Source organism: Juglans regia, chromosome 11 (assembly GCF_001411555.2).
Source record: "Juglans regia cultivar Chandler chromosome 11, Walnut 2.0, whole genome shotgun sequence".
Classification (NCBI taxonomy): Eukaryota; Viridiplantae; Streptophyta; class Magnoliopsida; order Fagales; family Juglandaceae; genus Juglans; species Juglans regia.
The window spans coordinates 6,600,592-6,672,680 of NC_049911.1; the positions used below are offsets into that span (position 1 = coordinate 6,600,592).

Genomic DNA, 72,089 nt, shown 5'->3' on the forward strand with positions numbered 1-72,089 from the left:
CACATAAGGTAAGGAAAATTTTATAGTTGATGCTTTAGCAAGAAGGTATATCCTTGTCATCATTTTAGATACAAAGTTATTGAGACTTGAATATGATAAAAAATTGTATGTTAATGATGATGGTTTGGCTAGTGTGTATGGAGTACGTGAGAAAGCCTCATTTGGTAAGTTCCATAAACTAGATTGGTACTTGTTTATAGAGAATAGACTTTGTTTGCCTACTAGTCTTATGCGTGAGTTGCTTGTGCATGGATTTGGTTTGATGGATCATTTTGGTATAAAGAAGACTTTAGATATGTTGCATGAATGTTTGTGAGAGTATCATTTGTCATTCATTGACGTGTAACATGATCGTTTGTGGAAGTATCATTTGTCATTGATTAATGTATTCTATGAACTTTTGTGGGAGTATTGTTAGCTATTTATTGAATTTGCATATGACTTGAGTGGTCATCTTGGTGTAACGAAAGTTTTAGGTGTGTTTCACGAATATTTGTGAGAGTATCATTTGCCATTCATTGAATTGTTACATGGACGTTTGCGGGAATATCATTTTCCCTTATTAGAGTGTGCATATAATAAAACATTGCATACTATTATTTCTTATTCTCTTGTCAACATTGTTTATGATTTTAATCCACTTACTCTTTTAGATTTGATGCTTTCGCTTGTTGATGACAAGAATAGCTTGGCTGAACATTTTCAAATTCTTGAGAAAATTAAATAAAATGCATATAAAGTGGATCTTCCAGGTAAATATCATGTTTCTGCTATTTTTAATGTTACTAACATTTTTTCCTTTGATCTAGGTGAAGATTCGAGGTCAAATCCTTTTGAGGAGGGGAGGAATGATGGGAACCAAAGTGAGCCTAGACTTAAAGATCCTTTGCAAGTTTCAGATAAGCCAATTACAAGATCAAGAACTAAGAAGATCAATAAAGTAATGCAAGGATTGGTGCAATCCACTTGAGACGACTCTGGTAAGAGCTGAATATTCAAGATGGGCTTGAGAGAAAAAGATCTAGTGATCATCCACGTGATACAAGCTATGGAAGAGTGCAACATAAATTAGAGCCTATTATTATGATTATGTGATCGAAGGCCTTATACTTGTTTATTTTATTAAAGGGGCTTATTTTATTAGTTATAGGAATTACTCTAGAATAATTGGGATTGATGATGCTTTGCCCACATATGTCTTATTTCTTATGAACTATGGTTTTTGGGAAGACTTTGTATTTTGGCCAATGGCTAATTTGGAAAGTTACATTTTAGGAACTAGGGTTTCAAGAGTTACTGTAGCATTACTGTAGCAGCGACACTGTTTATCAAGGGCATTTCGGGTAAAAGGGCATTTATTTTGGCTAGGGTTTTAATTAGGTTATAGTTTAAATATTCTTTGTTGCCTCATGTTAAGAAATTTATTAAATTTGATGAATTTATTCATTGTGAGTTGAGTTTATCTCCTCTTGTTCTTTATTGAACTTTTGAATTTATCAAAGGTAAATCACAACACTTGTGGCATTCCTCCTTGTAATCTGGGTTCTTGAGACAGATTATTCACCGGGTCTAAATTTTAATTTAATCTAGGTTCTTGAAACGAGTTCTCTTCGGGTCTAGATTCTCCATCCATTGACTTGATTTTGGCCTTTTTGGAGAGTTTTCAAATTGATTGTAGGTTCAAGAGATTTCATTCCTACGGGTTCATATCACATGGTCTTCTTATTAGGTATGACTCAAATACACAATTAAATGCCTTACCAAATTCTGACTAGGCTAGCTGCCCCGACGACTGGTAATCAGTAAGTGGCTATTGTGTCTACCTTGACTCCAACCTTATCTCATGGAGCTCATTAAAACAACATACTATCTCTCGGTCAAGTACCTAAGCTGAATACAGAGCTATTGCCAATACTGCTGCTAATCTCATTTGGTTAAAATTACTACTCCAAGAGCTGGGTGTTCAGCCACCTGATCCACCGATCTTATGATGTGACAACATTGGAGCAACATATCTGGCTGTCAATCCGGTGTACCACGCCCCCACCAAACATATTGAATTGGACTTACACTTTGTTCATGAGCAAGTATCATAACGACTACTAGCAGTTCGATTCATCTCCAGTAAGGATCAAGTTATTGATACGTTCACCAAGGCCTTACCAACTACTTGTTTTTGCACAATTAGAGACACTCTCAACGGTCTCAGCGTTCATGAGTTACTGTTGAGATTGAGGGGGCGTAATGGATCAGATGCTGATGTAGAAAATTCAAAAACCAAACAGCTTGCAAGTGATAAGAATAAGCCTGAAGAGAACATGCAAAATCCTACCTCCCCAAGTGATAAGTCTTCAAACAAACTCTGTGTATAACTAACTCGATCAGTGTATCGTTTTTTAAATTAAATGTAATCTTGATAAACATGTAGAGTTAGAGATAGAATCAAATACCAATGCAAGACTGATTATAAATAAACGAAGACTTCCTCCTGATATTGATTGAAGAAATAATTCTTTCCAAATATTGTATACTTGAGTTTCTATAAAATTAATAAATTGACTTGACTTCATGAATAAATAGATCACATAAAACATTCAACTGCAACAAATTTTTTTTTCAAGTGAATAAAACAGATAGATAACGTACACTAGCTGGCAAGATAGACTACTCATACGAGCTAATAAGAAATTAACATGCAAGTTTCGTTCAGATTTTGAAGCGAAAGTCTATAAAAAACGTCTTTTAGATTTACAAGCGAACATATAAAAAACACATATTTCTTTGACAGAATTAAGCATATTAATTTCAGGATGTGTAGTTCGTAGATGGTAGATGAAAATGATTTAATGAGTGACAAAGACCACTAAATTAAAGATGATCATATTTTAAACAAGCTGTGTCTTTCACATATTTTGGCCAAAACTGTTTCTTCTAATTATATCTCTTTTTCAATGTGAACAAAGATGGGCATGCAACTAGAATATTAAGGCCAGTTTAGATAGTAAAAGTATTTCATCTCATCTTATTTCAACTGATCATCTCATCATTACAATTTTTTCAAATTTTCACACAATATAATAAACAATCCAACTTTTTTAAATTTTAAAAATATAATAATATTAAAAAATAAGACTTTAAAAATATTATATTCAACTTTCATCTAAAATCATCTCATCTCAATATCCAAACGGGCCTAAATGGTTGATATATAAGCCTTGTTGGCAATGTAAGTGACACATTTTCCTGAAGTACACCACATCATGTGTTTCACGAGCCGCCTTATCATCAGTAAAACAAATATTATACTAGTTCTTGAGAAAGTGGTCGTATCTACCACTATAAATAGGGTACCTCTACACCAACACAATAAGCACAAACTCACTAAGCTACCAAATCACAAAAAGAAAGAGTAGGAGAGATGGAAGTCATGAATGCAGGAATGGGAGAGACAAGTTATGCAAAGAACTCCAAAGTTCAGGTGAACCTAGCTATCCCTCCCAATACACAAACAGGCATCCACACACATAGTACCATTACCTACATGAGTCATGTGTACTGTGCACACGCGTATATTGCATGATATGTATTTGTATACTAATAATTCAAAATATGTTTTTCATTAAATTGTCAAAATAATAGATTGATGAGAATAAGTTATCTACCCAACTTATGGGACTTATGCTTGTTGATTAACTCATCGAAATTCTTTAATTTATTGGATTTGCGACAGCTAAAGGTGATATGTATGACGATGCCCATCATAGAGGAAGCTATAACCAATCTCTACTACAACACTTCATGACCAAGAAGCCTAGTCAATGCAGACTTGGGTTGTTCTTCTAGACCTAATACTTTGTTCGCAATTTCTGAACTTATCAAGGTAGTGGAAAAGCATCACCGACAACAGGACCAGCTATCACCTGAATATCAAGTATTCTTAAATGACCTTCCAGAAAATGACTTTAATGTCATATTCAACTTATTGCCAAGCTTCTATAAAAAGTTCAGTTCTCAAGTGGAGGTGGATGTTGGCCCGTGTTTCATCTAGGGAGTTCCAGGTTCCTTTTATGGCAAGCTTTTTCTCAAAAAGAGTCTCCATTTTACCTTTTCTTCATATAGCCTCCATTGACTATCTCAGGTAACTTTTTTTGTCAAACAAAAAAATAGAATGTGAATATGAATGTGATGTTTGCATTATGTTGATCACTATGAACTAAAATATTTTCAAAAATAAATGAATAACCAAAAGTATTGATTTTAAGGAAAATAAACAAAAAATCACATGTTTTTAAGTGGTGTGCAGAGTGTGGGGCTTTTGTGTAGCACTACTCCTGAAAATTAGTTCCTCATCAGCCGACTAGGGATATAAGTGGACTAAGTGGAGTACTTTCAAGCTCTTGACCTAATGGGATTGCATGTAGTATAAATAGAGTTTCAAACCTTGGAGATGGCGCCGAATTAAGGATTGATCTATAAGTAGAGTCTCGACGTACTCTCGACGTACCCCAGTCAAGATTTACATCAAGCCTCGGCTTGCCCTTTAAGCTCCTCCCATAATTTCTTTACTGTAGATAATAATTTCTAATAATTTGAATATAATGTGGATTGGAGTAATTAAAACTACGAAATAAATAATCAATACTATTAATTGTTTCTGTTCATAATTAGGTTCTTGAACACTTGGAGAATAAAAGCGAGGATCCATCCAGCAAAGAGTGTTGTTACATTTGGGAGGTTCTAGCTATTGCACTCAGTTACATGGTCGATAATGTATGCAATCATCTCTATTGCATATAAGAAATGAGTTGTACAAGATCAAAATAGACAAGTCATATACAATTAAGTCTTTGTAAAAAAGTAGACCCCATTTAAAAGAACTATAAAAAAATTTATTTTTTATCAGTGAGATCTGCTTTTTTACGAAAGACTTGTATGAGACTTGTTTATTTGAGTTTCTTTACCTAACATTACTCGACGGATAAAAAATATGTTCTTCATCTTTATATGATATATACAGGGACTTATTGGAGAAGAAAAACTAGACTCTTTCAACCTACCTCACTATGTGCCATCTGTGTCAAAGGTGAAATCTGTAGTTTTGATGGAGAATTGTTTCTCTTTCGATCTCTTGGAGGTTACTGAACTTAAATGGAGTACTATTGTTGGTGATCGCAACTTGTCTGAGGCGCTTGCCTATAGTGCAATGTGCGTAAGAGCTATGGCCAAACCTTTTCTTGTTAGTCATTTTGGAGATGCAATCATAGAGGAGGTTTTATGCAAGTACAAAGAAATTCTTGCTGGAAGCATTTCCAAAGAGAGCAGCATCATGAATGTGACTATTTCTCTGACAAAAACATGATAATCGTTATTTGGATGGGTGTTTACATATATATGGCCTTTCTGGACCGAATATGTTATAATAATATGTTGTACTTCTCTTTCCTAATTATGCTCCAGATCATAATAAGGCCTAGCTATATCTTTTTATGTACTTGGATTGTGAATGAAATAATTTGTCTTTAGAATATTAATTGTCCCATCTTTCAAAGTTTGTTTTACCATTATTATCCCCTACTAATTTCCAGCCAGTTCCATGGTAGATTAATCACTTCCTTAGGACCTTTAGCCCTGAATGACAGTAAAAAATACAAAAGAAAAAAAAAAGAAAAGGCACAAAATGGAATCAAATAAAGCAAAATGGTACATTTTTTTTTAAATAGCTATTTCATTCATTAAAGCAAATGCTGGATGCATGGAGGATAGTCCTCAATAAGTATACAGTCTTCCTGGCAGCTAAGAGCAAACTTTGCCAAATGATGAGCAATTACATTAACTTCTCTATGGACATGTAAAACAGACCAAGAACGGGTCTTGGATAGCATGATCTTAATGTCTCTAATAACAAGACGAGTGTCACTCCAACTATCCTCCTTGTGTTGAATAGCCTTTACCACGGATAGAGAGTCACCTTCAAGAATAATATGTTGTAGTCCCAACTCTGCACAAAAGGAAGAAGCCCTTCGAGCTGCTACAGCCTCCCCAAGGAGTGGATCAGGAATTAGGTCCATCGATGAGCACAATGAGGCCATAACAGATCCTTCTGAGTTCCTAACAATCACACCAATCCCCAACCTCGAGTTGCCTTTATCAATGGCAGCATCCCAATTAGCTTTGAATACATCTAGTGGGGGAGCAATCCACTTGTTGTTTTTAGGTTCTTGGACTTTAGCCTGGGAGGGATTGCTCAAATGGAGAGGGAGCTCATGCTTAAGTGTACGAGGGAAAGTAAGTTTAAAGCTTTTTCTTGAATTGGATTCTATGTAGTTATTTGGTTTGGAGAATTTGACCTCTGGGCAATGCCTTTCCTTAGGCTTGGCAACTTTGTTCTTCTTTCAGAGATATATAATTTAGATCTGCAAAATACTTGCATAGGTTTTGTGAAATGAATCATTTCTCTCTTATTTTCTGCCGTTTACTGCATATGCACCTTTAATTAGGTAATCAGTGGATTTTAAGTAATCACAATATAGATTTCTATTATCTTGGTAATGTTTAGAAGTTGCTGTTAATAGTTCAATTTGTTTTGGTATTTTGAATTCCTTATTTTGAATGGAGTGGTTACACTTGCATTGAATTGTGCTTTAGTAATCACTCAGAAATCAATAAATTGCAAGTGTGTATGGTTAAGCGGCAAGTGCCTGCTCACTGTCTAGATATTGGTTATTGGGTTCTCTTCAGATGCAAAAACCATACTGTTGTTATCAAAATGTTTCATAAAGGATAAACTCCAAAGGACATTGCCAAGAGAGAAGCACAATTTGCAAAATTCTTGGGCTGTTATGTTGTTGGAAGTGCTGGGAGTAAAGAAAAGGCACCTTACTATTTTTACGGGTAATTTTCTGTTCTCTAGTCCTTTATTTGGTGGCTGCCATCTAGATTTATTTCAAATCGTTGATGTAGATATGTGACAACAGTATTGCTTAGGCAGAATGATAATTTCATTAAAATTGCTTCTTTTTATGGAAAAGTTATAATGAAGGATTGTGAAGTATCTTGAACAAGTATAAGGAAACTCATATGTTCGCTTATGAATATATAGATTTTTAATGGTGAAAGTGCTCTTGATTTTACCTTCTTTAACTACTTGAACTATCATAAGAAATTTTTTCTGTACTATCATTTGCCTCTATTTTTTAGAATTTTAAAATATTTTCCAAGTAAATTCTTATCAAACATGGATTTCATGGAACTTTAGCATTAATCCCTAGTTTTTGTAGTTGTTGCCTGCTGCATGGCTTTGCTTGTGTGGACACAAGATTGTTGCCACGTGTCCCTCAATTCTCTTTGTTAAAGTAGGAAGATGAAACATAAGGGGCATGTCAGCAGATATTTATTTTTATTTCCATATACCGGTCTTTTTGGCTTGCTAGCTTCATTTTTTTTTTTTTTTTTTGTGGAAACGTAGATACATTTTTTATAGTTATCGAAAGGAAAAATACCTCAGCCATCTACATCTCATTTGTCTATCTCTCACCCGTCATGAGTACATTACTTGTAGGTGATATAGCCTTTAACTAGAACATATCCTGGCACTATAGTTCATGAAATAGAGTTACCTGAGAATCTATTGTAAAGTGAATACTTCGATATGTATGATATGCTACATTTGCATAAAAGTAGATTAAATTGTTTTCTAAGTTTACATCCACTATTTAAATTATTGTGGGAAAAATTGTCAAGTCCTTGTTGACCATGGCTATCTTATGATTGTACATAATGCGTAAGTGGGTGGCGATGAGACTGTAACGCCCCGTTCCCGAGGGTCCGGAGAGTTAACTCATATAACCTGATAATTTAACTCTAACAAGGCTAGAGTACTTCCAAATTCAAGGATATATATATTTTCCCAAACCTCAAATCAAACGTAAATACTTCAATTAAATAAACCATATAGACTCATTTATCCAATTTTCAATCCAGCAACTCAAATAAAATCAACTCTTCTTCATGTCTCAAATAACAAACTAGAAATAATGAAAACATTAACATAAGTCTCCATAAACCGTCTAAATCCACTGTAGCAAACTTAAGAAACATAAATAACTTCCAACATCAACATTAATACCACGAAATACCCAACAACCATTCACTGTTAATCTTCTCCATAAACTCTAATACTGATCCTCAGCTGAACCATCAATTTCATCTGAAATATTATGGAGATAAGGGGGGGTGAGTTATCAACAACTCAGTAAGCAGAGAACATATACCAGTGTATAAACATGAGCATTTACAGAAATCAGAATGCAGAACAAAACATTTTCATTTTCAAAGTGCGGAAGCAGAAAATGTTATTAAAATATCAGAGCGAAGATTTAGAAATAATTTCATTCAAAATATTCTTTGGCATAACATAAAAGATCATCATCATCATCAGAACATCATATCAGATCAGAGGCCATGTATAATCCTCGTGGTAGGGTTGTGCATCTGCGGATAGCCAAGTAGAACATAAAACACTCTGTCACCAAGGTGTGCACTCAAAACAGAGACCACTACTATAACCCGTGGCAGGGCCGTATCCACTATTATTACCCGTGATTGGGCCGTATCCACTATTATAACCCGTGGTTAGGCCGTATCCACTATTATAATCCATGGTTGGGCCGTATGCCACTATTATCACCCGTGGCAGGGCCTTAACTGAATAGAATAGAAACAGAATCAAATTCAGAATCAAAGAGTCATGTCAAAGGTTTTCAGAAATTACGTCTTTTCCAAACAGTGTACTGAACAAAAATCTTCGGAACAGAACAAAATCATATCACAACATAATTTATGCACAAATTTCATATTCGCTCTCATTTTCAAAGTTCAGAAACAAAATATAAAAAGATAAGCTCACGTTTACACCAGTCATGACAGAAAATACGTTCTTCTTAAACAGAATCTTATGAGTAATGCAGAACAAATAACTGAGGTAGTTCAAATTTCTTTTCATAACAAAACATGCATAATTTTCAAAACGGACCTCAGTTCATTTTATTTAATGCAAATTCTAGCATAGGAACCCCGCTTACCTGAACTTCTTAGCTTTTTCGAAATTTCTCAAAACGTCGGACAATAATTAATCGTCACCTATAAAATAATCAAGTAATTCCCGTAAATTCTCAATCAATCACGTATTTCGTATTTGAACCTAAGAACCTATTTAAATCCTCAAAACCTAGAATTCTAAAAATTCCTATAATACCACCATTATCTAAAAACACCAATATTGTTTACTCTTAAAATAAACCTTTACTTAATAACATAAAAAAAAAAATACTTAAGTGATTTACTTTAATCATAAATAAAATGTTCAAAATACACTTTCAATAAAATAATCGTTGCACATAGTATAATTTAAAAAAAATACTATATAAACTCAGTACAATATCCTATACATCCCACAAAGGGTAAAAAAGTAATTATTAGACAATATTTCCTAAACTACGGAAAGTCTACGGAACAACAACACAACACAAGCAACGTGACCATGCCGCGCGGTTGAAGAGTAACGGAGGACCTACCGAGAGAAGTGGAGCTGCGACGGAGCTGGGCGGGTGCGCTAGTGGTGGTGGGTACTGCGGCGGTGCACTGGAAGAGAGAGAGAGCTGAAACCGAGAGAGAGACGGTGAGAGAAAGAGGGAGAGACCGAGAGAATGGAGACACCAACAAGAAATGGCGTGAGCTTACCGGGGAAACAGAGGCTGCGTGCGGCGGACAGGGGTGCTGAGACGTCCTCCTCGGCAGTTTCTGTGTGGGCACAGCGCGGAAGAACTTTCGGTGGAGGATGCTTTCAGCGGCTCAAGGTGGCTGGAAATGCTCTGTTTTTGGATAACAAAACAGAGCAGTCCGATGCTTGCTGTAGAGGCTACAGGAACGCTAGGCGACAGCTTCGCATGATTGGGCAGTGGGCACGGTGGTTTCGTGTGGGTTCACGGCAGCTTAAAGAGGTATGGACTAGATTCGTCGGGAAGGCGGCTGCGGTGGCTTCCCACGGTATGCAACTCGGTGCACGATAGGCCGAAGGCAGAGGCTTTTCTGTTAACTGGCGTGGTGCTTTCCGAAAGGGCGAGGACAGGTTGCGGTGATGCTAGGACGGCGTCGCGGTACGCGGATAAGCTTTGGGGTGCTGCACGACTCGGGGTGCGAGGAACCGAGGGGATGGAGGCTGAGGAGGAAAAACTGGGCTATGGTTCCGCGTTGGAGGGCAGCGGCGGAAGCATCCTTCGAAAACGTACAAAAATAAATATACAAGTGGAAAAACAAGAAAAGAAAACCCTAGTGAGCCGAGAGCGAGACGTGCGCGCGGACGTGCCGTGATTGCATGGAGTGGGCGAGAGGAACACTACGGGCGTAAAGAAAAAAGAATAGACGGAAAAAAAAAAAAAAAAAAAAAAAAAAAAACTAACTAAACATGCGGGGAGAATAAAAGAAATAATAATAATAAAAAAAAAAATAAGCTCCAAAAAAAAAAATAAATGAAATAAAAACCAACTAAAGTCCAACCAAACAAATTTGGGTCCGGGTGTTACAGAGACACAGTCTAGTTGATTGTTTGTTTCATCTGGCCTGTCAACTTAATTTGTGATAACTTGCTTTGATAAACTTTTGCAGGGTTCTCAAGTGAAACTATTTGGATATTTCTCACAAATGGATATGAGAGAGGTTTGTCAATGTTATTTCGTTGATTATCATATTGTTATCATATTTATTTATTCTTTTAATTTTTTTCTGAGTGATGCTACATATACCACAACTTTTATTATAATCACTTGGGTTGTATCTAATTTGTTTCTTATTTGTTTATTTCTTCTGCCTCAAAATTTTCTGTCTTTTTTGTTATTTTTATTTCTAGGCCTCTTCTTTTTTTTTTATTTGGTTTTGTGACACGGATCCTTTTATAGCAATGAACAAAAATAGATCACTGTATTATAAAGTGGTTCTCATTTGTGAGCTTTCCATATTTGATTGGGCAGTAGTATTCTTATTTCAACATTTGTCGAGAGCTGAAGAGTAAAAAAGTAGTTTTTTTCTAAGAACTTCACTTTTTTTGCGTTATATAATAACAATATATCTTAAAAAATGAATGATGTACAAGACAATGATAGAAGTGCTATACGGCATCCACTGTAGTGGTGCACACAATGCACACACTACGTGGATGCCTCTCATCCAATTGTTTTTTTTTTCCTTTGGCTTCTCTCTCTTATCTCTTTCTCACCAGCGTCTCTCTCTCTCATCAACTCTTTCTCGTCTCGCTCTCTCTCTCTCTCGTCTCGCTCTCTCTCTCTCGTATCACTCTCTCTCATCTCCACTCTCTCTCTCATCTCTGCTCTTGGTCTCTCTCTCTCTCATCTTGCTCTCTCTCGGCTCGCTCTCTCTCATCTCTGCTCTCGCTCTCTCTCTCATCTCTCGTCTCTGCTCTCGCTCTCTCTCTCATCTTTTCTCTCTCTCTCTCTTCTCGCTCTCTCTCTCATCTCTCGCTCGTTCTCTCTCTCATCTCCGCTCTCTCTCTCATCTCTGCTCTCACTCTCTCTCTCATCTCCGTTCTCTCTCTCTCATCTCTGCTCTCGCTCGCTCGCTCTCTCATCTCTACTCTCTCTCTCTCATCTCACTCTGTCTCTCATCTCTCGTCTCGCTCTCTCTCATCTCTGCTCTCGCTCTCTCTCTCATCTCTGCTGTCTCTCTCTCGTCTCGATCTCTCTCTCATCTCTCGCTCGTTCTCTCGCTCATCTCCGCTCTCTCTCTCATCTCTGCTCTCGCTCTCTCTCTCTCTCATTCTCTCTCTCATCTCTGCTCTCTCTCTCCTATCTGCTCTCTCTCTTTCGTTTTCCCTCTCAAACATGTGGTGTATATTTTGACACCTAATGTGTGCAAAATTGGCTTCAATAAATAGTGGCTTCTATATATAATATTTCTTAAATTAAACTACATTTGCTCACATCTGGTCAGTCTTTTTGATACAACCAATTCAAGGACTTATTACAAGTCCTATTGACATGCACCCTAACTTTACGACTTTTATACAGGTACCGCCAATGGAGATGAAAGGAAGATCATGACAGCTTTATGGAGATTTTTTTATATTTACTCTGCACTGCATACTTGTTGATGGGTAACTCTTATCTTGAGTCCAAGTTTCACTAAATTCGGGGTAAAGAATTCCCAAAAGCTGGAAGAATAGGTATTTTTATGTTTGTTCCATAAAGATATAATTTACCTTACATGGCTTGCTATGGCTACCTAGAACAAATGGATGATAGAACTTATATATGGCAAACAATGTAGTTTGATTGACGTAACTATGATCAGGAATTAGTTGGTATTTAGCCTTAACACAAATCTTCATTTTCAAATTTGGGCCCTATGATATGGCAACCATCAAATGTAATGGAAGGGAAGGGGAGATAATTGTGGATGTGTGAATGAGTATTAAACTACTATCTTATTGACTATGAGAGTGATTAAGTGTTTTATTATATAAGGTAGCCAGTTTGGATGATGGTGGTTGTTAGTTTTCTGAATGGAGAATCAAGATTAATTTTATGTACTTTTATACTTTTATGTACTTTTTTGTTTCTTATTAACTTATAGCTCTGCTTTTGTCTCTGCATGTATATTTCTTAAGGTTGGATAACAGCAGTTGAATGAGTATTTGTTTATATGTTGTCTATTTTGATAGAAGATTAGCTATTAGGATAATTAGATCGGAGAGAGAGAGAGAGAGAGAGAGAGAGAGAGAGAGAGAGAGAGAGAGAGAGAGCTATTATTTTTAATTCTTTTTAAATGGTCAGAATTTATTAACATAACTTTTTAAAATGCAGGCAAAATGTTGGTTGGGCCCTTTGGAGTGTTTGGTTTTATGCTTCAAAAGGGAATTTTCCGAGGGAGAGGAACTTCCACCGCTTGAACATTCTTCGGCTTCTTCCTTACATTCTTCCAGTTCCAACACAATCCTAGCATATTCGGTATGTCAATCTATTATTCTCCATAATCTTGTTCTGGTTAAATCTACACAGTTCTTTAAAAAGCAATGAAGTTGTTCTCTGTAATTTGCTGTAATTTCTTTTTCTGTTCTGAAGCTACTTCTTTGTGTAATTAGGACCTTGTGGTGCAGTCTTTATTATCTGGATGCTAGCTATATGGTTCTATTTTTTCTCAAATCTTCTTTCCTTACCTGGTGATGTCTGAGGCCATTATATTTTATATTTATAAAAAAAAGTAAAAAATACCAATACCTTTTATATAAGTTGTTGTGCCAGGCTTCCACATATCAAAAGTGTGTTTGGTACATAAATAGACAAACTTCTGAATAGAAATGTTCATCTATAGCTTGTAGGTGGTTGCAATCATGATTCTTGTTGAGAATTTGGGCTATAGAAGAATAGAAATGAAAAATTATAAGTCCTCTTCACAAATGTTCTAATAATTAGTCTTCCTTTGCAGCAAGTTCATTGTGGATGTATTGTTTCGATTCACACATTTACATTGTAGAGCATACTAATTCTAAAAGCAGAATCACACAAGGGGATTAGGGTAAATACTAAGTAATGTGTATTGGAGAGAACAACTACCAAGCAGAATGCTTTCTCTGGTTGGTTAGAAACTATATATTGTAAAACACAGATGATGCCAATTTTGGTCATATTAGTAGCTCATACTTTGGATCTCTTTTGAGCATGTAAAAAGAATATTAGTGCAATCCATAGTGTAAGGTAAAATTGTGAAGCTTGCAAAACTTGGATGTATATAATATTTTTTTGTATTTTGTTTTGTGCATTTTTTTTAATTTTATGAAACACCTTTTCCGACGAGTACAATTCGCTGAAAATATTTTTTTGTCATAGAAACACATTTCGGCGATTACATATCGCCGCAAATAATCTTTTACGGCAAAACTTACCCGCTAGAAAAACACAATTTCGACAATAATTTAAAATCGCTAGGAAAAGTAGTTAGTTATTTGCGGCAATTTATTAATATTTTTCGATGATAAATATCGCTGGAAATAGTTTTTCTCAACGATTTTAAAAGTAAACGGGAAGGTCATTTCCGTCGATTTTAGAGATATTTGCGACAGAATAAAATCACTGGAAATAGTAATTTTTTGTGATGATTTTTTCCTATCACTGAAATTGATAAAAAATGGGTTTAGGATTTCGGCGAACCTGCAACGATTTATAAATCGTCGAAAATGATCAAATGCAGCAATTCTTAAGGGTATTTGCGACGATTTTGAGCACTGGAAAAGAACTTATTTCTTGTAGTGCCTTACTCATGGTATTTCGAAAAGCTCATCTATTCATTTCTTTCTCCGCAACAATAAGGGCAACCAAACAATTCCTGCTTTTTGCTATATAGATTAGAACTTCCTCATTTTGAATGAGAACTTCCTGTTTCTCTTCTTCCGTAAGGCTCAAACCTTCGTAAAGGTTAGATAATTCTTCGGCCATAGCATAACTCTGTACCTTGCTTTGGGGGATCACACAGCAAAATCTCTCTTTAAACAAAGTCCAAGAGAGAACCTCTACGTTCAGAAGAACAGTAGACAGAAAAAAACTCCACCTTTCTAAGAAAGAGGAGAGACCGTCAAGCAAGATGGTACATGATTTGTGACTTAAAATAACTTTTTTTAAAAAAAACAATTAAATAAACTAAATAAGAGTTTTTTTTATACTTGTACATTAATTGGCTTGGCTTGGCTTTTCACGTGTGGAAGAAATTTAATTAGTATTATAAAAAAACACTGGCCAAAGAAGATATATGGGATCGTGATAATGTATATCAACCTAAAAGCTCAAACTCTTCTGATTTTAATGAGTTATTTAACACTTCTCTCAATGGCTTCAATTAGTGGAACAAGGGAAGACAAAAGGTTGAGAAGCATTATAAAGGCTAAAAAGAATCTCACACCCCTAAGTATTTAATTGGTTTTAAACAAAATTTCTTACCGATCGATACAAAATGTGAAAAAGGGAGAAAGTACAAAATGTGAAAGTGAAAGGAGAGACTACCAGTGAGAAAAGAAAAAGGGCGAGTGAAAGAGTGAAAAGCAATGAATAGGCCAGCAAAAGTGAAAAGTGAGATTGCCAGGCGAGAAAATATAGCATCTGTGAGAGTAGGCGAGATTGGGAGAGGCAGAACGTGAAATGGGGACAGTCAGCAATACTCACTCTAAAGACTCTTAAAAAATTTACTGATCAGAATAACTGGAAACTATGTCAGTCCTATGAAAAAGTCTATTGATTATTTATTATCTTCTATTATATTATGAATTTATCTGACTAACTATTAGCTGTAGATTTTGTTTTGGAATCGGGACTGATTGCGGAAATATTAATTTTTATTTGTGATATTAATTATTGTCTTCACACAATATTTGTCTCACTATAACATATTTGTCTATTTCCCACAAACGTAGTAGACACGAATGACTGGCATGCACCCGAGTAAAATCAAGTCCACACATAGTACTCGAACATCCTAACTAACTTTAAAATGATTGAACAAAAGCAATCCTTACGATTATGTTCCTAAAATTACCATCTAGTTAATTACTAAGGTCGAGGTTTTGTACCTGTGATGTCGCCTACATCTTGATTCTCTAGCATCTTCATCATCTTACCCTAAAGTTAGGGCGTACACTCTCGCTTGTACGACCTATATTTGGCCTCCTTGCCCTCCAATAGAGTCAGTCCTCTGTATTTGAATTGCCTGAGGGTAGTCTATAGCATAATGTCTTGCTCGTCCAACTATAGCACGAGAGCGAGGCTTGACGACACTTTCCATTGTGAGACCTGTGACAAAGACTGCACATTGTTACCCTGTCTCCTATACATACCCAGAGAGTGGTTTGATTTCTCTCGATTTTCATATAATTTTTCCAAATAATCATGTGATTAACCTCCAAAAAAAGTATCAAGCCCAAACATTTGATTTCTCTCAATTTTCATCATCAAACATGTCACCATAAAATATTACGGCCTAAAATAATTTTTTGGCATCCAAACATATCTATTTTCTATTAGTTTTATTATAGGAACACACCATAATAATAAACCCCATTACAACGCTTGCATTTATGCTATCTAAGAGAGGGAGAGAGAGACTAACTGAGAGGGGATCAGACTGGAATTTGTCTACGTGATGGTGTGGAAACCCTAGAAACAACTGGAACTTAATGGGGAAACCCTACGTGATGGTGCCAAAACTTCTTCCAATTATTTCTCTTTTTCAATGTGAGCAAAGATGGGCATGCAACTAGAATATTAAAAGAGTATAAATTAGACTGAAACCATCAGTTCGGTCTGGTTCAACCAATTACACGTCAACTTGTGTTTATTGGAGGTATTTATTAAATTGGGAGCAGATCGATCGAGAAATCAATGGCATGGGCCATGTCTGCAACAAATCAAATGCCATTTTCTCTCGTACAACCACGCCAACCCCACTCTTTGCACCGGATAAAGACTATTGCGAAAATAAATAAATAAATGTGCTATAATACAAAAAAATTATATAAAAATAAATTCACGTGACTACATAAATAAATAAGTCAAATAAAACATTTGCCTGTTTGTTTTCAGAGATGAGATGAGATGAGTTGAGATTAAAGTTAAAAAATTGAATAAAATATTATTAAAATATATTTTTTAATATTATTGTTGTTTTGAGATTTGAAAAAGTTGAATTGTTTATTTTATTTTGTGTGGGGATTTAAGAAAGTTATAATAATGAGGTGAGATGAGATGAGATGTTTTTGGAAAACAAACAAGGCCGCACGCTATCTGGTAAGACTACACATACGAGCAGTTAATTAAGAAACATGTAAGTTTCGTTCAGATTTTGAAGCGAAAGTCTATAAAAAAAACATCTTTTAGATTTACAAGCGGAGATATAAAATAACACATATTTCTTTGACAGAATTAAGGATATTAGATTGAGGATCATGTGTAGTTCGTAGATGGTAGATGAAAGTGATTTAATGAGTGACAAAGACCACTAAAGATCATATTTTAAATAAGCTGTACATGTCTTTTACATATTTTAGCCAAAACTTCTTCAAATTATCTCTTTTTCAATGTGAGCAAAGATGGGTTGTTGCTTGTGCTATAGCTTGTGCTGTTACTTGCTGGCTTGGTATGACACAAAGGCTTCTGAAATAGTGTAACTGTTAATAGTATTCTCTTTCATGAAAATAAATAAATATATATGAAAGTGTTACAAAAAAAATTATGTAAAAATAAATTAATAAATTAACGTGACTTCGTGAATAATAAGTAATTTAATAAAAAAGCTCGAGATATATAACGTACGCTAGCTGACAAGACTACTCATACGAGCAGTTAAGAAACTTGCATGTAAATTTCCCTCAGATTTTGAAGCGAAAGTCTATAAAAATACGTCTTTTATATTTTCAAAACGACATACTTCGACAGAACTAATTAATGATATTAGATTCAGGGTGTGCATGTAGTTCGTACGCACATGGTAGATGAAAATGACTTAAGGAAGTGACGACAAAGACCACTAATATAACACGTCTCTTAGTCTGACACATATTTGAAGGACGTACGTACACGTCTGAAGAATTAATGGTTCCATTGGATTTGATGCAAATTAATTGATCGATTGGATTTGAAAAATTTTCTCGAACGCCGTTTAGGCCAAAACGTTTTTATTTTTTTTTTTTTTTTAGAGATTGGGAACCTCTCTACATTACAAAAATAAATTTTTATAATTAATTTATTGTCATTAAAAAAATTTTTGTAATTAATTTTAATTATAAATAATTATTTTATTAAAATTAATTGATCACAGATAAACAATTTTTTTATAGTACTAAGATATGATCTTTTGAATCTGTCCTAACAGAATAAATCTAAGTCTCGTATACAATATTTTTGAAAATTTTCTTGCATAAAATTAATTAAATCGTTAAGTTTATTTTGCTCAAAACTTCTTACAATTATATCTCCTTTTTAATATGAGCAGAGATGGACATGTAACTAGAATATTAAATGGTAGCTTTGTTGGCAATGTAAGTGACACGTGATAATCCTGACATGTAGGACCACGTGTTTCACGAGCCTCATGTAGTACCACATGTGTTTCAAACTTTCACGAGCCTTATGATCAGTAAAACAAAGATTATACTATTTCTTGAGAGAGTGGCTGTCGTATCTACCACTATAAATAGGGTACCGCTACGCCAACACAATAAGCACAAACTCACTTAGCTACCAAATCACAAAAACAGAGAGTAGGAGAGATGGAAATCATGAATGCAGGAATGGGAGAACAAGTTATGCAATGAACTCCAAAGTTCAGGTGATTTGTATGTGTGTGTGTCTACAAGCGTATACATATGTATTTGTATACTAATAATTCAAAATATGTTTTTCATTTCATTGTCAAAATGATTGCCAACTTATGGGCATTATGCTTGTTGGTTAACTCATTGAAATTCTTTTATTGGATTTTCGACAGCTAAAGGTGATATCTATGACGATGCCCATCTTGGAGGAAGCTATAACCGATCTCTACTACAAAACTTCCCCAAGAAGCCTAGCCATTGCAGACTTGGGTTGTTCTCCTGGACCTAATACTTTGTTTGCAGTTTCTGAACTTATCAAGGTAGTGGAAAAGCTTCGCCGACAACAAGGCCAGCCGTCAGCTAAATATCTAGTGTTCTTGAATGACCTTCCGAAAAATGACTTTAATGTCATATTCAACTTATTGCCAAGCTTCCATAAAAAGTTCAGTTCTCAACTGGGGGTGGATGCTGGTCCGTGTTTCATCTTGGGAGTTCCAGGTTCCTTTTATGGCAGGCTTTTTCTCAAAAAGAGTCTCCATTTTACATTTTCTTCATATAGCCTCCATTGGTTATCTTAGGTAACTATTTTTGTCAAACAAAAATATAGAATGTAAATATGAATGTGATGTTTGCATTATATATGTTGATCACTATGAACTAAAATATTTTCCAAAAGAAATGAATAAACAAGAGTATTGATTTTAAGGAAAATAAACAAACATGTCACTGAAAATTAGTTCCTCAGCCAACTAGGAATATAAGTGGACAAAGTGGAATACTTTCAAACTCTTGACCTAATGGGATGGCATGTAGTTAGGGCTGTAAATAAATCAGTCTGTTCGATAGCCCGCTCGGTTAAACTCGAATCGAACTCGACTCGTGAAAAAAAAAAACTTGTTTGTGAAAGTTGATACCCGCTTGATTTGTAAATGGCACAGACTAGACAAAACTCGAACTTGACAAAGGCTTGTTAAAGCCCACTCGTTTATACTCGAGTCGACTCGTTAGCTCGACTCGATTAGAACTCATTTATATATAGATAAATATATACATACACCTATGTATATATACATACACATATATATATGTATTAGTTAATAATATAAGCATACCACTTTTATAATTAAATATATAATATATAATCTAATTACTTATGTATATATAGTGAATATACTTCATTGGTATATTTTATAATTTGTATAATAATTAGTTGATAAAATTTAATAATTTCATATCCTAATATGTGAGAACCATATATGAAATAGATATATGCTATCATATTAAGTATATGTATTAATAATATATGTAGGTATATAATATATATATATATATTGTTATTTTGGATAAATATCAACTAGTTAGATATTAATTATTTATAAATTATTTAAAATTTTATAATTTAATAAAGGTTCTATTTGTTAGTTGTATAAATTTAATATTAAATCTTTTATTTTATTTTATTTTTTATTAATTATTAAATCTTATTCAAAAATAAAAAAAAATAAACAATTCAAATTCGAGCTTGAGTTCGAATTAAGAGTTTAGCTTATCAAGTCGAACTCGAACAAAGAATAAAGAAAAAATATCGAACTTAGGCTCTAGTATTTTGAGTCGAGCTGAGCTCGGCAAGCCAAAAACCGGCTTGGCTCAGTTCGATTATAGCCTTACATGCAATGTAAGTACAGTTTCAAACCTTGGAAATGGCGCCGAATTAAGGATTTATGTGTAAGTAGAGTCTCGAAGTACTCTCGACCTACCCCAGTCAAGATCTACATCAAGCCTCGGCTTGCCCCTTGAGCTCCTCCCATAATTTCTTTGTTCTAGATAATAATTTGAATATGTGGATTGGAGTACGTACTCAATACTATCGTTTCTAATAAGTATATTAAAACTACGAAATACATAATGAATACTATTGTTTCTGTTCATAATTAGGTTCCTGAATTTTGCTTGGAGAATAACAAAATGAGCATTTATATCTCAAGCACAAGCCCTCCAAATGTGGCAAAGGCTTACCATGTGCAGTTTCAAAAAGATTTCTCAATGTTTTTGAAGTCTCGTGCCGAGGAGTTGGTGGAAGGAGGGCGAATGGTTTTAATGTTTATTGGGAGAAAAAGCGAGGATCCATCCAGCAAAGAGTGTTGTTACATTTGGGAGGTTTTAGCTATCGCACCCAGTGACATGGTCGATAAGGTACGCAATCATCTCAATTATACATGAGAAATGAGTTGTACAAGATCAAAATAGACAAGTCATATACAAGTCATTGTAAAAAAGTAGATTCCACTTAAAAGAGGTGTAAAAAAAACTATTATTTATTAGTGAGATTTACTTTTTTACAAAATATTTGTATGAGACTTGCCTATTTGAATCTATTTTACCTAGCATTACTCGATGATGGATAAAACATATGTTGTTCATCTTTATATGATACATATAGGGACTTATTGGAGAAGAAAAACTAGACTCTTTCAACCTACCTCACTATGCGCCATCTGCGTCAGAGGTGAAATCTGTAGTTTTGATGGAGAATTGTTTCTCTATCGATCGCTTGGAGCTTACTGAACTCAAATGGAGTACTATTGTTGGTGATCGCAACTTGTCGGAGGCGCTTGCCTATAGTGCAATGTGCGTAAGAGCTGTGACCGAACCTTTTCTTGTTAGTCATTTTGGAGATGCAATCATAGAGGAGGTTTTCCGCAAGTACAAAGAAATTCTTGCTGGAAGCATTTCCAAAGAGAGCAGCAGCATCATGAATGTGACTATTTCTCTGACAAAAAAAGGATAATCGCTATCTGGATGGGTGTTACATATATATGGCCTTTCTGGACCAAATAAGTAATAATATGTTGTATTTCTCAGCTTTTCTAATTATGCTCCAGATCATCAGGCCTAGTAGCTGTATCTTTTTATGTACTGTGGGATTGTGAATGAAATTTGTCTTTAGAGTATTAATTGCCCCATCTTTCAAAGTTTGTTTTACCATTATTATCCCCTACTTATTTTCAGTCAGTTCCAAGCTCGTAGATGAAAGTTAAAAATACAAAATAAAAAAATGGTACAAAACGGAATCAAATAAAGCAATTAATTAGATGTTACATGATTAATTTATAGTAGTTAATTTTGATGAGCGCTGTGGGTATATTGTTTTAAGAAAAAATTAAAAGAAATGATATTTGTTGTCATGAGTGCACAAGCATTGTAAAATCATTTTGAAAAAAAATGAATAAATACGAGACCCATATAAAAAAAATAATTTTTAAAAATAAATTTTACTATTTTTCGAAATGACTGCATAGTACTTCTGTATTCCACGACTGTATGTAACATTACTAAAAAATTAATGTTAAAAAACAATGAATTAATTTAATTCCTTGCTTTCTTCTCGATGGATATATGATCCATACTGAAAAACATGGTTTCAATAATGTTAGATTCAAAATTTATTGACGAGCATTGAGTTTTGACAATCTTCGATCGGAGTGTCTTGGTTGAATACTATTTTTTTTTTATGTCGTAAATCTTTATATCAATAATGTGTTTTGTGTATCAATAAATTGACTTAAAAATAAGTTTTAAGAAAATAAAAATAAATTAAACAAGAGTTTTTTATACTTATACATTAATTGGTCCGAGAAGGCAGTCAATTAAGTGGCTTGGCTCTATTTTCACGTGTGGAAGAAATTCAATTAGTATTATAAAAAAATCCACCAATATTTTCAGAGCTTACTAGGCCCAAAGAGCATGCATATGGGATTGTGACAATGTATATCAACCAAAAGGCTCAAACTCTTCATATTTTAATGAGTTATTTAACACTTCCCTCAATGGCTTCAATTAATGGAACAAGGGAAGACAAAAGGTTTACAAGCATTAAACAGGCTAAAAAGAATCTCACACCCCCTACACAACAAGAAATATGGTTTTTTTCATGAATTGTTTTTCCAAGATATATTATCGTGGCAAATAATTAACTAATGATACGAAAGTTATTCGTGGGAAAAAAACAAAAAGAGTGAGAGAAACCAACGATGAGGTGGGTAACCGATTAAAAATATAAACTGTCATGTGAAAGTCACTATCCCAATAAGATTTTGGCATGGATGAGTGGGATAAGAGAGAAATACCACTTTCAACGGTATGACGTTGTTTGCGTTCTACGGACTCATTTTGTTGGAAGGTATGAGGACATGTAATGCAATGTCTAATGCTGTATTGGCCAAAGAATGTGCAGAGAAATTGAAACTCACCCCCTTAATCGGTTTGAAAACATTTTATCTTTTGGTTGAGTAGTCTTTCAACATGTTTTTGAAACGAGATAAAATTTGACAAAACTGATGATTTGGTAGGGATCGGATAAATCCATCTGAATTTGCTGAAATGATAAACAAATGGAACATAATATTTATTTCCATTTTAAGATATTACAAGAGAAGGACCCTATACATCTAAGAATATTAAATCTAAAGGACCAGTATAAACTCTATTCGAAGGTTTAAAGGGAAGCCTATGACTTTTACTTGGTTGACATGAATTATAGACAATTGGTCATTTATTTGAGGAGACAGGAAGTAAAGTAGTAGAGGCAAGATGCTTGATTGTCTTGTATGACGCATGGCGAAGACGAGAATGCCATATATCCAAAGGAACACGCTGACAAGAAAGAGCTTGGAGAGATGAACGAGTGATGGTGGACATGTGAGATGGAAAGGGTAGAGTCCAGCTTCAAGTTTTACCATAGAACACGAGCTTCTGGGTGCATTCGTCCTTCACAGAAAAATACCCGGCATGAAATTCAATGACAACATTGTTGTCAACTGTGAGCTGTGAACTGACTAACATAAATAAGATTTTTCTTGATATGAGGTACATGTAAAACTGAATTTAATTTAAAATTAGAATAGGGTAGAGAGAGGCAGGTAGAATCAATATGCTTAATAAGCAAACATGTGCCGTCCCCGGCTTGAATAGTGTCCATTCCGTGGAATGGTTCTGTACCAAGATTCAAATTTTGGAAATCATTAGTGAGGTGATTAGTGGCTCCAGTGTCTGTGTACCAATTGAGATCGCTTTGAGATTGAGGTTGAGCAGTAAAGGCTTGCATGTTCAGTTGTGAGCCTTGGTAGGAGAGATCAAGGCGATGATAACATTGAATGGTAGTGTGGACAGTTTTGCCACATACTTGACAAACTAGACGGGAATAGAAGGGTTGAGAGTGAGAGCCACGTCCAAGTCCACGTCCGCGATGACCACAACCACGACCACGATCATATGGTGAGGAACGATGGTTGGGACCTCTCCCACAGCCACGATTATGATCATTCCGAGTAGCCATGTTGGTAGAGCCAATGGAGATATCAATTGCCGCATTTTGCAGGTCAAGGCGAAGTTTAAAGTTTAAGATATGAGCAAAAGCATCATCTAGAGAGAACTGATCCACTCGAGTGGAGATAAAGGTGACTTTGACATTGTAGGAGTTTTCTAGCCAAGCCAGCAGATAGGTTAGAATCTCATAATCCCATAGTGGTTCACCGATTGTAGCAAAAGTATCGGCATCACTCTTTACTTTTTTATTGTAATCCAACAAGGACATATTGCCTTTCTTCAAAGTAGACAATTGAAGTTGGATGGTCAGGACATAGGCTGGGGCATGATTGGAGTTTATGTGCTCGAGGGCACACCATACCTCTCTAGAGGTCTCAAGTCCGACCACGTGTGTGATGATGGACTTCGAGATTGATGACATGAGAGCCCCAAGGATCACTTGATCCTAATTTTTCCATTGTAGTTATGTTGGATTGAGGGTTGGTGTAAGATCACCTTCTTTAGTTAGGAGACAGGGAGGGCTAGAAATAGTGCCATCCACATGGTCGAAGAGTTGTTGGCCACGTAGGTTAGGCAAAATCTAGGCACGCCAAAGAAGGTAATTATCTTTTGTAAGTTTGATAGTTACCAAACTCTACAGGTTGAGGGGTGATGTTTGGAAGGAAGAGCTTGATGATACAAAGGAGGTAGTGGAGACCATTAGAAGAAGAAGGAAAAAAAAAAAGACGTTCATCTTAGAGTGGCTGTGATACCATAAACGAGAATGTAAAATAAAGTAATTCTAGGCAATCTCACTCAATTAGTGAGATTGGGAGAGGTAGAAAGTGAAATGGGGATAGTGAGCAATATGAAAAGAAAAAAAAAAGGAAAAAAGAGATATAAACTCACTCAAACGATTGTTAAAAAATTTATTGATCAAAGTAAGTGGAATCTATGCTAGTCCTACGAGCAAGTCTATTGATTATTTATTATCTTTTATTATATTATGAATTAATCTTACTAACTATTTACTATTGATTTTGTTTTGGATTTAGGACTAATTGCGGAAATATTAATTTTTTTGTGATATTAATTATTGTCCTCAAAATATTTGTCTCATTACAACATATTTGTCCATTTTCCACAAGTTTATTTTCCAAGATCTACTATGGTGGCAAATACTTAGCTGATGTCACATTGAAGAAGATAAGTATCGTCGCATATTGGATTGCATTGGCTCCGTTGAAAGGCCTCTTGTTCTAGCAAATGTAGTAGACACGAATTGTTGGCACGCACCCGAGTAAAATCAAGTCCTCACATAGTACTCGAACATCCAAACTCGCCTTGAAATAATTGAACAAAATCAAACCTTATGACTATGTTCCTAAAATTACCATCTAGTTAATTAAGGTTGAGGTTTTGTACCTATGATGTCACCTACATCTTGAGTATGGCATCTTCATCATCTTACCCTGGAGTTAGGGCGTACACTCTCGCTTGTATAACCTATATTTGGTCTCCCTGCCCTCCAATAGAGTCGATCCTCTGTACTTGAATTGCCTGAAGGTAGTCTATAGCGTAATGTCCAGCTCGTCCAACTATAGCATGAGAGCGAGGCTTGATGACACTTTCCATCTTGAGACTTGTGACAATGACTGCACATTATTGCCCTACCTCCTTTACGTACCCAGAGAGTAGTTTGATTTCTCTCAATTTTAATATAATTTTTCCAAATAATCATGTGATTAACCTCCAAAAAAAAGTATCAAGCCCAAACATTTGATTCCTCTCAATTTTCATCATCAAACATGTCACCATAAAGCCCTAAAATAATTTTTTGGCATCCAAACATCTATTTTCTATTAGTTTTATTGTAGGAACACATCATAATAATAAACCTATTGTAACGCTTGCATTTATGCTATCTAAGAGAGGGAGAGAGACAAATCAAGAGGGGATCAGACTGAAATTTGTCTAAGTGATGGTGTGGAAAACCTAGGAACGACTGGAACTAGATGGGGAAGCCCTACGTGATGCGCCAAAACTTCTTCCAATTATATCTCTTTTTCAATGTGAGCAAAAATGGGCATGCAACTAGAATATTAAATGGTTGATATATAAGACTTGTTGGCAATGTAAGTGAACCATATATGATCCTGAAGTACCACATGTGTTTCACGAGCCTTATGATCAGTAAAACAAAGATTATACATCTAGTTCTTGAGAAAGTGATCATATGTACCATTGTAAATAGGGTACCTGATCTATGCCAACACAATAAGCACGAACTCACTCATCAACTACCAATCACAAACAGAGAGAGTAGGAGAGATGGAAATCATGAATGCAGGAATGGGTGAAAGAGCACCTATAAACTCAGCTTGACAAGATATATTTAAATGCTCATCTCCTTACTTCCAGCAAACCCAGAATCGCTAACATCCATCAAAATCCTAACAGTAGTTAGCTTAAATACAAGCTACTCTACCCAACATATTGTCAACATAACTTGTTCACATCCTACACCATCAAATAAAGATATAATTTTCAATAGTTTGTAGTACCTATATCTTTAGATTTGAAAAAAATAATTTCATAAAGTTTGCACAATTCACAAGGGCTCTTGGCCACGTCACACACAACAGAGTATCAACAACAAGTTCACAATTCAACACAGCTCATAAATCCAACAACATTATATAATAAGCATAGTTAAAGAGCCAGTTACAACACAGAGAGGAAAATCTCTAAATGTTTGCCGACGTCCAAAGCTTCACTACTTCCTGTGGTTATTCTCGTAAGCTAGTAGTGTGGTGGTCCCTTGGGTGGTGGTGTGGTGTCTCGGGTAGTGAGAGAAAGTGTGTGCGTGTGTCGTGGAGAGAGAGAGAGAGGAATCGAGAGTAAGAGTGGGGTGGGAAATCAGGATGGAAGGAATAAAAGGGTAGCCAGTGGCCTAAGAGAGGGAGTGCAAGAGAGTGTGTGAAACGAAGATAGAGAGAGAATGAGAGGGGCAAAGATTGATGGAGATAGAGAGAAAATGAGAGTGGCAAAGACTGGTATAGATAGAGGGGGAAGGGGGAGAAAGTGAGAGACGACAGAGGAGGAAAAGTTTGTGATGAGCAGCAGCGAGGTGTGCAATAGTGGTCAAAGTGAAACCAAGCACAGATGAAGTTAGGGTTTTAAACTCTAACAATTTGAGCCTTAGAAAAAAGAGAGGGGGAAGGATCAAAGACGCTGAAGACAACATTAGATCGGACGATATGAGGATTACAATGGAGAGAGGGAACGATTGAGAGAGGGAGAGGCCGACAAGCTGGAGAAAGAGATGGTAGAGGAGAGATGGCTCACCGAAGGCAAGCAAAAATGAGAACTCTGGACAAAAGGCGATGGCATGATGCGTCCAACAGAAACATAGAATCATAGAACAAAGTGAGAGTGAGAGTGTGTGTGTGTGTGTGTGAGAGAGAGAGAGAGAGAGAGGGAGGGAGGGAGAGAGAGAGTGGGGGAGTGTGAGTTCCTGTTGTAGAAGCCTTCAGGGCTTAGCACGTCAGTCCAAGGTCTTGGAGAAGCCTAGCCCTTTTCTCATACCCCTTCCCCCCCATCCCCAAAAAAAATGACATCATATTAGTAGTAGGCAAAACCTTAAATCCCCCTCCCCTTATCTTTCACTTCTCCCTCTTTCTCTTTCTCTCTCTCTCTCCCTTCCTCCTATGTCATCCCCTTCACACCTGTGACTCCCTTGCCCCAACTCGTGAGCTCTGCACACCATGCCTCATCGAGCTCAACTCCTCCAGTGTTGCCTTTGACCACTACACCTCTCACAAATCCGAGTCCACTCTTAAGCTCTAGTAGGCTCACTCTCTCAGACTCTCTCAGACTCTCTCGGCCTCTCCCTCCTCTCCTAACTCTCTATTTCTCTCTCTCTGCCCCTCATCCTTTGTTTCCCTCAGTTAGGGTCTCTATTGCCACCCTCTACCACCTAGGCACATGCATACACCGCCATAGATCCCCACCTTTAGCTTGCCTTCCGACCGCCACTCACATGCCCACACTCTTTCTTTTCCACCTTCAGGCACACTTCCCCCTCAGTTCTCACTCGTCCCTTTCTCACTCTCTCTTTATCTCCCTTTAAGCCTCTTAGTGGCTCATTGTCAAGCCCCCAGTATCGCCAACCATCACCACCACCTCGGCTGGCCACCCAACCACCTCCCTCTTGGCTCCTCCCTCACTCTTTCTCTCTCTCTCTCTGACCCTCTATCCCAACGACACACACGAACACACACACCCATGCGTTGCGTGTCTTAGATCTAGATTTTGTCAGACAAACCACAGCCTAACTAGAAGGATAACCCTAATTATACTTTTACGAAAATGTCTTGCATTTTTAGTTAAATTATAAAGATGCCATAAATTATTCTGCTCCTAAAACATACCGGGCGAAATGTATATTTTGGTCGAAATCTAGAATACTGGCCAATATCGGTCGAAACAACCCAATACGGCCGATATTTAATTCGAAACGAAACCTAACCCTCTCTTGTATCGGCTATTGCTCTGGTATAGTATATTTGGACCGTACATGCTAGTATGGTATGAAATTCAAAACTTTCATATCATGACCCTAAGCCAAGATGGGGCATTAACTCGGTGGATCTCCACTGGTCACTCGGGAGTGCATAAAACTGAGTGATATCTCCTGGTTGGTGCCTTTTAACAACGGCCTTGAGTGAGACGGTAACGCTCTCGAGTGAAAGTTGTTGACTCTGCTAGTGGAGGCTAGAGGATGCTTGGCCACAAATGCATTGTGCTTAGAACTAGGCATTGCTTGTTACAAACTTACACTCACGGTTGTTAACGAAACAAGACCATGGTAGATACCTTCATAAAATGGAAGTTTTGCAGAAAGAAAACGTCATTTTTGGCTGTACAATATCTCGGGTGAAAGAATAGGTGTATACACTACTTTAATAAATTGTAAATAAAAAATATCACACTTTTTGTATTTTCTCTTTGCATAGTTTCTCTTTTTCCTCTTGCGTGTATTTTGGGTGCTAGACTTAATTTCACGTATTGAGATTTTGTGAAATGTCACCGCGGTGGTCCCACCTACGGTTCCACTCCATGGAACCATAGATTTTGATGCAGAGTATGGGTACATGTATGGAGGTCTAGCTTTGCCTGAGGAGTGAAGATTAGGAATATTTTCCCCTATGTATTTGATTGTTATTTTTGGCTTTGAATTCATTATGGATGAATGTAATATTTTTATCTATGGTTTGGAGACTTGTGGCTTATGGATATTTTGATTGTGATGAGTTTACATTTCTCTGGTACGGCTCTCGATAAATCCATAAGTCACTTAGGTACGATACGAGAGTTCTAGACTTCAATCTTGAGGTATTAAGCTTGAAATTTGAAGGTGAAGAAAATGTTTAGAGGTAATGAGGTTGGACTTTTGGCAAGTAAGACAATGGTACAACCAAGATTTTTCCAAGACAAACCCTATGACCAAGCCCTTGAAGATGACCTGCCACAAGGTGATGGAATTATGCCATTGCGAGAGCACTGAACCGCATGACCGAGTTCCTTTAGTAAAATTTCTGGCAACAATCGCGGAATGAACCTTACCTGACCTATTGGTCCCCTAGATTTCCTGGCAATGAAAGACCAATCAGAGCAGGTAGATGGATCACAAATCTAGTGGGTTATTTGTTTCTAAGAGAAGTTGTGATATGGTGGGAGATAAAGAGGCAGCTTCTTGAAATGGAATTAGGGTCCATAGAAGCCATGTCTTGGTAGCGATTCAAACAAGAGTTTGATGATCATTTCTCCCCGAACACCGTGAAACGACAAAAGGCTGGAGAATTTGCTAGTCTGGTCCAAGATAGTATGTCTGTGGAGCAGTATGCAAGGAAGTTTATGGAGCTTGTGAAATTCGCGACACATCTCATAGCCACTAAGGAGATGCGAGTCGAAGGCTTTTAGGAAGGGCTGTAATCGCAAGTTCATGCGCAGGATGCCTGTCCTCATATTCAAATTTTCAGAGGATGGTGTAAATGGTCTCTATAGCAAAACATGAACACGGTAGCTTGGTCACCTCTCCAATGGGTCAGAAGAGAAAGACCTACACTGGAGAGGATAGCAGTTCAAGGTCACCCCAAAAGTTTATGACGAGAGCTATGAGTTTAGAGTAATGCCTTTTAGTTTGGCCAATGCACCTACAGCGTTTATGGCCCTTTTAGGATTCTTTCATGGTGGTTTTCATCAATGAAATTTTAGTGTATTCTCGAGACCTAGAGGAACATATGAACCACCTATGACTAGTACTAGGGAACTTGCAGGAGCACCAATTGTATGCAAAACTCAGACTTACAGAACTTTGGCTTAGTGAAGTCAAGTTTCTCGTGCATGTAATCTCCCAGGATGGCATGGCTTTCGACCCCCAGCAAGATTGAGACAATAATAGACTTGCCATGTCCTACAATGGTGCACAAGGGTAGAAGCTTGTTTGGACTTGCTGATTATTGTTGGACGTTGGTGGAAGGATTCTCCAAACTTTCTGGGCAACTCACATACTTAACTAGAAAAAATGCAAATTTTATTTGGACTAAAGAGTGTGAGAGGAGCTTCCATGAACTGAAGAAAAGACTAACCATGACCTTTATGTTGGCATTAACAGCCACATAAACTGATGGTCATTTTTAGCGATGTGTCCAAGTTTGCTTTAGGATGTATCTTTATGCAAGAGGGTGAGTTGTGGCATATGCATTGCACCGACTAAAGGTTTATGAAAGAAACTACTCGACGCATGACTTGGAGCTAGTTACTGTATTCTTTACCCTAAAATTCTTGGACCATTATCTCTACAGGGTAGCATGTGAGATCTACACAGACCAAAAGAGCCTAAAGCATCTCTTCACTCAGAAGAATCTCAACATGCAACAAAGGAGGTGAATGGAGGTAATCAGCAACTATCAGTGCGACATTAAGTAACATCTAGGAAAGGCTAACTTGGTTGTTGATGCACTGAGTCGGGACAATTAGATGGTGTATGAAGTAGAGTCATCAGGGTTAGATTCCCTCCTCTTTGGGATGAGGAGATTGTTGGTGAAAAGTTCTCAACAGGAAGAGTTTCATTGCCTTCATGCAGATAGTGAAAGTCATAGACCTTGATGAATTGAAGACCCAAAAGAGAAAAGACCCAAAAATGTTGGATATTTGGCGAAGGGTTAGGAAATCGATAAGGCTCATGCATTACAGTCTCAGTAGTGATGGTACTTTATTGTACAAGAATCGAAGAGTGATCCCTAAGGATCCATAGTTCATGGAGAAGATACTTGCAGAGGCCCATGCTGCACCCTACTTGGTACATCCAGGAAGTATGAAAATGTACCGGGATCTAAAGAAAGGTTTCTAGTGGGAGGAATGAAGAGAGATATAGCCATGTCTGTTGAGAGGTGACCTACTTGTCAACAAGAAAAAGTAAAGCACTATAAACCAACTAGAAACTTACAGCCTCTACCAATATAGGAATGAAAGTCGAACGACATTGCTATGGACTTCATAGTTCTCCTGCCAAGAACTCCAAGTTTAAAAAATTCAGTATGGGTGATTATAGATCGTTTGACCAAGCGTGCCCATATTCTGCATGTCACCAATACAGATACATTGGGTAAGTTGACCCGGTTATACGTAAAAGAGATAGTAAGACTACACAGGGTACCCAAGACCATTGTATCCAATTGGGATCCAAGTTTACATCACATTTTCGGAACAGCTTACAAGCTACAATGGGCACAAAATTAAAGTTCAATAGCACATATCACCCTCAGAAAGACAGTTAATAAAAGCAGACTATCCTAACCCTAGAAGATATGTTAAGGTCTTGCGTCCTAGAACTTAAGGATAGCTAGGAGTATCACCTACCTCTCATAGTGTTTGCCTAAAAAAATAGTTTCGAAGCTTCTATTTAGATGGCACCTTACAAGGCACTTTATGGGAAGAGGTGTAGGTCACAACGATACTGAGATGAAGTTGGTGAAAGTATACTCGTTGGACATAAACTAATCCAGGAAATGAAGGAGCAAGTCAAAGTCATACAAGACAAGATGGCTACAGCTTAGAGCTATCTAAAGAGTTATGTCAATACAAGGAGGAGGGCCTTGGCCTTTGAGGAAGGCGAATGAGTGTATCTCAAGGTATCACCCATGAAGGTGGTTAAACATTTTGGCAAGAAAGAGAAGCTCAGTTCGAGATATGTTGGACCTTTTCAAATAATGGAGAAGATTAGCACATTGGCTTATAGGATTGCATTACTCCTTAAGGAAGAGCTCCAAACAGCAAGAACCCCGAATGGTCGATCCCGATAGTATCCAACTTCAGCCTAACCTTATGTATTAGGAAGCTCCAACATATATTTTGGATGGGAAGGAACATAAGTTAAGGTCCAAGACAATACCTCTGGTGAAGGTTTCGTAGAGAGATTCAACAGCTTGAGATTTTACCTGGGAGTGAGAAGTATATATGAGAGAGAAATACCCATACTTGTTTGGGTATTGTACGCATGTATATTATATTGAACAAGTGTCATGTCACATCTTTTAAGTTGGAGTTTTTAAGTTCTTAATGGATGAAACTTAGCAATTTCGGAGGGAGGATGTGAGGCCCTGATGTAAAAGCCCTCAAGGACCAACCCGTCGGCCCAAGGCCTTGATGAAACCCAACGTTTCTCATAAGCCCGCTCCCCAAAAAAAAAAATGACGTCGTTTTGGCTTTAGGGAAAACCCTAAATCCCCCTCCCTCTCTCTCTCTCTCTCTCGCCCCCCTTCCCCCTTCCCCCTTCCTCCCACACCATCCTTTTCCCACTCGTGATTCCCTTGTTGCAGCCTGGAGCTCTAAGATCGATGTGCACCCAACGACTCTACTCTTCCTCTACCGCCTCTGACCATTTCACCTCTAGCCAATCCGAATAAGTCGTGTATCACCCGTGATGGGGTGTCCAACACCCACCCCTCTGATCACATCTTCTTCACCTTCAGCGGTCTCACTGTCACTGACCCTCTTGACCACTGCCTCCTTTCCTAACTCTCTCTCTCTCTCTCTCTCTCTCTAATGTCTCAACATGCACACACCTTTTTAGATCCCAACCTCTAGCTCACCCTTTGACTGCCACTCACACCCTATACTCTCTCTTTTCCATCCTCGTAAGGGCTAGATAATTTTAGGTTCGAAAACCCTAGCCGTTGTTGCCACTCTGCCATGTTGCACCACCCACAATGAGCTCATTTCCCCCTCGGCCTCACTTCCCCATCAGTTCTCCCTCCTCCCTTTCTTGCGCTCACTTTCTCTCCCTTTAACCTTATAAGTTGCTACTCTGCCGCGGGCACTGCCATCGCATCCACTGACCACACAATCATGTCATCGGGGTTCTTCCACCCCTCCTCCCCCATGCCTAAAACAGCCCCCATCTCTCTCCCCCTCAGTGAGTCATTGTCATGAACCCCCAGTTGTGCCAGCCACCACCACCACCTCAACCGAGCACCCAGCCACCTCCCTCTCAACTTCTTACTCATTATCTCAACACCAGTTGCTGAGCTTAGGATGCTTCGATCCTCCAGAAGTTTACCTATGCACTATAGGTGATCCTCGGACTGACCCTTAAGATAACAACAAATCCGTGTGGTGGACGAGGGCCCCTATGAAGCGTTGGGTATGAAATTGTAGTTGGTTGTCAAACTGTGTAGTGACCGTGGTCCCCTATGATGCATTGCGGCTGAAATTGTAGTTTGGTTGTCATGTTCAAATTGGATGTGCTGTTGAAATGTTGTACTTGTCATAATAAATATTGCATTTATTGTGTCACTTATGTATTAACTGCTACATTTTTTGCTACATTATAATTGGTACCAAATGTTGATAATTTTGTCATTAAACTCTGATTTTGGGTTTGTAAGCTATAATTTGTAAAACTGTTGGTTTTTGTGTCAAAGCTTTTTGCCGATGTGTGCATATCATGACCCCAAGCCAAGATGAGACATTATTTCGGTGGAGCTCTTATGGTCAATCGAGAGCGCATAAAACTGAGTGACATCCCTTGGGTTGTCGCTAGCCAACAATGGGCTCATGCGAGATGGTAACACTCTGGAGTCGATATCGTTGCCTCTCTGCTGGTGAAGGCTATAGGATGTTTGGCCACGAACTCGTCGAGCACGAGACTTGTCATTACTTGTTACAAAATCACACACACATACATTACCTGTAGAGTGACGAAATGAGCCAGAGTGTGTGGATGGTCCATAGGAGATACCTTAATAAAATAGATGTTTTAAAAAAAAAAACGTGATTTTTGGGCAGGTAATATCTCGGGCAAAAGAATGGGTGTATACATGAGTTAGTTAAATTGCAAATGCCAAATATTTTATTTTTTATATTTTTTGTATTTTCTCTTTGCATAATATCCCATTTTTTTACTTGTATGTATTTTGGGTGTTAGACTTAGTTTCACTCACTGAGAGTTTGCGAAATTTCACCATAGTGGTCCTCTTTACGGAAGTGTATATTTTGATGCAGATGATGGGCATGTATATGGAGGTCTGGCTTCACCTGGAGAGTGAAGATTAAGATTATTTGAGTGCTATTTTTGCCTTTGAATTAATTTTGGATGACTGTAATATTCTTTTGTCTGTAGTTTGAAAACATATGGCTTATGGATATTTGGATCGTGATGAGTTTAGGAGTAGTTTGGATTTAGTAATGAATTGAGATGAGTTGAGATGGTTTGTAAATAGTAGAATAAAAGTTAAATTATTTATTATATTTTGTTTGAGAATTTGGAAATGTATTTTAGGATTTGAAAAAGTTGAATTATTTATTATATTTTATGTGGAAATTTAGAAAAGTTGTAATGATTATATGAGATGAGTTGATGTGAGTTTTGAATGCAAACAAGGATTTCTCTGGTACTATTAGTTAATTTTTTTTATGATTACCCTTTTAATTTTCCGTTACAATATAATTGTACACATTATTTAAATATGTGAGCGTTTACACTTGTCACAATAACTAAAGGGTGAGTGACCTAAGTGGTCTACATCCTAGTGTCACGACTATCGCCAAAACATAAACGGGGCCGCAGGCTCCATAGGGAGGGGTGAGAGAGAGAGAGAGAGAGGGGGGGGGGAGATGGGAGATTGGGGAAGAAGGATACCAGGGGGTGGGATTACTGCCGAGAGGCATCGGGATGTGGGAAGAAGAAAAACATTTAAAAGGAAAGCAAGGGTTTTTTAGGGCTTGGGCTTTCATGGGCCGGGTTATTACATAGAGAAAAGAGGTTGCACGATTCATTCCACCAATATTGTATACCATAATAATATATTGCTCATTGCAAATGAGCCTAAGAACATAGACTCTTATTTTGAAGTACTGATTATGATCTATCTTACATTCAATACAATAAATTCATGGATCAATATCTTGATCAATCATGATCATCCTTTTTTTGTTACAGAAACGATGACATTGATAAAGTTATTGGTCTCTTTAGAAAGGCAATCAGAAAGAATTTCCCTGTATTTGCAGAAAACCTCCTCAATAATTGCATCTCCAAAATGACTAATAAGCAAAGGCTCAACAATAGCTCTAATGCACTTTGCAACATTGTATCCACCATCGAAAAACGCATCGGGCGAGTTCATCATGAGTTCGCTATCATATGTAGTCCAATTCATTTCAGAAGTCTCAAGATGATCAATGGTGAAAGATCCTTCTTTTAAAACTTCAGATTTCACTTCTGATGGGGATGGTGAGTATAGAGGAATATTGAAGGAATTCATTGCTTCTTCTTCAATGAGTCCCTACATATAATAACACATGATATTTTTTAGAATGATAGATTTTATGCAAATCTGGAAAAGTCCTTACTTCCCAGTTCATAACATTTTTCTATTAGCCAAAGGCTTGTGGCCTGATTGACATAAACCCCCAGCCTCCAAAATAAAGATCTTGGGTTCGATACCCCGTCTCCCCAAATGGATAAAAAATTAAAAAAAATAACATTTTTCTATTCATATTAATACATGTTCCGCATATTTCTGTTGGTCTACATGATCAAAAGAAAAAAAAAATTTTGTCAACATGCATTAATGGACCGACAGCATCAAGAGCATGCAATGAGGTAAATTTCTAGTATGACTAAATTAAAAACTTATCAAGAAAAATCCATGAAAATTCAGGTCATGTTATGCCAATAATGCATCATATATAATGGACTCGTATCACGTAAAAGTACTGAAGCCAGGTTACTTTGGAGACCAAGTCATTGAGTGCCAAAGCCAAAAGTTCCCAAATATAACAACACTCTTTGCTGGAGGGATCTTCACTTCTTCTGCCCAGAAACGTTAAGACCATTCGCCCTCCAACCACCAATTCCTCTGCGCGACACCTTAAAAACATTGAAAAATCTTTTTGAAATTGCGCGTGGTACGCCCTTAGTACAATTGGCGGGCTTGTACATGCCACGCAAATGTTCCCTTTGTTGTTCTCCAACTGCTCAGGAACCTCGCTAGTCATGAACAATAATGTTAGTTTTTATTAATGTATTTCTTACTACAGTGTCATGCATGTAAAAACATAATAGATCTTGGCCTAACACCAACTGTTTTTATTTCTACATTTGACTTTGCTGCAAGGTCTATGAACTGTGAGATTTTGGGTCTTAAATAGGTAGAAATTGAGATGGACTCTATGTTGGTGACTGAATGGCTAAGGAATAAGAGATGTGGCCTCTGGTAGTTGAAGGATTATTGGAAGGAATTACTTAATCAGATGGATGGTCTCTACTTACGGGTTCGGCATATATACAGAGAGTGTCACTCCTTGGCAGATGGTTGTGCACGACTTGGTGCTTCAGGGGGTCTGTAAGGTTTGGCATCAAAGATTTGAATTCCCTTCAAATCTCAAAGGTCTTTTTCGATTGGATAAGGGGGGATGTTTCTGCATTCGGTCCTAAGGATTTTGTATAGCGATTTCTCTGTTTTTACTTGGTTTAATTATGTCATTTTCTATCTTTGTGGGTATTGGTTGGAAGGTTTCACGTTCTTTATTTGTTAACACGGTTTCTCGGCCTAACCTCCATTTTTTCTTTTTAAACAAAAGTAAGTGCTTACATATTGTTATAATTTGATTTAAAAGAAAAGTTTTAAAATTTTAATCTTCTAAATTATATCTTATTATTTAAATAATATAAATGATAAACCGTACATACCGACTTGAAAGTATAATATCTCGAACCCAATTTTCCTAATTGCCAAAATTTATCAATTATTGGTAGCCAAAATCAAGCCTTGCTGATGAGGTACGTAATTAAAAAGCCGAGTACATGAACTAGCTAGCTAGCTAGCTGGCTTTCTTTCATTGTTGGACACTCCATGCAGGGACCATGCGTGCATGCAATGGGTCCAGGATTGAGACATGAAAGAGATCGAAAAGCATATATAGGTAAGTAGTACTGAAATGGTTGGAGGCCAGAAAAGTAGTTACTGCGTACATTACGAGAAAGAGATGATCTGGCTAGCTAGTTGAGTGCATATATGTCTAGATCGATCGATGCACGGAATTAGCCACACGTACAGATCAGAAGGCAGTATGATATCATATACCTAGACAAACCATATCATTTTGTGGTATATATTTACTTTTAAAACTGGAGGACTCTTTTAATCTTTTAATCTAAGCACTTACTTACAAGTATGCTCTACACATCGGCACGAGAATATAATTTTTCAAAGAGTTAATTTCGTATCTCATTGTTTCATTAAATTTTACAATGTCATTCAGGTATACGTACAAATTAATTAAAGCTACCTGGAATTAATGAACAATTAAATATTTCTACAATATTGTCTAGTTAGCTGGGGTACAAGTAATATATACGTAATTAATCGACTTGGTTAGTTAATTAAAGTCTAACTGCACATGGTTTAACCTATCTAGCCGAAACCACCAACATAGCTTACATGACCACCATAATATATTTAAAAACACATAATATATTTTTAAAAACACATAAATGCGTCCTTGACTATTATAAATAAAATTTATAGTATCCATTCGAATAGAAAAACTCGATAGGTTAAATGTGTAGAGTGAATCCATTATAAATTAATGTCAATTAGGGATATATATATATCTCTCCATTATGCTAGCTATGATGTAGCACCCGGATCCAATGAAGCTCAATTTTTATTTATTTATTTATTTTGTTATTTTTTTCACACATTAACTTCCCCGTATGTTTTATTTTTTTTTCTTTCCGTCTATATTTTTTTTTCACCCCAAGGTCTTCCTCTCGTCCACGGCATGCATGACCTTGCACGTTTCCCTCATTTCTCTAGGGTTTTTCCGTTGCCTATATATATACTTGTACTCCTCTACTGAAAAGTAGTAGCCGCAGCAGAACCCAAGCGTAACTCCCTTTCGTTCACTACCTCTCCATGTTCTCGGCTCAACGCTCGTCAACTTTGCACCCATAAACTAGACCACCACTTTTGACACACTCCGGCTCAGCCTCCGTCAACCCTCCGCCAAGTTGCAGCCGCTGCTAGCCTCTTGAACCTAGCCGTTGCACCGTCCAGAATACACGCTGCTCCCATACGAAATCGACGCAACCGTGCATGCATTGCATCTCCACGGATCGCAACTCCACCTCGTCGTGTGTCACCTCCACTTGACCATCACTGGAGTCCAGCTCCTCCGCCATACACCACTGCACCACCATCAGAGTGCTGAGAACAACCATCTGCAGAGTGAACGAAACTCCACTGTTTTGGGTCTGAAAAACAGAGCATTTGGTTGCTCCTCCAAGCACGGCAGTTTCGCACTACCAACCCTTTTGAGCGTCTCCTCCGCAACGCAAAGGGAACCCATAGTCCAGCATCTCAACCACGCCTAGTCATGTCACCGTCGATAGCCACCCAAGCCGTCGCCGTGCATAAGTCTCTCGGTAATGAGCCCACTATCTCCGTCTCCTTCTTGGTGCTCTCATCCCTCTCTCTCTCACTCGTCATTTTTTTTCTCTCTCAGTGCTCCGCCGTTGGGACAGCCACCTTCATCTCCACACCGCACGCAACTCCTCCATTCACGATGAGCTACCTCTACCTACCTCACGCCGAACTCCATTCCTTCCACTAATCTCTCTTTCTGCCCCACGAGCTCAGCCACCCTTTTTCTATTGTAACACCGCCCTCACCACCCTAGACAACCGCCTAACTCGTAGCTGTTGAGCTCTTAATCTCTCGGTGAGCCTCTGCCTCACAAACCATTGTTTTTCTTTTACGTAGTACGAGTTTCATGTTCAAGTAGCTTTGTTATTATGAGTTTGCGTAACTTGGTAATGCGTCGTTTAATTAAATAAAATTACATTAATACCCTTTGTTACATATTATTTAGATATGGAATAACAGTTTTTCCCTTATTATTATATGGTTTTAATTAGAAATTTTGTTGATATTAAATCTGTTTTTACATAGTTTGTGCGAGATGTATAAGAAATTTTGCAGAAGATAAATAGGATTTTCAAACTATACTATTGGTAGCAAATTATTTTAGTAACTGTGTAATTTTATTTTTAACATTCAAATTATGATTAAAACTATTTGTTTATTATTATTTAACGAAATTTTTACTAGTACTTACCTTAAATGTTGAATATTATCAAAGAAATTTAGAGAAAGAGGATATTTAAGGTTATGAAATTTTAGGTTTTGAGGAATTAAATAGGTTATTTTAAAACATTAGGATTAAATATCGAAATAGGAGATTAATTGAAAATTTATGAAAATTTCGTGATTATTTTATAGGTGACGATTAATTATTGTTCGACATTTTTGAGGAATTCTAAAAAAGCTAAGAAGTTGAGGTAAGTGGGATTCATATACTAGACTTTGCATTAAAATAAAATGAGCTGAGGTTGATTTTTGAAAAATATTCATATTTGGTTGAAAATAAATTTGAAGTACCTCAATTATTTGTTCTGCATTACTCATGAGACTTTTGTTTCAGAAGAAAGTATTTTCTGTCATGGCTGGTGTAGACATGAGCTTATTTTTGACATTCTGTTTCTGAACTTTGAAAAAGAGAGCGAATATGAAATTTTGTGTATAAATTATGTTGTGATATGATTTTGTTCTGTTCTGAAGATTTTCTGTACTCTGATATGATCTGATGTGATTTCTGAAAACTCTGGCATAACATTCTGTTTCTATTTATGTTCATTTCTGACCTCACCACGGGTGTAAAACTGTGGCCTCTGTTCGGGTTGGTACTAACTTTTCTGTTTCTGGTGCACCCACTTTGGAAACAAAGTGATTTTCTACGTGGTCTTTCCTTCGTGCACACTTGGGGCTCCGAGAATGAATAAAGGGAAGATTCACATTTTGTTTCTACTCGGTTAGCTACCAGGGTTTGCACAACCCTACCACAGGAGTTAAACATGGTATTTATTCTGATATGATAAGATAAGATGTGATGTTTCAGTTTATGCTATGCCAAAGGGATTTTGATTATGAATATTTTTGAACTTTCGCTCTGATATTTTTTATAACATGTTCTGACGCTGCATTTTGAAAACATTATTCAGATACTGTAGTCTGAAAGAAAATATTTTTGTTCTGCATTCTGAACTCTGTAAATGCTCATGTTTACATACTAGTATATGTTATCTGCTTACTGAGTTGTTGATAACTCACCCCTTATCTCCAAATATTTTTCAGATAATTTTGATGGTCCAGCTGGAGAACAAGAGTAGGAAATTTTAGCAAGGTGTGATGATCATAGTGGAATAAGTGCATGAGGGTACAAACGCTTATTTGAGAGTCGTAGTAGTAAATTGAGTTATTTTCGGTTATTTTGATTTGATGAATTAATGATATTTTTGAGTTTTTTTGGAGAGTTTTTAATTTATGTTATTGATAATTTCTTTATTGTCCTTATGAAGGAACAAAGATTTTTGGGTTAAGTAAATGAATTGATATTTTTTTGAAAGTTTCTGGATTTCATAATTGTGTTATTGAAGTTGATATTAAGTATTAAGAGCTAACTCTCCGGATCTCTAGGATCGGGGTGTTACAGTTGGTATTAGAGCCAGGTTTGAGATTCTGCATACTATAATAAGGAGTTGGTTGAAATTTGAGATTTTAGATATCTGTGGGTTTAGGAAGTAATTTCATACTTGAGGTATAGAAATTTGAGGACTACGAGATGATCTTGGGAATATTTCAGGTTAGAGATTATGCATACTACAATGAGGTGATTGATGAGAGTTAAGGTTTTAGAATTCCTGTAGGCGCTGGATCGTGACGTTGAGGAAATAATTTTCAGAGTTGTGGTGTAGACATTTGTGGGCTATAGGAGGTGATTTTTATGGGTATTTAGGGTATTAGAAGTCTCAGGTGTTAGACAAGATATTTTATGGAATTTGCAGGGTAGGAATTTTTATAGATATTCTGAGATGTTCATGTTGATTGAGGTTCGGTTCAGTTTTGTAGACTGCATATAAGGCTTTTGATAGGATGGAAGGTTTAGAGTCTGGAGTTATATAGAGTTACTACTATTGCTTGTACAATTTTTTATATGCACTTATGTTTGTTTTACTACTATCACCATTTGCTCATTTTGTACAAACCCTTTATTCTTGTAATATTTTATTTTAATAATCCAAGTTGTCAGGATGCCACCTCGTCGTCAGGAAAGAAGTGTATCGGGTATGAATGCGACAAATGATGAATGGGGATGCACCATAGAACAGTTTAATCGAATGCATCCTCCCACCTTCGATGGTCAGGGAGACGCAACCTTAGCGGAAGACTGGATCCAAGATATTAAGGAGATACTTCGCGTTACAAATTGCATGGACGAACATAAGGTTCTATTTTCTGCTTTCAAACTAACGGGAGAAGCAAAACGATGGTGGATTTTTGAAAGAACCATCAGAGAAGCGGAAGGGACGGAAATAGTCCGTTGGTTGCACTTCAAGCAAATATTTCTGGAACACTTTTTCCCAACCTCAGTCCGAGATGACAAGGCTATGGAGTTTGCTAATTTGGTACAAGGAGCTATGACAGTACATCAGTGCGTAGCTAGATTTATCGAGTTATCACGCTGTGCTGCATATTTGATCCCTGATGAGGAGAAGAAGGCTCGTAAGTTTGAACAGGGGCTGAATGAAAAGATTTATGAAAGAATTGTGGGCTTTCAAATCTGGAACTTCTTAGAATTGGTGAATAAGGCCACGGTATTTGAGCGGTGCCTTCAAAGAAGCGCAACACTACTGGAACAAAGGAAGAGGACTGCGCTAGAGGGGCTCAATCTGTGATGGATCAAGGGCCGTGGAAAAAGAGAAGTGATGGGAGCAACTCGGGGCAAAAGCAAATGCAAGTAAATCAATTGAACAGCCTCTGTAAGTTTTGTAATCGTGCACATACTAGAGAGTGCAGAAGGTTAATGGGGGCATGTTTTCGATGCAGTAAGACCGGACATCTTATCAGGGAATGCCCTTTACTGCTAACAGACAACAAGAAGCCTAACCCACATCCTAGTTCCCAACAAGCGAATCAGGGTAATAATCAACGTAGAATGGGACCGCCCGAGTGTTTGCACTGACATTTGAAGATGCTAAGAACTACAACAATGAGATCACAGGTACCTCACTCTATTTCTCCTTGAAATCTTTTTAATTGAGTCGAGATTAGCTTTGCTTGTATGGAACTGTTCTAATAGGATAGCTTAGAATATTAAAGTTTGGTTGAGAGTAGATTTTCTATGGATTTGAAATTTGTGAATCGAGGTTATTTTGGACTTAAACTTGGAACTTTTGATTTTACTATGTTCATGTTGGGGGTCCTCTATAGTTAGTTGTGACCTTTAAAAAAAAAAAATAACAGCACGGACTAGTTAAATGTGGAGGTTAGTTTTTTTCTGATGTATATGATTGAGATTCAATGTTTTTAGCACTATCGGTTGTTAGAGTGAGCAGCGGAAGCGTGGTTGTAGTGATGTGATAGTTTGAGCGTTTATTTCGTTATTTATTGGGGTTTTTATTTTAGGTGGAGATTTTGGAATTTATTATTTGGTCTTTAATTGCATTATGGAGGTTTATATTCTAGACTTGAAAAGCGCAGTGTGTGCAATCGTGTATGGCTAGGAAAAATATGGGAGAATACGATCGACAATATTGGAGGGTTAGAATTTGGAATATTAGGTTCGACAATTCCGGAATATTAATTAAGTTCGACAGTATGATTAACAAATGGGGTAGGCATGGAATCGTTGTAGCGGATAAATAATTAGGCCCTGCTTGTGGTACTAGCAAATTTCGAGGACAAAATTTTTTTTAAGGGAGGGAGAATGTAGCACCAAGATCCAATCAAGCTCAATTTTTATTTATTTATTTATTTTGTTATTTATTATTTTTCTCAACACGTTAACTTCCCCATATGTTTTATTTTTTTTTCTTTCTGTCTACATTTTTTTTCACCCCAAGGTCTTCCGCTCGTCCACGGCATGCATGACCTCGCACGTTTCCCTCATTTCTCTAGGGTTTTTCCGTTGCCTATATATATACTATTACTCCTCTCCTGAAAAGTAGTAGCCGCAGCATAACCCAAGCGTAACTCCCTTTCGTTCACTGCCTCTCCAAGTTCTCGGCTCAATGCTCGTCAACTTTGCACCCATAAACTAGACCACCACTTTTGACACACTCTGGCTCAGCCTCCATGAACCCTCCACCAAGTTGCAGCCGCTGCTAGCCTCTTCAACCTAGCCGTTGCAACGTCCAAAATACACGCTGCTCCCATGCGAAGTCGACGCAACCGTGCATGCATTGCATCTCCACGGAAAGCAACTCCACCTCGCCGTGCGTCACCTCCACTTGACCATCACTGGAGTCCAGCTTGTGACGCCCCCAAATTTCGCTTGGGATCGGACGGACATTTGAAGCATCAAGACATGTAACACAAGGCTACCTGCCCCCGTTCATGACATATAAGATGCAATATTCCTAACATGTATCTAGTATTATGCAATATTCGCAGCGGATAAATTTTTTTTTTCTTTAGCAATACTATGCACCAAACCGAAATATTTCAAATACTTAAAACATACTTCATACATAATGACGTACTAAACAACTGAGATCACAACACTAGTCCAAAATGGTTGTGATCAAAAGAGTGCTAGAGATTGAACTCCACAAATACAAGTAGTAATCTGAGGTAACTACTGTACTACCATCTACGTCGCACCGTCGCTTAGTCGACCGTTTCCAATTGGTCGATTCCCGGTTCTCCTTCAGATCCTGTAGCAAAATCTACCATTCGGTGGAAATGGTAGTTGGGACTACCACAGTGAGATTTGATTACAAATCTCAGCAAGTTAATAAGAAACTTCCACACAGGTTAATGATGCATGCATGGCAGTAAAAGCATGAATGCATAATCAAATCATAAGTAATCATAGCATAACTTGACATACAACATAACATAACTGGCATAACTTAAACTAAAACTTAAGCTTAGCATGAACGTGAAACATAACTTGGATTTGAAACATAGCATGAACGTGAACTTGAAACATAACATAAACTTGAAACATACCATGAACCTGAACATGCATAATTTGAACATGAACTTGAAACATAACATGAACCTGAGCATGACATAACATAAATATGAACTTGGAACATAACGTAAACGTGAACATAACATAACATGAATTTGAAACATATTCTTGTCTCATGCGATTACCATGATTGCGTGAACGTAAACTTGAACATAACATAACGTGAAACATGACTTGAACGTAAAATGCATGAATTTGGAATCTTATTCAATAGACTTAGTCATTAAAGTGACCATATGGGTGCTACACAGGTCCCCTTGAGCCGTGTGTCCCTGTCGATTACCGCATCACATCACAGGTTTCTATACCAGCTGTGAGTGCGTTAATACGTACTCCACAGTTGTTGTGGCCCCACATATTCTATGTGTCACAATTGCTGTGTCTCACGTAGTGTATGCTCCACAGTTGTTGTGGCCCCATACTTCATGCTCCACAGTTGCTGTGGCCCCATGACTTATTTGTTTGTGCCACACTTGTTGTGCACACACGTAACATAATGTGTGGCACCATCGGCGTTAGTGCTTGGCGCGCTCCGGTGTCCAGCTAATTAGGCCCCATTCGCAACTTGTTGACTGTACTTCGTCAACCCAGGAAATTTCACACTTATTTAGACACTCCAGCGTGAACAAAGGAGTTCCACTAGAATATTACCCCATCCTAGCGCTTAGGGTCCTGATTAACATGAATAACTTAACTGGCATACATGACATTTCGTAACGTGACGTAACATGAACGTGACATAAAAGACAGAAGTCCTGACGTAGCATAACCATACATGAACTAAGACGATAGACATGACATACTTCAAGACATAAATATAACAAAGAACATTTTATAACATGGCATACATGTAACATGCAACATTTTGTAATATGACATACCATATAACAGACAACATTTCTTAACATGGCGTACTATGTGACAGTGAATATTACGTGACATGAAATACATGTAATAGATGACATACTTAACTTAACATGACATACTTGCAATGTAAAGCAATGTATAGCAATACGTGACAGAATATCTTGTGTAACAGATGAATAATTCATGATAGAATAAATTATGTGTAATAGATAAATATGTAATGACTTGGCATGGCACATATGATAACATGCATACATACATTTTAGTTCCCTTACTTATCACTCATATACATTAAACTGATAGTAAGTTAAAAGCTAACTTACCTCGATCTTCGCACTTCGAGACAAAACTCAAGTGCGATCAGGAGAAACTGAAAGTAGTGATTTTTAAAAGTTAGAACTTAATCACTAACAATTAGGGATATGGAAAAATATCAATTTAGAGTAAAATTACCATTTTACCCTCTACATGTGGAAAAATGACCATTTTACCCCTAACTTAAGGATTTTGCATCCTAATTTCAAAAATCACCAAAATTTACATACCTTATATAAATTTTGTCCTAAGCTCAAATATCAATTCAGAAAAATTTAAAACTAAACACAACTATTAAAACTCTATAGAGCCGAAACTTACAAAGGCTATTTCCTTTGATTTTTTTTTTTTAATTCTTTCAAATCTCAAAACTCATGATTAAACCAAAATTTTTCTTCTACTATACTCATAACATATTCCTAAGAATAATCATGTTTTGAATCATGAACAAAAGTCATCAAAATCACTAAAACCATACTTGAACTTTTTGGTTTTTCTTCTAAGTTCAAAACAGAATTTTGTTTCTAACTTGTTTTGATCAACTTCTTGATCCATGACTTATAAAGTAGTGATCTTCAAACCAAAACATCACATGGTTTAGAAAGGTGTCCTAAAATAGATCCAAGCATCAAACTCAAGATCACATGGTTAAACATCACCCAAAACATAAATTTAGCCAAGAACATCATCACTTTGGCCTAACCAAATATCTCAATGCATAAAATTTCATATCTTCGAAACTAACATCAAATATATTCAAAATAACATTCTAACATGTATATAAGAGGCTTAGGATCTTCCAATAAAAATATCAAAACCATTGGAATAAGATTAAACCATAAAAGATTTAAAATTTCTCAAAACATAAACTGTTTTTCTTCTTCCAGTTTCTAAGTTTCTAGACCTAAGAAAATATTTCACCAAAACTGTTAATCCTACAACAAATCCTCAACCAATAATCATATACACATGTTAACAGTACTTCATAAAAATTTCGGACGAAGATCTATTCATTAGCTTGGTCAAAAACTCCAAAATATAACACACTCTCCAGTTTATCGCCCAGAATGACCTTTCTGGGGTCTAAACAACTTTTGACCAATCAAATGATCTCCAAATGGAACAAATAAGATATCCACGTAAAATAGACTCCAAAATAAACAACTTTCATGAGGAAACATTGCGAGGAAACACTTAAAAAAGCTTCGAAACAGGCATTCAAAAGAGGTAAGAAAAACTGTCCGAGAGTGTCTTTTGTGTTCTATGAAGGAAAAGTGTAAAGGAGAGTTGCTTTTCGTGGGAAGTGGACTGAAGAGCCTCTTACACAAGTTATGGGAAGTGATATGACTGAAGGAAAGGTTGAGTGTTGGCCTTTTCTTCTCATAAAAATCAGTCCAAAATCTTTTCTCAAAGTAGAGTGTAAGAGTGAAAGAGTGAGGTGGCCTTTTACCTTTGTATTTCAAGAACCTTCTAGGACCTTCTTGTACAGATCTGGCCAGCCAAGTGGGGGTACAAAACTTAGCCATGAAGCAATGCTAATGGTGACCAATTTCGTGGGCCTTAATGGGCCTAAACCGAATGGGCCTAAATTTTGGGGTTTAAAGAGGGTTTGGGTTGCTATCAAGCCCAAATCCAATATCACTTGGCCCAATCAATTTTTCAAAGTTAACAAGGTTGGATAATGATATTCTAACACAAATTTGAAGGATTAATAGCATGTGGAAGTGACTTAATCAAGTGATTAAATACAATACTAGAAATCGGATTAGAAAGGGTTTGAAGGCCAACTTTAGGGTTTGGGAAGCCGTTTAGGGTTTTGGTTTCAATCAGGGTTTTGGTTGGGCTTTCAATTGGATTCCCACCATTTAGGGTTTTACTAGGATTGAAGCCCTCTTTGATCTGGCACAATTTGGTTGAGCAGATGAAACAAGGTTTTGCTTAAGTGGTATGATCTCACACCTTGATTCCTTCAAATTCAACAAACATTCCTCATGGTGCCAAGTGTCTAATATTATTCACTAAGTGTGGCTAAGATCTTACCAAGTGTCCAAATAAAACTTCTGTAATCTAATTTGGACATTCCACACTATGATTTTAAAATACTGCAATTGGTGTGCTTATCGAGGTTACTATTCACTCCGAAAAAGTGAATCATAAACTTAACACTAAAAATTCATATTAACCTACAGTGAAAATATTATACCGAAATTCAACCTCGAAGTGCCCCTAAAAATAATTTCACAATTTCCAACAGACGTTTCGTCCGGAATTATGAAAATAGGATATTGCGCATAAAACTTATATTTCTAGCACCATAGTGCGGGATAACACTGACTATATTGACAGACTAAAACCTATGCGATTGGTCGATTCATAAAAGCTTATGGGGTTTTCATGAGATTCCTAAAGTCAATAGAAATTCCACCAATGAATTTCTAGCGGGCTATTACACAGCTCCTCCACCGTACACCACTGCACCACCACCAGAGTGCCGAAAACAACCATCTACGGAGTGAATGAAACTCCTCTGTTTTGGGTCTTAAAACAGAGCATTTGGTTGCTCCTCCAAGCACGGCAGTTTTGCACTACCAACCCTTTCGGGTGTGTCCTCAGCAACGCAAAGGGAACCCATAGTCCAGCATCTCAGCCACGCCTAGCCGTGTCACCGTCAATAGCCACCCAGGCCGTCACCACGCGTAAGTCTCTCGGTAAGGAGCCCACCGTCTCTGTCTCCTTCTCGATGCTCTCATACCTCTCTCTCTCACTCGTCATTTTTTTTCTCTCTCAGTGCTCTGCTGCTGGGACAGCCACCTTCATCTCCGCACCGCACACAACTCCTCCATTCACAGTGAGCTACCTCTACCTACCTCACGCCGAACTCCATTCCTTCCACTAATCTCTCTTTCTGCCCCATGAGTTTAGCCACCCTTTTTCTGTTGTAACCACCACCCTCACCATTGTGGACAACCGCCCAACTCGCAGTTATCGAGCTCTCAATCTCTCGGTGAGCCTCTGCCTCACAAACCATTGTTTTGCTTTTATGTAGTACGAGTTTTTTGTTCAGGTAGCTTTGTTATTATGAGTTTACGTAACTTTGTAATGTGTTGTTTAATTAAATAAAATTACATTAATACCCTTTGTTACATATTATTTAGATATGGAATAACAGTTTTGCCCTTATTATTAGATGGTTTCAATTTGAAATTTTGTTGATATTAAATATGTTTTTACATGGTTTATGCGAGATGTATAAGAGATTTTACAGAAAATAAATAGGATTTTCAAACTTTACTATTGGTAGCAAATTATTTTAGTAACTGTGTAATTTTATTTTTAACATTTAAATTATGATTAAAGCTATTTTTTTTTATTATTTAACGAAATTTTTATTAGTACTTACCTTAAATGTTGAATATTATCAAAGAAATTTAGAGAATGAGGATATTTAAGGTTATGAAATTTTAGATTTTGAAGAATTAAATAGGTTATTATAAAAGTTTAGGATTAAATATCGAAATAGGAGATTAATTGGAAATTTACGAGAATTATGTGATTATTTTATAGGTGACAATTAATTATTGTTTGACATTTTTTAGGAATTCAGAAAAAGCTAAGAAGTTCAGGTAAGCAGGGTTCCTATGCTAGACTTTGCATTAAAATAAAATGTGCTGAGGTTATTTTTTGGAAAATATATATATTTGGTTGAAAATAAATTTGAACTACCTCAGTTATTTGTTCTGTATTACTCATGAGACTTTTGTTTCAAAAGAAAGTATTTTCTGTCGTGACTGGTGTAGACATGAGCTTATTTCTTACATTCTATTTCTAAACTTTGAAAAAGAGAGCAAATATAAAATTTTGTGTATAAATTATGTTGTGATATGATTTTGTTCTGTTCTAAAGATTTTCTGTACTCTGATATGATCTGATGTGATTTATGAAAACTTCTGGCATAACATCCTGTTTCTGTTTCTGTTTCGTTCTGACCTCACCACGGGTGTAAGACTATGGCCTCTGTTCGGGTTGGTACCAACTTTTCTGTTTCTGGTGCACCCAATTTGGAAGCAAGAATAAAAGTACTAAGGGCAGGTTTGGGGGTGAGATGAGAATTTTGTGCTTTGTTTTAGTGTTTAAAATATTATGTTTTGGTATTATTATTGTATTGGGATTTGAAAAAGTTAAATTGTTTATTATATTTTGTATGGGGATTTGAAAAAAGTGTAATGATGAGATGAGATGAGATGAGAATTTTGTGTCTCATCCCACCCCCCGAACCTGCCCTAAATATTTTGTTCATATAGGTGACTAAAGAGTATTATATTTTTTATAATTTCTTCTAATTAATTTTTTTTATATAATTAATTAATTTGAAGGATGCTGCCAAAACGACAATGAAGAATGTGCCTCCTCCGCCAAGTCTAAGTCTCAAACCCATTGAGGACTCCCCACCCGAGGAATCAGATCCTGAAGATCAAGTTAACACGCAAGAGAACAACAGTCAGTCGACACCTATCAGTAAAGAAATGTCGTTGATAATTAATTATATAATTAATATTTTGGTCTCAATAACTATATAAATATAATTATACTATTATCATATAGTTGATGCATTTGCTCGTCGCGGTCGTGGCTATATATGTGATATCTCTCTTAAGAAAAATAGAAGGCATGAAAAATTCAAGATCACAATTCCTGATAATTCCACTGGAGGAGTGGATGATAGTGCAACAGCACTTTCCTCCTATATTGGCATAGTAGTCCGAGCTTATGCTCCATTTTATGTACGCTCATGGCGAGATGTTCCGAATGAGATTAAGGAGCAGATTTGAAGTCATGTGCTGTTGAGTTTACTTGAGAGGACATTTTTTTCACCTAAATTAGAATATCATATTTTTGACTTAATTCACTTATTAGGATCAATTCGACCTCGACTTTAGCCGTAGCGAGGATTTGAGAACTGTGAATGAGTTGATGGCTATACTATTTCGACATCACAAGGGATGATGTCATGAACACTTCAAGAAGTTTGAGAAGTTGGAAGAGGCTGCGCAGTCCCCTTTCCAGCAGATGAAGTTAGACAATTGGAGAAAGTGTTGATTTTTTCGCATCTCCAAATTATCAGGTATTCTACATTTATATCCTTTAAGTATTTGCATTTATATTTGTTTTATATTATATATATATATATATTATAATTAACATTCTTAATTAGTTTTGTAGCACTTAAGTCCTATAAATCCACATAATAGATCTGCTCTGATTGTTCACCATTGTGTCGATTTAAGATCAGTCCACTGTCTTGCTGACAAAATGGTAATTAAAAAATTATAGACTTCATTTATTTTTTTGATATTATTTTATTTAAGTACTAACATTATCTTTTTAAATTTACTAATGTCGCTTTGTTAGAAATGTGATGATCTTGAAAAATCTTCCCTCATTCATGTATATGCTGCTGCTCACACTAATGAGCGTAGTGAGTTAATGAATCTTGCTGCTACAGATAATTATATAAGCGGTGTTAATTATTAAATAAATTTTACAACATGTGAATAATTTATTTTTTCTTTGTATTTCTTTTAATACGTTACTTATTGTGTGTTTTCTTTCAAATTGCAGGAAAAAATGATGGAGATGCAGTCAGCTTCTGGGGAATCCTCTCCTATTGACATAGACATATTCACGCAAGTGCTCGGGCAGTAGTCTAGTATGGCAAGAGGTTTGGGACGATCTTTCAAGCATAGATGCTCATCCTCTTCAACCTCATCGACTTCACAAATTAATGATTTTACCAAATATTTAGAAGTTGCACGGTGTGAGAATGAGTATATGAGATCGAGACAGCAAGAGCTAGAGTCTATCTTAGAGCGACACTCATTTAGAGACGCGTTTGCTGGACCAACAGAGAGACCAGGAGGAAAGAATACACAGTGAAGTCAAAGAGCAAGTGCATCGGGAGATGATGGTGCAAATGGAGGGTGTTATGTCGTTGAACCAAAATTGAGGTGGGCGAGGAAAGAAGAAGAGATGAATTTTATCAATTTTATGAATGTATATAACCTATTCTAATATCTAATTTTCAAACTTTATAAGACATTAGTAATTGTTAATTGATGGTGTGTAATATAATACAATTGGTATGTTTTTTAATTTTATGAAATTAGTATTTCTGATATGTAAGTTCGAATGTAAATAAAAAATGTTAAAATATTAACGTTTGAACAAACCTCCGAATGTACCACTTGCGTTTGAAAGCTTCTTCATTAACATTCGAACTAACGTCCGAACTTTAGACCTATTACGTTCGAACAATGATCCATTAACATATGAACGGAGATTCAAACGTTTATTGCAGTTAACGTTCACAGCATAAACGTTCTAACGTAAATATGATACATTCCACTATAATCAACGAACGTCAACTTCTGACATTCAAATGCCAATCGGTCGGGTTGACATTCGAACGTTAGATTGGACGTCCGAACATTACTTTATGTGACAGATCTCAACCGTCACAAAAAAAGGGAACCTTCAAACAGAACACCTCCAACTATCACTAAAATTATTTTTAGTGAAGGTTCAACAATAAACCGTTACCAATTATTTTATGTGACGCACATTAGGAGATGGTCGTGGTGACGGTTTCAAATCGTCACCAATTATCTTTAGTGACGTTTTGGTTATTTTAGGTGACGGTTTCCATTGTCACAATAGACAAATTGTGTTGTAGTGAGACTAGGAAAATCCACTGTCATAAACGTTCATTAACGGGAAATGAGCTGTTGCTAAAAAAAATGTTATTTACGACGCAAAAACCGCTGTTGTAAGTTAAAAACTTTGCCACAAAAAAACATGTACTATTCACTCGTGAAATTGTAGTTACTTCGCACTAGAATTCAACGGTGACATAACTATCTTCGCATGCAATTAGTACTTGTTCACGGTGATTTCTTTTGCGGTAGAAGCAAATTTGCCCATTTTTCTTAGTGTTTATACTTTATATAAGGGGTGGAAAATGATTTGCGCAAGTTTGAGTTCGCAAAGCTATCCTTTGAAAATCCATTTGAGAACATACTTTTTTTTTTCTCCAATGACTTGCATGACATTAATTTATACACCCTGAAGATATATATATATATATATATATATAACATTAATTAAAAGCTAACAAATTTAGAAACAACAAGCTGCTACCTAGCTACCAATTTTTTCTTTTCTTTTCTTTGAATAAGAATTCTTTGATACATCATTTGGAGTCAGTATTAAGAAATGTTAGAATGAATTGCGCGGAAATGTAGACAAAAACATCTATGATAGTTAAGTAGTTGAAATATGTATGAGAAAATGCCCTAGACACAAAAGCCCAAATGCAGAATTTATTAACTTCAGCAAAATACTATGTTGGGATCAAACTACAAGATTAGTACTGTAAGAGTCTTATTAAAACTCTATGTCCTACATACCAATATCCTAATGGGTTTAAACTAGTTCAATTATTATCACATAATTAATGAGTTACAGTTGGACAAGAATATATACCTCTAGATTTAGTCATAGTGGGACACGAATGTCTCTAAATTTCATGGTGACCAGAGATCTATAAATAATACTGACGGGTTAAGGGTTCTCACTTACAACATAATTGTGCCTCTAGTCATTTGGAGACATGAATGTGAAGTTGGTAGGGTGATCATTCTCTTATAGTCAGATCAAATTCTTCATCAAGCTCAGGTGGAGAAAGATACATTTTTTAACTGTTATTATTTTATTATTTTGGATCATAGAAAATCGAAAATCCAATTATTAATGTTCATGTTAAAATATTTAACAAGTACCACACTAATATGAAATAAATTATTTGTTACTTTTACTTATCTGACAACCATTTAATGTTCAGAAAATGATGAAACGATGGATGATGCCTAAAAAGTTTTTAATATAATGAGAAGCTAGGGAGGTGGTCGACTTATCTCATCTCATCTTATCATTACAACTTTTTTAAATTTTCACACAAAATAAAATAAACAATTTAATTTTTTCAAATCCCACAACAAAAATAATATTAAAAAAAATATATTCTAACAATATTTTATTCAACTTTCAATTTCCATCTCAACTAATGTCTACTCATCTGTGAAAATAAAGGAGACCTTAATGTCTCTCCATCAAGTTTGTGCTATCTATATATGGTTCATATGTACATTTGAAAGATTCGACACAAAAGATGCTGCATGCACGCTGGGCCTTTATCGGGTCCGGGTTGATAGCTCAGGCCGTCACTGACTATATATGCTCGATGCAGAGGGTTACTGCATGCATGCATACATATCCAGCCCAAGGTTCGTTTTATACTTTCCATTTATTGGAGCTAGATTATTTAAGCGGGAGTTGTACTATTACTACTTAATTCCCATATTAGTTCGAGTGTGGGAGATTGTTATTATTTTGGAGTACTTTGATTCTAGTTTGGAGTTAGATCATATTGAGCAGAAAATTAACTAGGAGTTTAAGTAATTAGAGGCTTAAGAGGATTGGATTAGTTAAATCGATCGGTAATTACTAATTGTAAAAATAAAATAAAGCCCAAGACTAATTTAGACTTAGGACGTGGACTTGTCCATGTAATGTGCAAGGATTATATAAACTTGAGTTATCCCGCAATAAATATAAAGTTTAATTGAGTAATAATGCATGCTAGCACATAGACATTCAGAATTTGGTTGAGCCGTAGTACTTCAGGTACTTATTCACTTTGTGTTAGTGACGAGAGATCTCACACATATTTCATGGGTTGAGAGAGGTCAAGAAACTTTTATATATACAGTGCACCAAAATAACTCTATATCTATAAATTAGGTCACAATTATGAAAGCTTTTAACTTTTACTAACGTTTGATATCCATTATATATCATGAGTCTATTGACTACTGATGACTAATGTGTCAACAATTTGCATTTAGAAGGATAAAGTTGTAATTTTTGTTAAGTCTTGTAACTAATGGTCATAGAATTGACCACGTGTATTTTACTTTCTTTGTCCTTTTGTGATAAGTTTGGTTCATTGCTTGTAATCTATCGGCTATTAGATGACCACATGTTTTGATCAGATGCATTAGGGCTATTGAAATAAGACAGCCTTATAAAAGGCATGCGATGGCTACTATAGCCGATAGAAGAGAAAAACAAGAAGGGAAATCAACACTTTGAGAAAGAGGCTTCTAGAGAGAGTTAGGTTTCAAAGAGAAACTTGTAAATCAAGAGAGATTGAGAGAGTTAAGACCATTCTGATGACCTGAATCTTGTAACCTATACATCCTTGCGATTTGAAGCTAGAATAAGATGATCTTTGGCCAGTTCCCCCTATGGACGTAGATCTGAAAGGATCGAACCACGTTAAATCCTCGTGTTCTTGGTATATTCGTTATATTCTCTTATTTTCTATTTGGTTGTGGTTTTCTTTTGTTTGTTTATGATTTCTTGAATCAATCTCGGTACGTGTTGTTGTATTTGGTGTTCTTGCCGAATCACTATTTTTTACAACAAGTAGTATCTAGAGCCTAGGTCAAGATGGGTTCTGCTAAGTTTGAGGTGGAGAAATTTACGGGAAAAAATGAATTTGGTCTCTGGCGTATTAAAATGAGGGCTCTGTTAGTGCAGCATGGTCTCCAAGATGCACTTCTTGGAGACAAGAAACTGTCTAACGGGTCCTCAAAGGAACAATCAAGTTCCTCCACCACTAATAGGGTTAAACCCGATATATTACAAAAGGCACACAGTGCCATCATTCTTTCCTTAGGGGATAAAGTCTTACGAGAGGTAGCCAATGAAGATTCAGCTGCAGGGATTTGGTTAAAGCTAGAAACTCTCTACATTACCAAGTCCTTGGCCAATCGTCTTCATAAGAAGACAAAGCTGTATACCTTTAAAATGACCCCGGGGTTGTCTATTGAAAATCATTTGGATGAGTTTAACAAGATCATCCTAGATCTTACTAACATAGACATCACAATAGATGATGAGGATCAGGCTATACTGTTGTTGAGTTCCCTTGACAGTTCATATGCTAACCTAAAAGAAACTATTATGTATGGCAGAGAGAGTTTGTCATTAGATGAGGTGCAATCCATATTGCATGCAAGGGAACTTTAGAATAATTTTGAAGTTAAAACTCAAACTAGTGAGGGGTTAGTGGTTAGGGGAAGATCTGAAAAACCTGGTTATAAGGGAAAGAAAGTTAAGGGTAGATCAAAATCAAAAGGAAAACAATTGAAGTGTTTCCTCTATGCCAAAGAGGGACATTTCAAGAAAGATTGTCCAGAAAAGAAAACAAGAGAAGGGGATAAGGTCAAACACGAGGAAAATGTATATGTTGCATCTGAAGGCTATGAGAGTGCTGAGGTACTTTGTATCTCAGAGACTAAATCTAGTAATGAATGGATTTTAGATTCAGGATGTTCCTTTCATATGTGTCCTTGTAAATCTTGGTTTGAAACTTTTTCTGTTTTTTATGGTGGACATGTTATGCTTGGTAATAATAAATCTTGCAAAGTTATTGGAATTGGTACAATCAGACTAAAATTGCATGATGGTGTGGAAAGAAAACTAAAAGATGTAAGATACATACCTGATCTTAAGAGAAATTTAATCTCTCTTGGAATGCTTGATAAATCTGGTTTCACTTTTAAATCTGAGTCAGGAGTCTTAAAGGTAGCTAAAGGGTCATTAATAGTAATGAAAGGGGAAATAAGTAATGGTCTTTATACCCTGGTAGGTCAGACTGTTATAGGACATGCTTCTGCTGTCCAGAAATCTTTGAAAAATGATATTGTACTTTGGCACAAAAGACTAGGGCATGTCAGCCATAAAGGCTTAAAGGAACTCCAAAAGTAGGGGTTACTTGGTGACAAAGACCTAGGAGACCTTCCCTTTCGTGAAGATTGTATACTAGGCAAGTCCACTAGAGTTAGCTTCAAACCCAGAACACACCTTACTAAACAAAGTTTGGACTATGTACATTCTGATTTGTGGGGGCCTGCAAGGGTTAGTTCTCATGGTGGGGGGAATTACTTCCTATCCATTATTGATGACTATTCTAGGAAGTTTTGGGTTTATATCCTTAAGCAGAAAAGTGACACCTTTAACAAGTTTAAAGAATGGAAAGTCTTGGTTGAAAATCAAGTCGGGAGGAAGGTTAAAAAGCTTAGGACAGACAATGGACTTGAGTTCTTATCAAATGAGTTTAATAACTATTGCCAAAAGGAGGGTATAGCAAGACATAGGACAATGAAGGAAACACCCCAACAGAATGGCCTAGCTGAAAGAATGAACATAACAATTCTTGAGAGAGTTAGGTGCATGTTGTCCAATGCCAAATTACCTAAAAACTTTTGGGCAGAGGCAGTTAGTACTGCTGTGTATTTGATAAATAAGAGTCCATCTACTGCCATTAATTGCAAGACTCCTTAGGAATTGTGGACTGGTAAACCCTCAGATTATAGTAATCTGAGAGTTTTTGGTTGTGTTGCTTATGCATACAGTAAAACTAACAAACTGGAACCTACGGCAGTAAAATGCATTTTTGTAGGGTAGGAGTAAAAGGTTATAAACTTTGGATGGAGGAACCTAGAAAACAAAAGTGTATAATAAGTAGGGATGTGACCTTTAATGAGTCACAAATGGCAAGATCTCAACTGGATACAGTTGAGACACAACCTGTCACTGTCTCAGACAAAGTCCAAATTGAGGTGGAGTCTTTGGACTCATTGCCTCATGATACAAACAGACAGTCTAGAGATAATTCAGAATCTAGCTTAGAGAGTGACCAAGGGAAAATCATTGACTCTGATAACCTTGTAAGGGATAGGCCAAGAAGGGTTATAAGACCTCCATTGAGAATTGCACAGGCTGATATAACAGCCTATGCTCTCTCTGTAGCACAAGACATTGAAGGCCCTGAACCAAGGTCTTATAAAGAAGTAATGTGTAGCAAAGAATCTAGTTATTGGCTTCTTGCAATGCAAGAAGAAATGGAATCTCTTTATAAGAATAAAACTTGCGAAATGGTGTTAAAACCTGACAAGGTTAAAATCATAGGGTCTAAATGGATATTCAAGAAAAAAGAGGGTATAACTGAGGTAGAAAAACCTAGGTACAAAGCTAGGTTAGTGGCAAAAGGTTATACACAAGGGATATAGATTTTAATGAAATTTTCTCCCCTATTGTAAAACACAGTTCTATCAGATTGTTGTTAGCTTACACTACTTATCATGATTTGTTTTTAGAACAGTTGGATATTAAAACTGCTTTTCTGCATGGTGAATTAGAAGAAACACTGTACATGCAACCTCCTAAAGGTTTTGTAAATGAATCCAATAAGAACTATGTGTGTTTGTTGAAAAAATATTTGTATGGATTAAAACAATCCCCAAGACAGTGGTATAAAAGATTCGACACACATATGCTTGTGATTGGTTTTAAAAGATGCAATTATGATAGCTGTGTATACTTTAAAGTTTCTGATGATGTCACTGTTTACCTTCTGCTATATGTGGATGATATGCTTAGCTTGTAAAGATAAATGTCAAATTGAGTATGTAAAAGAAATTCTAAAATCTATTTTTGAAATGAAAGATCTTGGACTTGCTAAGAAAATCTTAGGTATGGAGATAATTAGAGACAGAAAAAAGAAACTACTCTACTTATCACAAAAAAACATATTTACAAAGGGTACTTAAAGATTTAGCATGGACTTGGCAAAATTTGTAAGTACTCCCATTGGACAGCATTTTAAACTTTCTGTTAATCAATTCCCTAAAACTGATGATGAAAAGGAATATATGATAGAAATATCATATGAAAGTATGGTCGGTAGTATCATGTATGCAATGGTCTATTCAAGGCCAGACCTTACCTATACTGTCAGTCTAGTTAGTAGGTTCATGGGAAACCCTAGGAAACCCCATTGGCAAGCACTGAAGTGAGTGTTTTAGTACTTAACAGGTTCCTCAGGTTTAGGGCTAAGTTTTGGTGGCAATGTGTTAAGTGGTCAAGAAATCCGTGGGTTTGTAGATTTTGATTTTGCTGGAAACTTGGACACCAAGAAGTCTCTGACTAGCTATGTATTCACAGCTTTTGGTGGTGCTATGAATTGGAAATCTAATTTACAGTCAGTTTTAGTTTTGTCCACAACTGAGGCTGAATGCATAGCCATGACAGAGGCTATAAAGGAAGCGTTATGGCTTAAAGGTATAAGAAATGAATTAGGTTTATTCAAGGGTAGTATCACAGTCTACTGTGATAATCAAAGTACTATACATCTCACTAAAAATCAAGTTTTTTATGAAAGATCAAAACACATTGACATTAGACTTCATTTTGTAAGAGGTGTGGTTGCAGGTGGTACTGTCAAAGTGGAGAAAGTGCCAACTGAAGAAAACCCAGCAGACATGATGACCAAACCATTGCCAAGATCAAAGTTCAGGCACTGCCTAAACTTGATCAAAATGGAAGAGGGCTGTCCAGGGAATAAAAGGTGGGAATTGGCCAGAGATGGGGAACCTTGAAATCAAATTGATGACAAGGTTGAGATTGATGACTAATGTGTCAACAATTTGCATTTAGAAGGATAAAGTTGTAATTTTTGTTAAGTCTTGTAACTAATGGTCAAAGAAGTGACCACATGTCTTTTACTTTCTTTGTCCTTTTGTGGTAATTCTGATTCATTGCTTGTAATCCATCTGCTTATAAACTCTTTTGAAGAGATATGAAAGTTATTGTTCATTTATTTGCCTAGTTTTTCTTCAAGCCTCGAAATCAAAGCTTCTAGCCTTATAGAAACTACAGAACAAAATATACAACTATTATGTAATGGATACAATGTTTACATATAAAACTATAGTCATGTATTTATTGTAATCACGTAGAGATATTTTAGCAACAAATTAGCAACAAATCATGGTCTTGTCTCTTCAATAAGCCATACATATATATATATAGATATGTCAAGATACCTGGAACAAGTGCCCCATTCCGCTCAATGCAGATTATAATTTATTTAGCAACTCACTAATTAAAACTTCCCCGATATAAGTCAACAAGAGGAAAGTTATACATGACCTATACTGTGTTTTAACTATGAGAAGACAACTGTCAACTCCCTTCGAGAAATAGCTATCAACTTTAGCATGGGGTTGGAATCACTACAATAGATTACATTTATTGTGACGGACAAAACAGTCACAAAAAATAAGAAAACCATCACAAAAATGTTTTGCTGACTGTTTGAGACTGTCACCACAATTGTTACCAAAAATGCGTCACAGAAAATATATTGTGACTCTTTACTATACAATTGTCACTAAAAGTTTTTTTGTGATGGTTGGAAGTCTTCCGTGAGATGCAACGTTCGAACATGAAGAGATTTTATGGCAGTCAAATTTCATCACAGAAAGTAACGTTTAAACATATAAAATAACGTTCGAATGTTTACCCGATCGATTAGCGTTCAAACAATAAATATCTAACGTCCGATATTTTTCATTCACAAATTTTAGTTTTACATTCAAACGTGGACATGTTCGAACATTTGTGCTGTGACGTTTGAATTTTGCATTCGCATGTTATTGGGCAATTGTTCGAATGTCAAAGATTTAATGTTCAGATGGTTAATCAGTACGTTTGACCGTATTTTTTTAATCATTCAAACATTGAGAAATATTCGTTCAATCATAATAGAACAAGTTTGAATGTTTGTGAAGTCTACACGTTCGAACATAATACCTTATGTTCGAACGTAGTTATCGCACGTCTGTGTAATTATGTTCGAACGTTAATTCAAACGTAAAGCCATGCTCGAACATTCTTTCTTTACATTCGAACGAACTTATCAAAACTAATAATTTCATAAAATTAAAATTAAAAGCATACAAATTGTATCATATTATTGATTACACCACAAATAACATCATCTCATGAAATTGTTTTAGAGAGTTCAAAATTAGAAAATAAAAGTTTTGAACAATGATATGACTTATTTCTTCTTCTTTCCTCGTCCAACACAATCTTGCTGCAGTGACATAACACATTCCATCTCGACCAGCATCTCCCTCTATACTTGTTCTTAAACTTCAATGCGTATTCTTTCCTCCTAGTCTCTTTGTCACTCCTGCAAATGCATATCTAAATCACAATATAATCCTATAAATGACAATGTAATACAACATAAACATAATATAATCCTACAAATCACAATATAATCTCACAAATCCCACAAATCTCAATATAATACAACATAAATACAATATAATCCCATAGTAAATCACAACATAGACACAACATGCACTCCCACAAATCACAATATACTCCCACAAATCCCACAAATCCCAATATAATCACAATATAATTATAAAGTAAATCACAATATAAATCACAATATAAACACAATATACCTTTCTACAAATCACAATATAATGACACAAATCACTAAATAATCCCACAAATCATAATCTAATCCCACAAATCCCAAATATAATTACAAAATGAATCACAACATGATAAACACAATATACCTTGCCACAAATCACAATATAATCACAAAAATCACAATATAATCAAAATGTAATCACACAATCAAGTTTAGAAATATATATAGCTAAAATCACAAACTTTTATCTCACAACCTTCAACAAGCTCCAACAAATATTCATTCAAAATAAACACAATATTAATTAGTTCAAAAATAAACATAACAAATATTCCTTAAAAATAAACAGTACAACTACCTTTCTCCTTCTATCTCTCTCGGTCTCAACCTCTCTTTCTCCCTCTAATATTCCCAAACGCCACTCTCTCTCAGTCTCACTCTCACTCAAGCTTCTCTCACAACACTGCACCCTCTCTCATTCGGTCACTCTACTGCAGCAACTTGTTAAACTAAATAGAACGACGACATTTTTGTTTAGTACATGGCCCTTTTGCAATGACTTTTTAAATGTAAGGTCGTCGCATCAAATTTCCATAGCGTTCGCATGTTTACAGTAAACATTTGAACATTTCGTAAAAATTTCCCAATCTCGCTAAGTTTCCCGCCAAGTCTGTTTACATATGTAGCGTTCGAACGTATATCTATTGACATGAGAACGTATATGAAATTAGGTCTCCGTATCTGCTATAGAATTAACCCAAGAAATGTCCCACCAATTCCTTCTCAAAATGTTCAAACTTAACTATTACATGTTTGAATGTACCAAAATAAAATTCGAATGTAAGCGTGTTGACATACGAATGTAGATGAAATTAGGTCCTCGCTATATGCCATAGAATTAACGCAGGAAAGGTCCCATCAATTGTTTCAAAAAAGGTTCAAAGTTAACTATTCCACATTCGATCGTACTAAAATAGCATTCAAACGTAACAATGTTGACATGCGAACGAAGATGAAATTAGGTTCACGTATATGCCATAGAATTAATGTAGGAAAGATACCACCAATTTTTTTAGAAACGTTCAAACTTCACTATTCCACGTTTGAACGTGAGGGGTTTACGGTTGAACATAACACTGTTGACATGCAAACATAGTTGAAATTAGGTTCCCATATATGCTTTAAATTAATGCGGGAAAGGTCCCGCCAATTGTTTTTAAGAACGTTCAAACGTTCATTTTAACATTCCAACATAAATCCTACCACATTCAAACGTATATTTCATGTTTGAACATGGTTTATGTATTATAATTATATAGTATATTTAACATAATTATATAGCATCGTAATGTATATAGTACATATTATATGGTTATATAGTATATATAATATAATTATATAGTATAGTAATGGATATAGTATATATTATATATAATATAGTATAGTAATCTATATAGTATATATTAATCTATATAGTTACTATAGTAAATTAAGGGTATGGAGGAGATGGTGGCCTAGCATAAGAACATTCAGACTTTATTCTTGATTTTTTGGATGACATGATTTTTCCTGTAAAAATTCTCAGGATAAAAAATAAAAAGAGTATATAGTATATATGGTAATCATCTATGTGGTATGTATAGTATACTATAGTAATCTAATATATAGTATATATAGTTAGTAATTCAATAAATAGTATATATGGTAATCTACTATATAGTATATATGGTATATATAGCAATCTACTATATAGTGTATATAGTTGTATAGATTATTTGATTTTTGTTAAATACATGGATGCATATATTGAATTGCTATTATTAAATGCATGTATATATTGAATATGCATCTCAAGACTTGATGACCTATTAAACCTCTTCTCATTAGTTGAGAATGTGGGTCCTCTATCCATTGAACCATCATGTATACCATTATGATTTGATGTTTGAGTGAACTTTTATTAATTTTTAATTAAAACCGATAGAGTTGACATTGGTAATTTGTTGTACTCATGTGTTATGTATGTATTTATTTTTATGTGAATGGATAAGGTGTAACTTATAAGTATATCAATAACGTGGGATCCCTATGTAGGAAGGAATTAATTTTACTCAAAATTAATTAAATGTGGTATTTTAACTTATTGGGAGATGATTACTACATTTTTGCAAAATTTTAGATCTCACTATATAGGAAGGAATTCCATGGTCTAGTTAGATTTTAGAATAAAATTAATTATGTGCTAATGTCAATCTAGTGTAATGAATGTAGTGATAATGACTACTAAGAATATAGTTGTTGACCTTACTAAAGGAGAGAAATTGGATGAGATCAACTATAACATATGGCGTAGGACAATCCAATACATGCTTAATGAACAAAGGTCCTAAAAAATCTAAATCACCTTATGGTACAACTTGAGGAAGGAAATACTTCCAACATAATCATGATATGGAAGCCTATCAGGCTTGGGCAGGGAAAAATCGGTGCGTGCTTTACCATGCTTAGTAGCATGCACAATGACCTTATTGAGGAGTTTGAGAATTGCCCAAAGGATGGTTTTTACATTCGAACAAAAAAAAATTACGTTCGAACATATGGTTTTCAGTTCGAACATAAATTTTTTAGTTCAAACGTATGTTTTTACTTGCGCACATATTTTTACGTTTGAACAAATGTTTTATATGTTTGAACGTAAATTGAACGTGGAAAGCAAAATGGCGGATAAATTAAGATGTATGTTCAAACGTTAAAATTAAACGTTTGAATGTATTAGTGTGAATGTTCTAATGTAGAAAAGATACGTTCGAACGTGGAAGGGCTATGCAATTGTAGCGTCATATGTTTGAATGTTTTGTCGAAATGTTCGAACATTGAAATAAAATATACACTTTAAGAAATTTTTCTACAGTGACTATTTGGCCAATGGCAACCCATGGTGGCTAAAAAATAGAGTTGAAAATTCGGCCACCACTAAAGTGAGTTTACACAAAATCCTACTAAATCTTAAAAAAAAAAAATATGTAAGAGGACAAAAGAGGGATGCCTACCTTTTTGTGGCGGGGTTTGACGGCGGAGGCAACGATTTGAATGGCAGCTTGGGACGGTGGAGAGATAACGGTTTACTTATGAGAATGACGTTTCCCGTTTCGGTTTTGGGCTTAAATACATAGAACATTTGAACATCATTCTTAGTCACGTTCGAACATTTACCGATTTAATTACCAAAAATATATTAATAATACAATACAGTGTATTATATATATAATATTTTATGTACTTTATTATATATATAGTATTATATATATACTATATATAATGCTATCTACTATATATAGTATATTTTTGTTGTTAGTATAGTAATACTATATAGTAATGCTATTAGTATATATATTAAACTAATACTATACTAATATATTATACGGTATAATGTTATAATATATAACATAATATATTAAGTATTATATATATATTATAGTCTAATATAATAATAACTATATATAATAATTCTAATTCATTAAAATATATAGATTATAATTTAAGGCTTGAATTAGAAGATTTAATAAATAATATAAAACAACAATTAATGAGACAATACTATACATTCCAAAATGTCTAAATATCATATATATCAAAGTAGACAAGAGGCAATAGAAGAATGGGAAGCTGATTGCAACTTCCTAAGAAATTATTGTCATTTCGTATCATATATAATGATGACTAAATATTATATATACTAATACTATACACTAATACAATTAATTATGCTTTTTTTGCCGGATAATATATCCTAATTCTCGATTAGCTATCTACTATTAATATTAGTATTACTTATATATTAGTACATAATACTAATATTAATATAGTAATTACATAATACATAATATTGATAGACTAATGTACAGTATTACTATATAGTATAGTAATTATATAGAAATAGTATTACTATATAGTTTTATAGTATTATTATATAACTATATAGTAATAAGATATAGTAATGCTATTAGTATATAACATATAATATTAAACTAATACTATGCTAGTATATTATATGGTATAATGTTATAATATATAATATTGTCTTAATACTATTAGTACTTATCCTAATACTATTAGATATATACTAATACTATACACTAATACTATATATAATGGAAAAACAATCCACATATAAGTAAAAGATTGTATGCTTTTATAACAAGACATACAATCATTCTTATAATTTTTTCGTAGACCATATTTTTTTGAGTATAAGTTAGAATATTACTAACGACATTAACATATATTAGTATTGCATATAGTCTGTTATACCGCTTGTTTTATATGCTTTCATGCATGTGGGTAGTTATACAACCTATTATTATTATTATTGTTGTTGTTGTTGTTGTTGTTGTTGTTGTTATTATTGTTGTTGTTGTTATTATTATTATTATTATTATTATTATTATTATTATTATTGTTGTTGTTGTTGTTGTTGTTGTTATTATTATTATCATTATTATTATTGTTGTTGTTGTTATTATTATTATTGTTGTTGTTATTATTATTGTTATTATTATTATTGTTATTATTATTATTGTTATTATTATTATTATTATTATTATTATTATTATTATTATTATTATTATTATTATTATTATTATTATTATTATTGTTGTTGTTGTTGTTGTTGTTGTTATTATTATTGTTATTATTATTATTGTTATTATTATTATTATTATTATTATTATTATTATTATTATTATTATTAATATTATTGTTGTTGTTGTTGTTGTTGTTATTATTATTATTATTATTGTTGTTATTATTATTATTATACAATATTTCTAAAGTTTAGCAATATGTTTATATATGTTATTGCTTAGTCTTGAAATATTGTGATTATTGTTTGTGAATTTTGTTTGAATATGTTTATATGGTTAGAAATATATTGTGTTTAGGTTGTGGATTTATGTGAATTTTTTGATATAATATTTTTTATTGTTCTTTCAATTTGTGAGTGCTAGGTATATTTCTAAAATTTAGCAATATGTTTATACATGATGTTGAGATTTTATGCTTAGTCTTTAAATATTATGATTATTGTTTATGAATTTTATGAATAGTTTATGAGTTTATGGTGTTCATTTAAGAATTAATGTGTAGAAATATTGTTGTGGGAATATTTTGAATATGTTGTGATATGGATTTGAAATATTGTGAGTATTGTTTGTGAATTTTGTTTGAATATGTTTACATGGTTAGAAATATATTGTGTTTAGGTTGTGGATCTATGTGAAATTTTTGATATAATATTTTTTGCTATTCTTTGAATTTGTTCATTAACAACAAAATTATAAGTTTAGGAACTTAATTTAAGTAAAGATTAAAAATATTTAATATACATTTAATATTAGAATTAATATTTAATATTTAATAAGTATATATAATATATTCATACTAATTTAGTTAGAATATGATTATTATTCAAATTATAAGTATAGTATAAAACTTAATTATAAAAAAAGAAAAAAAAGTATATAACTTAACTATATATAAAGTATAATATACATACAATAACTATAATTAATAATTACTTATTAAATATTCTTACCATTGTGAGGTTTCAAACCATTATATTATTAAATATATATATAAATAAAGAAAGTAAAATATTGTTCAAGAAAAAAGTGTTGAACCTACCAAATAAGTAGAGAGTTGGAATAAATAAATATATTTATTTAAAATAAACTAGAGAGTAAATAAATAAGGATCAAGTAAATGCTTATATAGAAATTATATACGTATTGTCTATATAAATAAATAACTCACTCAATTAAGTATAATAATTAAAATTATACTTTAGGAATGATAATAATTACAATTATATAATAAGCTTTGAAATTATATATAACAACTATAATAACAATTATATAATAAGAATTAAATTTATATAGGTATCAATTAACAATGTCCTAAGATATATAATAACAATTAAAATCACTATAAAATACTTTGTTGCCTATTGAAAAATCTAAAGTTTCGATTTCATAACTATTAATTTTTATTTTTTTATAAATTAACAATATCACCTTCTAGTAGTGTTATATTGTTAAACACTACTGAGATGAAAAAATATGTGAACAAGTTTTCTATCTTGTACACAATGAGGGAGAATGATCTTGAAGAAATGTTTAAATTTTAGTCTAATTGCTTGACTGTCAAAGTCTCTCCGGCCTCGAGAGTTGTCAAGGTCGGACTGTTTGTGAAGGTTAATTAATTAGACTAAAATTTAGACATTTTTTCAAGACCATTCTCTCTCGTTGTGTACTGATAGGAAACTTGTTCACATATTCTTCCATCTCTCTCTAATTTAACAATATAACATTACTAGAATGTGACATTGTTAATTCAAACAATATGGGGATATTGTTTGTAATGTTTTTTGATAGATATGGTGTGATATTGCATAAATAATCTTAGATCCATTTGGGAATTAATGTACATTTATATGTCCACTAATTCTTGAATTGTCCAGTGTGGACAGTTTGAGATTATATTATTTATACTGCACATTTTTGTTACTCCTACTCTCCACGTTGTGATATGAAGTTTCGGTGTCTTTCTCTACTGTTCGTAGGGTCACAATCCCTCTATTTGAATATGTATAATTGGAGAACTATGTGGAGGTGCTGCCGAAATTTTTACTAATGTGGAAAGTAGTAGAGTGACAATATTTGTGCAATATGGATAATATAATCTCGAATGAGATCGGGACCAACTACCTTATAAAAAAAAAATGAGAATTTGATTATGACATGCATGTAAATTTTTAATGTACGTGTTATTAATAGATAGATGCTTTTAGAAATGGACAAAAGTTGGATGCATCTGGGCCATAGACTTGGAAAGGATTACGTACCCTATGCACGTGGAGTAAGAACCTTCATTGATTTTGCATGGACATCTGCTGATAGTCGTGGATACATTAAATGTCCATGTCGAGGGTGTAAAAATTTGTGTGATAGGGTTGGATGAAGTTAAAAGTCATATATTTGTGAACGGTATGGATCTGGGGTATACCCGATGGGTACTGTATGGTGAGCCGTATGAACAATCAGCAAATGTATCGGTCGATCATTCAAATTATTTGCGGCACATGGATGATGATTATGAGTAGGATGAGATGGAGGAGATGTTGGGTGACATTGGAGCTGGGATGTTTATGTATGAGGTTGAAGACAATGCCTCAAGTGGTCGAGGGACTGATTGTGAAAATTTCGCTTCAATGTGGGAAGATGCAAAGCGCGAGCTTTATTCAGGTTGTATAAAACATTCCAAAGTATCGTTTATTGCGCCGATGTTTCACATTAAGTCATTGTGTGTGATGTCGACAAAAGTAATAAACATGGTATTGGACTTATTTAACAAGGTGCTTCCCGAAGGATCTGCATTGCCGAAGAATTTTTATGAAGTGAAACAGTTGAGAAAAGGATTAGGATTTGAGTACAAGTCCATACATGCATACAAGAATGATTGTGTTTTGTTTTGCAAGGAGAACGAGGAGAAACAAGCATGTCCTGTATGCGGAGAGTCAAGGTGGAAGGGTAAAAAAAATGTGCCGGTTAAGGTGTTGTGGTATTTTTCCTTGAGACCTAGGTTACAAAGACTATATATGTGTAAGAAAATAGCTCACGATATGAGGTGGCATGAGGAGAAAAGAGTTAAGGATGACGCATATATGAGGCACCCAGCTGACTAACTTGCATGGCAATCTTTCGATCATCAATACCCAGAGTTTGGGATAGAAGCTCGGAACGTGTGCCTGAGACTCACAACCGATGGATTCAACCCTTTTGAAAATATGAGTACAAATTATAGCACTTAGCCTGTAGTGTTAATTCCGTACAATATTCCAACATGGAGGTGAATGAAGGCGCCCAACGTTTTGTTAACTTTACTTATCCCCAACCCGAGATCACTTGGGAATGACATTAACGTATTCATGTAGCCGTTGATTGAAGAGCTGAAAGAGTTATGGGAAATAAGCGTTAGAACTTATGATGCATCTACGTCGACATTTTTTTAGATGCATGCTACGGTAATGTGGAAGATATATGACTTTCCAGCATATGAGAATCTTTCTGGCTAGAGTACGAAAGGGAAGTTAGCCCGTTCGACGTGTAATAAAGAAACTGCTAGTGAGTGGTTAAAATATTCTCAGAAGTTGTGTTTCATGGGTCATCGACACTATCTACCAATAAATCATGCATGGAGAAGAGAATGTGGTGAGAGAGTAGATGACAAAATTGCACCAAATGAGTTGACTAGGGAAGAGATAATGGAGCAATTGGTACACGTTAGAGGGAACAATTTTGGCAAAGGTCGGGGAAAGAATAAGAGAAAACGAGGCGCAACAGAATTGAATTGGACAAAACGTAATATTTTTTATGACTTGCCGTATTGGTTGTCCAGCATATTGCGACATAGTTTGGATGTAATGCACATAGAGAAAAATATATATGATAATATACTGGGTACATTGATGAGCATTAACAAAAAGACGAAGGATACGATCAAGACAAAGAAAGATCTTGAGAGAATGGGAATTAACACACCACTAGGAATCATGACCTCATTTCCGAGCAACAAATAAACAACAACACTAGGCAAATAGTTGTTAAATTCATTAGTGTAAAAGCTTACCTTAGCATAAAAACTCACTTTTTCTTTCTATTTCTTTCTGCAATCTCTCTTTTTTTTTTCCTCTCGTGGCTCCACTCTTTTTTCTTGACTCTCAGCTACCTCTCTATTTTCTTTTTCACTCTCTCTTTCTCTTGATGTTTCGGCCTCATTCTCTTTTTTCCTCTCACTCTCTTTTTCATTTTCACTCTCTTTTTTTCTTTCACTCTCCTCTTTTTTTGAACTCTCGGCCTCACAATTGTTTTTCAACTCATTCTTTTTTTTTTTCTTGAGGTTTCAGCTTCACCCTCATCTTTTTTTTCTCTCTCATTTTCGGCCTCACTATTTCTTTTTTTTCTCAATCTCACATTCACTCTTACTTTTTAGATCAATCTCACATTCACTCTTGTTTTTTAGCTCAATCTCTTTTTCACAAAGCACCATATCCTGGTATTTCCCAATTGAAAAAAAAAAAAAACTAGCACTTGCTTATTTACCCTAACCTCCCCACAATCACTCAACCACTGCAACATGTTTGGTCTAGGGTGTTTCAAGGTAGATAAATTCAATTTCTCAACTAAAGTAGTGCAAGCCAAATTAATACAACTCCTCAAATCAATGATCATACTACATACCTTATTGTTGATGTGGCATCTAGTATGAAAAATGTTCTCACTTTGCTACTCTGTATCAGCCATCTTAATTTGTGTATTGAGTGTACGCCTTGTAATAAGAGAATCACCATACTCTTCTTTCTCATACCCATTTTCAATACTAAACTTATGTCGCCTCCTATCTCTCCTACCCTGTAGATTTCTAATTACCGCATCTTGATGATCCATCATTACCCTCACTTCATCCAACACCAAGTTCAACCGCTCAAACTGTTGTTGCATGGCTTGCAACACAAATGATGAGTTATTTGTCATCCCCTTTGATGATGAGTAACTCCTATGAGACATCGTAATGTGATGCACAAAAATAATGTTAGTGGAAAACCTCACACACTCCCTTACTTGTTTACACTCGAATAATGACACTCCACTCGTGTTTCACTCTTAATTGACTTTTTTTCAATAATAGTCTCACACTCTCTTGCCTTTTACCTCAATAGTTTTCCCGCTCAAATTCTTTATAAACTAGTTGAACTAAAATCATGACAATACAACATTGTATTATTCCAACCAGTAATATAGATCCAAGAAACAAGGAAGAAAGACTCAAGAAATTTATATGAGTGAAAGAGTAATTATAAAATAAGATACCAACTAGAAAGATGTATTCAATCCCTTTGATGATAAAGCTCAATCAGTAAATGTCTTTCTTTCTCTTTGTTGTAATTATGTAGCAACCTTTGAGTATAGTACATTTTCTTATCTTCTTCTTCTTCTTCTGTTGTTTTCTTTTTCCTTTTCTTTTTTTTTCCTTTCTTTTTTTTTTTCTCTAATTCAATCACAAATAGCAATACTCAATTGTGAAAATCAAGCAATTGAATTCAAGCACACAAGAATTGACAATGAAATAGAAGAGAATCAATGGAACGACACTCCAAGCAATTGACAAACTTAAAGATGCAAGAAACCCTAGGTGATGCAAATTTCAGTCAAACCAAAAAATCCTAAGAATTTTGGCAGCATACTTTTTGTTCCTTTTTTTTTTTTTTTTTTGTTCCAACCCTAGAACAATGAAATCCTATAATTAAATATAAAGTTGCAAGAATTAAAAGATAGAATCAGACCTGATTGGAAACCTTGTTCTGAATACCAAATGATATGAACCCGTGGGAATGAAATCCCTTGAATCCACAATCAATTTGAAAACTCTCCAAGAAAGTCAAAATCAAGTCAATGGATGGAGAATCTAGACCCGATGATAACTCGTTTCAAGAACCTAAATTATATTAAAATCTAGACCCGTTAAAGAACTCGTCTCAAGAACCCAGATTACAAGGAGGAATGCCACAAACATTGTGATTTACTTTTAATAAGTTCAAAAGTTCAATAAAGAACAAAAGGAGATAAACTTAACTCACAATGAATAAATTCATCAAATTTCATAAATTTCTTAACATGGGGTAACAAAGATTATTTAAACTATAACCTAATTAAAAATTTAGCCAAAATAAAGCCCCTTTTATCCAAAATGCCCTTGACGAACAGTGTCGTAGCTACAGTAATGCCACAGTAACTCTTGAAACCCTAGTTCCTAAAATGTAACTTTCCAAATTAGCCATTGGCCAAAATACGTTCATAAGTTACCGTTGAGATTGAGGGGGCGTAATGGATCAGATGCTGATGTAGAAAATTCAAAAACCAAACAACTTACAAGTGAGAAGAATAAGCCTTAAGAGAACATGCAAAATCCTACCTCCTTAAGTGATAAGTCTTCAAACAAACTGTGTATAACTAACCCAATCAGTGTATCGTTTTTTAAATTAAATGTAATCTTGATAAACATGTAGAGTTAGAGATAGAATCAAATACCAAT

The 72,089-nt window shown here is 35.4% G+C and overlaps 3 protein-coding genes and 2 pseudogenes across 3 annotated transcripts; 3 read left to right on the forward strand and 2 right to left on the reverse strand.

Moving 5' to 3' along the window:
- The first annotated feature begins 3,418 nt into the window (after positions 1 to 3,418).
- Positions 3,419 to 5,359, forward strand: LOC108999315 (annotated as a pseudogene).
- Positions 5,360 to 5,732: 373 nt separating this feature from the next.
- On the reverse strand, positions 5,733 to 7,508 carry LOC118349877. Its single transcript, XM_035695809.1, has 2 exons — positions 7,500 to 7,508; positions 5,733 to 6,389 (listed from the first exon to the last, which is right to left on the reverse strand). The coding sequence occupies exons 1-2, from the start codon at positions 7,506 to 7,508 to the stop codon at positions 5,733 to 5,735; spliced, it is 666 nt and encodes a 221-aa protein (XP_035551702.1).
- Positions 7,509 to 18,328: 10,820 nt separating this feature from the next.
- Positions 18,329 to 21,280, forward strand: LOC108999321 (annotated as a pseudogene).
- Positions 21,281 to 35,154: 13,874 nt separating this feature from the next.
- LOC118349878 (salicylate carboxymethyltransferase-like) lies at positions 35,155 to 38,462 on the reverse strand. The gene is made up of 4 exons (XM_035695810.1): positions 38,292 to 38,462; positions 37,295 to 37,323; positions 35,969 to 36,227; positions 35,155 to 35,520 (listed from the first exon to the last, which is right to left on the reverse strand). Exons 1-4 carry the CDS (start codon positions 38,460 to 38,462, stop codon positions 35,155 to 35,157), a joined length of 825 nt encoding a protein of 274 aa, XP_035551703.1.
- Positions 38,463 to 41,426: 2,964 nt separating this feature from the next.
- LOC108999316 lies at positions 41,427 to 42,035 on the forward strand. Its single transcript, XM_018976203.1, has one exon. The coding sequence runs from the start codon at positions 41,427 to 41,429 to the stop codon at positions 42,033 to 42,035; it is 609 nt and encodes a 202-aa protein (XP_018831748.1).
- The last annotated feature ends 30,054 nt before the right edge of the window (positions 42,036 to 72,089 follow it).

Bases quoted from the DNA above. Each gene is read 5' to 3' on its own strand.
- LOC108999316 (XM_018976203.1), top strand. From the start codon at position 41,427: ATGAATGCGACAAATGATGAATGGGGATGCACCATAGAACAGTTTAAT.
- LOC118349878 (XM_035695810.1), bottom strand. From the start codon at position 38,462: ATGGTTGTTCTCAGCACTCTGATGGTGGTGCAGTGGTGTATGGCGGAG. The intron at 37,324-38,291 runs GTGCAACGGCTA...TGGTTTGTCTAG, and splicing joins AGCAGCGTGTATTCTGGACG to GTATATGATATCATACTGCC. The intron at 35,521-35,968 runs GTAACCTGGCTT...TATTATATGTAG, and splicing joins TCAATGACTTGGTCTCCAAA to GGACTCATTGAAGAAGAAGC.